General features: G+C 37.4%; 2 protein-coding genes and 1 long non-coding RNA gene across 4 annotated transcripts; 1 reads left to right on the top strand and 2 right to left on the bottom strand.

The window, feature by feature from the left end:
• Positions 1-20,183: 20,183 nt before the first annotated feature.
• Positions 20,184-23,648, bottom strand: sem1 (SEM1 26S proteasome complex subunit). Its single transcript, XM_038288967.1, has 3 exons — positions 23,491-23,648; positions 22,429-22,522; positions 20,184-20,372 (listed from the first exon to the last, which is right to left on the bottom strand). Exons 1-3 carry the CDS (start codon positions 23,564-23,566, stop codon positions 20,330-20,332), a joined length of 213 nt encoding a protein of 70 aa, XP_038144895.1. The 5' UTR covers positions 23,567-23,648; the 3' UTR covers positions 20,184-20,329.
• Positions 23,649-50,272: 26,624 nt separating this feature from the next.
• On the top strand, positions 50,273-58,373 carry si:dkey-220f10.4 (tubby protein homolog). Of its 2 annotated transcripts, none has more exons than XM_038288965.1 (12): positions 50,273-50,488; positions 52,312-52,471; positions 54,087-54,317; positions 54,419-54,547; positions 54,635-54,781; positions 54,868-55,025; positions 55,098-55,259; positions 55,392-55,504; positions 57,381-57,495; positions 57,579-57,677; positions 57,780-57,951; positions 58,040-58,373. In XM_038288965.1, the coding sequence occupies exons 1-12, from the start codon at positions 50,447-50,449 to the stop codon at positions 58,171-58,173; spliced, it is 1,662 nt and encodes a 553-aa protein (XP_038144893.1). In that variant the 5' UTR covers positions 50,273-50,446; the 3' UTR covers positions 58,174-58,373. The 2 variants fall into 2 exon arrangements, with proteins under 2 accessions (XP_038144893.1, XP_038144894.1); XM_038288966.1 differs by lacking the exon at positions 50,273-50,488 and adding an exon at positions 52,595-52,605 and having other exon boundaries at positions 52,341-52,471.
• A 9,478-nt stretch (positions 58,374-67,851) lies between these two features.
• LOC119785970 lies at positions 67,852-69,032 on the bottom strand. Its single transcript, XR_005281115.1, has 3 exons — positions 68,891-69,032; positions 68,636-68,788; positions 67,852-68,532 (listed from the first exon to the last, which is right to left on the bottom strand). It is a non-coding gene; the product is annotated as an uncharacterized LOC119785970 (long non-coding RNA).
• Positions 69,033-72,089: the final 3,057 nt, after the last annotated feature.

The following is a 72,089-nucleotide window of genomic DNA, read 5'->3' as shown; positions in this document are numbered from 1 at the left end:
GCATACAATAAAAGAGTTACAAAAGTGTACAAGAAACTCAGTTCTTAAATACTTTAAAGTATTTGCAGTACAACTAACTGGAAGTGCAATTCATGTATGTTTGACGTTTATGATGACTTTTAGTTTTACTTTAATCACATCTAACATTGATTTTAAATGAAATACTAAAAAAAAAGAACAAGCATGCTAATAATACAATTTAATAATAATGTAATTCATCAATATTACACCAGAAGGGCTGACTTCAGTATAGAGCTTGCACACCACTATTGCTATCTTCTGTCTGCCAAAGTTATCTGAATAGAACCTTACTCATTGCAGGAAGCATGAAGCTCCGTCCAATTCTGCCCAATTGTTCATTGCCTCTCATCTGATCTTCCTGCTTCTATTTAAACTGTGTGCTCCCAGTCGTCAGCGCCAGATTATTTTTGAGCCTGTGGTATAGAGAGTTTTCTATCATTTCTAATAGTGGTCTTATTGCCTGATCCTGATCCGTTTCTGTATTTGGACCTTTGAGCCTGCCTGCCCTTTACTGATCTGTTTGCCTGACCTGATTTGCATGTCTTCACAATGCACAGTGCTCAAGAGCAAATCAATGGTTAAAGACATGAAGAAAATGTTTTAAGGGATGCAAACGGTGCAAACTGGGCGATAAGCGGGGGCAAAAAAGGGGGCATAATGTGTGGATGGAGCAAAGAAACATTTTGCTGGCTTTAAAAACTCCTCCTTTTTAACCAAATGGATGTAGTTGTCACTTAGAGTGATGGAGACAATGCTTTGTTTAGTCACAATCTAGAGGCTAATCTCTCTCACTGCAACAGTAAACCAGCTGCTTATACTGCATCTGGGACAGACAGAAGTGCAACTAGAAGAGGCCATCATCCTGACACAGCTCCTGGAGTAGGTAGTGGTACTGGGAGTGGATCTGGTGGACCAAGGGCCTTTTACAGCAATGTACTGTGACTTGCAAGAGGAACCGGCATGTGGAAGGATGCTCCTACTATTTGACAATGAGGAGGAGACAGCAGAGCAGAATTTCACCAGGTTGTCTTTGATGATGGTTTGTGAGAGACAGGGAAAATGTTAAGTTAGGCAAACCACAAGAAAAAGTAGTTGTATTTGCGTTTGGTGTGGTGTAGCATTACACAAGTAGGTTGTTGGAAAAAGTAAAAAGCCTTTCAGTGCCCTGTCAGCAAAGGTGATTCCTCTGTCTAGCTGTTTTTTATATATCAAACAGGGAAGTTTTAAAAGTCAGTTTTAAATCCCTTGAGGTTTTCATGTCAAAACCATACTATTATCAGCAGTTATATTTTATTTCATGATGCATGAATACTATGATTTTATTTCTGTGTATTTTTTTTCTTATTTTCCTTCCCCTTTTTTAAAGCCTTAAACAGAATATTCATGCACAACATCATAAAACATGAATTTTAGAAATCATCAATGAAGCTGATGCTAGCTGTTGCCTTCTGAGTATCGAGTATCCTCGTCAGTTATTACAGTAGGTTGACATTTGATCAGCTATCTGAAATATTTATGTCAGACAACAAACAGAAAAAAAAAAACATTCATGGGGTAGTTACTGCTATATGTATGCATCCAATTTTGATCTTGATATTTTAAACCAGCTAGAACAGGTAAACTTTGTTTAATTTCTTTATTGGTTGGCTTTAATTAGTGACAGATATTAGTTTAAAAAGATGGAATGTTTTGGTATTAAAGGGTTGTTTAACAAGGTTTGCAAACCTATGAAACCAGATCATTGCTGATTCTTTCATGTTTTATACATTTTACCCCAAAGTCTTAAAGACAGGAACTAAGTATGTTTGATTAATCATGGTGATTTACACAATGGCTTAAAGAATTGAAAATTCTGTAGAATTTCATCGAAAGCTATAAAAAATAATAATACTAATATATACATATATTCTCACAACATATTTCTATTGATCCCATTTATCACAGCTGATTGAGCCACTGACTCCTTAATCAAATTAAAATATTTAGACCAACCTGTGGTCAATATGAATTTATAAAATGTCCCACTTACTTATAGTAACCTTTGAGTAGATTATAGAAAATGACCCTAAATCATCGGTTGTCAAACTGAGTTCTAAGCCTTCTAAATGCAGGTATGAACTGACATGTGGTCAGGAAGAACATTCTCTAGAAGTCTTTTAAGTCTACAATGATGCTGCAACCTTAAAAGTATTGTGGAAGATGTTCATCAAAATGAGTGGTCGTCCTAATTGTCAATCATGCTGGTGATATGTTTAAGTAAGGCCGTCCTATGTGCCCGTCCCCATTTTCACTTACCAGTGGTGAGTCTGACATAGTTGAAAAATTGCAAATGTTCTTTTGGAAAGTAAGCTTGTATGAGCGATGCAAACAGCAACTGTCAAACAGAGTGTGCACAAGGAGAAATGGGCTCCTGCATACTCTTGCACATGTTTAATAGTCATTCCCTCTTGGGAGCGGGTACAGGGTTTTGCATGTGCAATTTTTTTTAAAGTGGGGAGGGCGGGTCTTTTCAAAATGCGAAAAATCCTCTACTATACCCTTAACATCATCAGCATGGTCAACCAAGTTTCTTCAGCATCTATAGTGGAGTTATATGTTTTGTGTTCTGCAACAGGACATGATGAGTCATGTTACGCTTAGACCACATGCTGCAGAAGCATCTAGTTTACATGCAAAATCAATGGTTGACACACATCAAGGTGCAGCACATGGTCCTGCAGGGCGTTTTGAGCAGCAGGAGCAACGCGTCTAAGCAGCCAAAGCAGCACCTTACAAGCTTTTAAGCATCTGACACACTTCAGAAGCAGCAGCTGCTGGAGTAGAAAAAAAGGAAACTTGCTGCTTGATGTGCCAGACAACCAATCAGAGAAGCTGATCTGGGAGCTGGTAGGTTGACAGATAGCACTGCTAATGCAGATTGATATGATCACTCCTCTGAAACTGTTTATTAAAGCCTAAATTAACTTATAAACCTGCCAGCAAAATATTTTAGATTTTATTATTCTGGTGCCTGCAGTTTGGATTATGTACATGAAAAACACCATCCAGCCAGTACCGGAAATAAGCAAAGAGGTGACAGGGCTGCTGTTTAACGAGACTCCCAGTGACAGCGCACCGCTGGTATGGGGTAGTGAGTGGTTCAGACAGCTAAATAATATTTGAAGGCAGGATCGTAATCTTGATGAACTGACTGCACAGATGATGTTTTGAGGTAGACTTTCTCACTTAAAACATATTAAAACTACTTTTTACCCACTGATCACAGCAAATATAGCATAGCCGCTCTCTGCCATTGAAGAAAAGAGTAGCAGACGCATCTGGACACACTTTACTGGACACGCTTCAGGAGCATCAAAGCTGCTCTAAACGCGCATGTGACCTTACTGTGCACAAGCATCAAAAATGAAGCAGCACGCAGTTTTTCCTGCGTCTGCTGCATGCGGTCTGAATGTAGCATCAGTGCTATGAATGAGAAGTTGCATTACTTTTTAGATTTAGATACGTTCATGAGCTGAATGTCATGTCCAAATATGTGTGTACTTAAGTTTGAAAATTGCTCAGTAATATTTTGCTGTAAGAACAAATTAAGTATGAGGACCAGGCCAAAATAAGTGTAGCTCTAAAACCTTTTGGGTTTTGTAATAAGAGATTTTATATCCCATTCATATTAATAAATGATTCGCCTTTCCTGAAGCAAACCAGCCCTTTTTGGTCCGGATAAAAGATCTTGAACTTACCCACACTTCAAATGCAGTTATGCTTTTTTGTTCCCCTATTACCGTATTCTGCTTAAGGACACTTCAGCAATCCTGCTGACGGACAGTGCAGCTGCAAACCTGCCACCACTTGATTGGAACCACTTCACTTCCCCTCTAATTAACCAAGTTCCACCCGAGCACGGGGTCTAACGCCAGTGTCGTCATTACTTCAAGATTTCTGAAAACGCGAGCGTGGTATGAAAACGCTCCTTTGCGCAACCCATAAACCGTTTTACTCACCCAAGTGTCACCAAAACCACACAGCAGACAGACGGGGCAGCGTGACTCAGACAGAAATCTGTTCTGCATAAAGAGAGGGAAGGTGGTGAGAAGAAGAATTATGTGACAACGTTTTATGAAATCACTCTCAATGTAATATGCAGAAATCTGCCAAACTGAACTGTTTAAGCATTTCTAGTGCTCTATAAAAAAAAACATATATTATCTTCCTTCATAAATAATATACAGAGCCCATTAACTGATTAATAGAGTCGTCTCTCCTTGCTGTGATGTCTGACTCACAATGAAACATTACTTATAATAATCTACTTACTTTAGCCAAATCAGGTTGTCATATACTATTCTTAATCAGCACACATAACATGGAGTGCATTGAAGTGGCATTCTTGTAAACACCATATCTGTAATCGCGTGTGACAGGCCTCCTTTGTTTACACCATAATAACTGGGTGTTTGAATAACTTCTCAGTTACTTTAAGTAACAAGCCAGACTTACTCTGCTTCCATTCAGCTGTAAAGCCCGATAACCCGGACTGACATTTGGCACAGAGAGGAAAGAGGACGGGTGTATCGGAACATAGAGCCGGACAGACCCCTCACCTGCAAGTCTGGGACTCATGAAAGCATTTCTCGGGCAGATATTTACTCTATACCCATATTTTGTTCTAAATTCCTGCATGCTGTGCATTTGTTATTCATATGAAGCAATCTGTGTGTGTGTAGAAAATCAGCTTTGGCCACAGTCACCGTAAGTTTTGTCTTTCCTGCACGCTTCATCTTTTTTCCATCTTCCTTGAAATTCTCTCAAGCCTGAAGGCATCACAGCTTCTATGTAGCTCCTGAATTAATCTGTTGAATTTGTCTCTTAGCTTGGATGGAGAGCCACACTAACCCTCCTTTGGGGTATCTAGAACGCCTGGTGAAGAGACATGAGATTTGAGATGGTCCAGATCGACTAGTGAGCAACAAGAAACCATACTGGGGTCCGCTCAGATCCTGCAACGTGAGAGGGCAAAGGGGTCCTACAGGATGCCTGGCTTGGGATAAATGAACCCAGATGCTTCTTTGCAAAAGCAGAACAACCAGTTTTAGGGAATCAATGGTTAAAAAAAGGGCTACCCACATTTTTTTTTTTTTTTGCCTTTTCCGTCGACTGTCAAGTTCCTGCACTTTCTCATAACCGCTGATCACAGGGGCCTCCGTGCAGAAGCATTGTGGGGAATTATCTCAGGGGCTTTCGTCTTTGAAGGGGAAAGAGAGCAGCGGCAAATCTTTTCAGTCCTTTCCTGTTCCTCTTCCTGCCAGCCTGCCACCTGGACTGAGGCTGGAAGGAGAGAGAGGAGGGGAGGATGGTCGCATTTGTCTAAATGACTTAAGTGAAGTTCAAGTTGTTGCAGGAAGTTTTAGGGTATAAGATGTGATTTAATGTGTTCATATCATTCATCCTGCTGAAAGGTATAACTTTTTAAAGCACTCATGTTGTTGATTCAAAATGCCAAAGTTTTATTTGGTTCAATTCAATTCAATTTCAATTCAATTCAATTCAGTTTATTTATATAGCGCCAAATTCACAACACATGTCAATCCAAGGCACTTTACAGTTCAACCAGATCATACAATTCACTCCATTTTATTCTTATCAGACAAACCACTTGAGTTGTAAAGTTTAACTTTGATTTTCATTAGTTTTGCTAAGTGGAGAAGGCTAGACAATAGTAGTTCCACATTTTAGATGTTCAATGGATTGTATTTGAAAAACTCCTACCTTTTTTTGGTACGTTAAACTCCAGGTGGATGAAGGAAACAAGTTCTACCTAAGGGACCTAAGTTTCATCATAAACATATTAGAGTTGTAAAGATGGGTTTATGTACAACTACATAGTTTTCCTCTTCTTAGGAGAAGGTTGTAAAAGTATAGCCATATATAGAAGTCTTCACTACTTCACCTTAGATCCAGAACAGGGAACAAATGCTGCAGAAGTGCCTGCATCTAAGCACATCCGGTTGGATTCAGGGGTATTTCTATGAACCTTTGGGTGTACATGCACAACCGTGTACCTACTTCCGAGAGGGAACAACTATTAAACTAGTGCAAGAGCACACACAAATACATTTGTCCTCGTGCATGCTCTGTGTAAAAGTTACTGTTTGCATCGCTCATACAAGCTTACTTTCCAAACGAAGATTTGCAATTTTTCCACCAAGTCAGACTTACCACCGGTGAGGGAAAATGGGGACAAGCATGTAGGACAGCCTCACGTAACCATATCACCAGAATGATTGACAATTAGGAGGACCATTTGTTTTGATTATCCAAATGGAAAAAGAACATCCTCCACTATACCTTTAATCTTTCCAACAAAAAGCATGAGACTCTTTGGACTCAGCAAACCACTGCAGTAGCAAACGTATTATCACAATCATACCTTTTGCTTAGCAAGACTGTATCCAAGTAGTGCCTCTTCCTTGACTTCGAAGGATAAATTCTCCAACAATGCCACAAAATAAAGTCTTGAAATTAGTGTTTCACCTATACCGATACCAGTATCGGACGGGGCCCCGATACTGCCCTAAAACGGTGGTATCGGTATCGGCGAGTACCAACAAATAGGGCACAGATACCATTTTGAGAGCCATAAGTTTATTCAACTATTGTCATCCACTCCTGGTAGGCAATAAAAACGTTTTATTTGTATTATCCAGTAGAACTTTTTATTAAAAAGTTCTACTGGATTCACTTTGTATTAGATTTTTTTCTGCTTCACAAAGGTAGGCAGCAGCTTGACAAAGCCATGATGGCAATTATTTACATTATTATGGTATCGGTATCGGCCGATACTGTATAGCCAGGTATCGGGTATCGGGGCCAAAAAATGGCATCGGGGCAACACTACTTGAAATCTACATTGAATAAGGTGTTCTTGACACCCAATGTTTCTGCAGCTTTAATAACAGTATAGATACAAAACAGAGGTGCTTTGTGCAGGACTGCCATAGTGGTTTTCCTCCATATACTGTCGTATTTATAATTCTGACCATTGGGAATAGTGATCGCCACATGTTTGGCTTTGCTACTGCATAAAGTAAAAATTTAAATGCAAACTGGACCAGATGAAAAACAAAAAAAAAAAAAATTGTTTTGGTCCAGACCAACAACAACAAGGGGAGCACATGACACTTCTGGTGTGAATACACCCTAAATGTTTGTATGTATTCAGATGTAAAAAAAATAAATAAATAATAATAATAATTTAATGAATAAATATTTGATAAATAAAAATCAGTTGCACCCCAAATAAGGGTTGTCAGTCACAAAACGTTTATTCTTTTTCTCTTCTCATGATGCCACCCCATAATGAAAGGCCGACCTGGCAGTGAGCCATATTGCCAACAAAAAAAATCTAATTAATTACCATTTTATTGTCAATATTTTGTTAAATAAAGTCTTTTTGTTGTTTTTTTTTTGTTTTTTAGCCTAGGTCTACTAAGAAACTTCTCTGAAGATTTGCCTCAACTGTTAGCAAACCAAACCAACCTTCTGGCATCATAGAGGAATTATAAAAGAATTAAGGGAGGGCTTCCAAAGGTTGTGAAAACCTTAACTAGTTAATTCATGTGCAACAATTTCGTCAGTGTTTCGCCAGTCTGTAATACCTAATCTTGTTTTAAATCAGTGGTGGGTTGGCATGATGGAAACAACCCAACTGTATGACAACACAGCAGTGCTGCTTCAAAGCTTTTTCTCAACTACAAACTGCAACAATGTGTTTCTCGCCAGGGACCTTGGGAGTAACCTGTGTCACGACTAATCTGCCCAGCTCTTCTGATGCCATCCAGATTCCTCATCCTGAAACACACACCGGCTTCTTTGTTTGCTTCTCTTGGGTTTTAGACTGTTTTTTTTTTCCACCCTGGGGGACATGCAGCGTACGCACACACATATGCAGATCCACACAGGCTTACAGCAATTTACAAAACAGACACTCACTTTCAAATCACCATAAATGTTTTGCTATATGCTCGGATTGCACATACTAAAACACACATCCACACGCATACGCTAACAAACCTGCTCCCTGTCTGAGGCAGATGCAGCAATAAGGAATAAATGACAAATTTCCTATTTCGTTTCACCAAGTTCTGTCTGCTTTGACTCACTCTTAACCTTTTCTGCCAAATTAAAGAGGACTACATTTCCTGACAAAAATGACTGTCAACTCAACTTTGCTCAATCATTTTAGAAAAGTTCAAAACAAAATATGTCAGTCTTCCCATTTTGTTTTCATGTAGCTCACAACAAAGAGTGAAACATCAATCTGGGATCGCTCACAAACGGGGCGGATTCTCGCATGAATGATGGGTGGGCCGATTTCTTCCTCACAAAGATTATTCTGAGGTTTACAAAATTTTTATTTTATTCTTATTGTTTTTAGCATTGGGTGATCCTAATTTCAAAATCTAAGCTGGAAATAGGTTTCTTTCAGAAATAAAAAATAAGGTTTGGGAATTACAAACTGTGGTTTAAAGAACCTGTGTTCAGACAAAATTTTGTTTAATCTAAATAAGCCAATTTTCTTAAAATAAGTGCATTTTTAGTTAAACTGAGAAGGTAAGTGAGACACTTTGCCAATGGAACAAGAAAATTTACATTTAAAATAAGAAAAAATACTAGCATTGTCTTATTTCAATTAAATATTATATAATTATCTTACTTTAAGTCTGATACTAGTCATTCCATTGGCAAATCCTCTTATGTACATGCTCAAATTAACTGTAAATATACTTAATATAAGATTTTTTTTTTTACTTACTTCTAGATCGTTTCTGCAGTGCAGAAGAACAAACCAGGCTGGATATGAAGTATTTTTTATTTTAAAAACTTGGAAAATAACCCCTACATTTTCAGATTTCTATACCAATTTAAGTGTTTTACTCATTGTGCTTTTCTTAACAGTCAATGGACGCAACTGAAAGGATATCTCAAATAGTGAAAAGCAGTTCAGACCCAACTTTGTCATGAAGAGCTTACATGACCCAGTGATTTAAAAAATCTCCACTTCTTTTAGATGACTTATGAAGGAAACATGAGTCGGTTTGTCTTTGATGTCAGAAATGTAGATGCTGTGCATATATCATCACAGCATCCCTCTGATTAGGATGACACATCAGGAAGAACCTGTGAGCGTCTGTAATTCCTGTCCTCTTTCAGATGGGTCCATGAGCTTGCATTAATGTGATTTCTTTGCACGTGGACTTTGATGCTGCAAATGTGGATTATTTTCAGAGTTTTCGAGAATACGTCTTTGTTCTTCTTCCACATGTGTGGGTGTATGTGAGGATGAGTGCATGCCTGTGTGGTATGCTGGCTGTCCTGCCTTCAGGGGAGATAAATGGCTGAGTGTTGTTGTTGTCCAGAGAGCAGCCGCTCAGACAGCCGCTCACACATGATTAATTGTTTCCTTGTTGGGACTGGGACCAGTCAACTGTGCCTGCATGGGCCAAGGCCTCCCACCCAGGATTGCCAGACGTCTTTCTGTGATTGTGTTCGTGTAAAACAGAGAGAAACAGTGATGAAATGTAGAGACAGCGATGAAAGTGATGTACCATTTCTTCAGTTTGTCTTTTCATTTTAACCTTGCACTCATTAGATTTAAAGTGTTTGACTTCCTGAAATCTAAAGGTTAAATTTGTCCCACGTTTAATGTCCACTTCCTCTGTCTTATCCAATGTTGGTCGTCTTTAATTGACTTTTTCCTGCAACTGTTTCATTTCTCTGCAGATTTTGCAACCTGTAATTACTCATGCTAAACCACATCATCCTATAAATCAGGGCTTAACATTGATTTCTAATAAGTCAACACGACTCAGGTCGATCTTCAGAGTCGTCGGGTTTCATAGAAGTGCACGAGGGGGCCTGATGATTGATTAATTACAATTTTTATGGGCTTCATAATTCACGATGTATGATAATAACATCAAGTCTGCTTTGTTGCTCTGGCGGAAAAGTCTTTTAAATTGCCCCCACCCCACCCCCGCTTTAATTTTCTTTCTTTGCTGTCCGGGGCTTTTTAAGTGCAGCAGGACAGGTGGATGGCTAAAGAATGTGCATTCGGTTTGGGTTCGGAACAGGGCTCAAATCTGGGAGCAACAAATAGCAAGCAAACTCCCTTAATTGCGAGGTGTTATGGACACACAGGAAGGAATCTCAGCGGGGGGTGGGGGGATGGGGGGGTTGTTGCTTGTAACGTCACAGTTAAAAACACGCTGCCATCCTGGCAGGCCCATTTGGCTCGGTTGCACATTATGGTTTAATGATGGCACGAGGATGACTCACATGCAACACTGGTTCATCTTACATTAGACCCTTAATTACAGCTGCTATTATCCACACTCTGTGTTCATAAAAGAACTGGACTGTGTAAAATAGATGAGAAACACATTTTTAGGCCTTTCACGAAATTTATGTTTAAAGCCTAAATAACACAGCTTTGGAAGTTGGTTTACTGCAACTTTTTTAGTATGAAATAAGGAATGGTTCTAAAAAATGACCTTTATTAAAACAAGTTCAAAATCATTATTGTAACATTTTATCAATTGTGCTTTTGCTTTCTGTTGTATTTTTTTAAATCTTGTATTATGAAGATTTTTATGTATATGTGTATACATAAGATAAACTGAACTAAAATTAACAAGTGAATTTTTGATCTGCAAAACAAGAATGGGAATTTCTTGTGCTTTTTAGGATTACTTAATGCAATTCTTCATTTTGTAATCAAAGATCTTAACCAACAAAGATTACACACCACTACATTACTCACATAGCTCTGATAATAGAGTAATTACAACATCTCCTAATAATGATGAATCCTTGCTGATAAAGCAGAACATTGTGCTTTTATGTCACCACACTACCACAGTCAATAAAAGCTTTCATTTTACAACCTTGGCACTCCGTTACCTCGTTTATTGAGTTTTCTTTTTGGTCACCACATTAGTGTGGGTCGTTTAACTTTGTAAGGTTTAATTTAATCTCCCCCCAAATCATTTTAACTCATTAGAAGCTAAATTTCAGGGCAGAAAACTTCTTAAATAACATCTTTTGCATCATCAGAGAGATGAGCTTAGATTGTGCTGTTAGGAAACTTTGCAGATGCAATGAAATATGCTTATTTTAAGATAAATAAACTATTCCTGACACAGTTGATCAGCATATACTGTTTAATAGACTAGGGATGTGTGGAGGGGTCATACACTTTGTCAGTTAGCAAAGATATATCAAAAACATGCAAATAAAATAATACTTATGTATTATTAATTATGCTGAGTTTAGAGAATTCAAGCATATGTTGCATAGTTATGGTCAAGACAAAAAACCTTATATTTCTGACTGAATATAAACACACTCTGGTATAGACATGAAATCTTATTAGGTTTTATATCAGCTAATGATTTGCCATAATTTCCACCTGCTTTGTATAATAGCAAAAGCTATAGCTCGTTATTTCTTTTTATTGCTTTTGTTTGCATTCTAATACATTTTTTTGTCATGTAATACTGACTGAATAGTTTGATTTTTTTTATCCTTATTGCAAAATTTTTTTTCTCTTCCTGTTTCTTATATAGTGATATATTTTCATTAAAACAAATGATATGTTTATTTGCAATAACAGCTTTCCAGCATAGAGTATTTTTATCTATCTATGGTGAATTTGGATTATAGATGAAAGCAGTGTAAACGTGTTGCTGCAAAAACTTCTATTGTGATGACTGTAATTACAATTTTATGTTTCTGCTGATGTTTGGCTGCATTTTTTGAAAATCTAAGGTTGTCAGATTTTCTTGCAAGCATTTATGTTTCTGCTCTAAAATCCTTGCTGCTATGTATGACACCAGCGACATACTTTTTGTATTAAAGGTTTTGTGTGGTTTTTGGCTTTGTGTCATTGTGCGATGGACTGGTGACTTGTTCTCTTCTTCAAACACCTTTGGAAATGGGTACCAGCTCCCCCTTGACCCTGATAGACAAGTGTAGAAAGTCTATAGTCTGAATTTTGCCGATTTCACTACACATGTTAATTATGTTTTTCACCAATAAATAATAATATCATACATATAGCTTAGTAAATGTCATGTAACATAATAAAACATTTTAATATAAACATACATTTTTAAACATTCTGCCTGCTTATATTTTACCATGTTCTACAGAGAGCGGGCGGTCGTAGTCTGTTCTGACTTCAAACCAGTGTCTTGTGTTTTCATAGGGATCGGATTCAACTGAAACACGTCCATCTGTTTCTTCTTGTGTGCCACCCCGTCAGGCTGGGTTAAAATCTGGATGGATTTAAGTGACAGTGAGGCTGTGGCATGATCCCACGTTGTCTGAATTATCCAGTGTCTTGTTCACATGCTCACATGAATTTATTCATACTTTAAGCTGCTCTGCGATGGCACTCATAAAAAACACTTAGTGGTATTAGAGGAAAGCTTGAAATGCAACCCAGATTTTGTATCTGTCAGTTCTATGTGTAACTAGGTGGAGTCAGATATTTCCATTTTAGCTGCTTCCTTGAACCACAGCTTAGGAATCTTCTACCAAAGTGGCTCAACATTCAGTCTAAGAGGACATCAGTTTTCTAATAGCCTTGATAATGGCGTAAACTGATCATTCCTTTTAAATAGTGAATGCTTTTCATGCCTCAGATTTAGTTTCACTCTAAGACGAAGGAGACACAGAACAACTTTTTTTCTCAATCTGCGTCAGTTAAACTCAGCCAAGATGAACTAAATGTCATTTTTTTTCAAAGGAGTTCAGTCTCAGTCAGATTGAATGGAGAGTTTTTATGTACAACAGTTGTCTGCTTTTAATTTATTTAGGTCGGCAATAGATCATGCTGAATGGAATCAATGCTAGAATCCCTGTAAAGAAATGTTTTGGTTATCTTAAAGATTTGACATCTCAGCAAACAGACAAAATTACATTAATGTATAACTGGAATTATGTTTTATGTTTTCTTCATTATGTGTAGGGTTGGATTACGATGGAAGGTGAACCTCCATCCTAATATCAACTCTGCTGTCACCTGACACAGGATGTCTTGTAGGATTCCCCTGTTTTTAGCTCCACCCATCCTCCCAACTTAGTTCTAATGAGCTTTCCTTGTTCCTACTGATGAAAAGCCTCCCCACAGTATGATTTAGCCACCACCATGTATCAAGGAGTGCATATTTATTCTGAATCTCTTTCCATGTTTTTGCTGTGTTTTTTATAAGATGTGGATATCCAGGATTTACAAGCAGGTCCTCCAGAGTCCCTATGGGCCCCCTGGCTTTTTCTTCCATAATGTGTTTGTTTCCTAGTCTGCCAGTTTAAGAGAATGGCTGTGTTTTAGTAGGTTTTATTTCTTTACATATTCCTATGTGAAGGTGTCCAAGGCTTGGGACATTACTCTATAACTTAACCATGCATTAAACCTTTACAGAACTTTATTGCTAACTTGTCTGTTGCATTTAACAAATCTCTACAGTATTTTTTCTCTATATCATAAAACCAAGATAATTTGCACAAAACTTTCTAGTTTTAGAAGCCAAATACGGATGATTTTTGTAAACTTGTCTAAAAAGATTACAACAAACAAACTTCTACATAATAAGCTACTTAAAGCTTGGTGCACAAACATTAAAGCTGAAAGGATTTAGCAAGTTTGTATGCAAGTGTTTGCTCCTACATTTGCGCATGCCTTAAGGGATGCATTGGTCTGCATTAATTATCTTTATACACTAGCTCTCAATGTTAGAATTTGCACACAAGAGCTCTTTTAATTAATCAAAGCATCAATAAATGAGGGAATGGCTTAAATTATTTGCTAACTAACTTTGCAGAGCTTTGTACTGTTGCACCATTAGACTGGTCTGATGCACACTAGAGATTTAACATGAGGAGAATTAGTGAGCAAAATAAAATATATATGAGTATGCTGGAAAACTGATGTTATGGGATGGTTATTTGAGTCAACTTTAAGGGTTATTTTAAATAACAGATCCCATTTGGACAATTTATATGTTAAATTAACATTCTTGAGAAATTTACAACAGATGGTCTAAGAGAGTTTAAATAAGTTTGAATAAGACTAACTAGGTTTAATAGTTTTCTCCAAGATCCAAATCATATTCTATTTCTATGTCTATAAACAATAAAATTTTCTTAACTATGTAGGTATTTAAAGCCATGGTATTTTTAGGAAATTAAGTGTGGCCTTCGAAGGGAAATTAGATAAATTTACATCCAAGCACTGAAAGTCATTTTAAGATAAATTGAATGTATCTTTGTCTAAAATACTTACCAGTAAGTCCTTGCAAGTGTTTGGTCCGCAGATAGACCTCATCCAGAGCTAGTTTTGTTTTGTTATTTTATTTGATCAAAAAAGAGATCGCTTAAAGTGTGTAGAGTACAGTTTTTATTGGTGCACTGATAGGTTGAAGAACCAGTTTCGTTAAATTGACTTTAATCATTGTAAACATTAAGCTGAAAACTTAAAAGTTTTTGAAGGTGAGGAGAAGAACCAGCAGCTGTGCCACTTTTTTTTTTTCCTGAAGGCAAATATCCAAGGGACCTACTGCAAAGAGACAACTTCACAAACCAGAACATTTCACAGCAGGTACAGCCAGTCTGTTCTGAAGATCTGTTTAGAGAAACATATCTATCAGACTGTCTGGTCTAAGCATCACCTAAGTTTGGAACAAAGAGTGTAAACAGAAAAACATCAATTAACTATTTAATAGTGGGCTATGAAAAAGATTAATTGTTGGTGGCAAGTAAAAGAAAAAAAATCAGATCTATTTCTTGACAAGAAATAAAACGGTTAGTTGGCTTTATGCTTTATTGTTGTAATGAACCTGAACTGATAAGATTAACCGATAAAAGTTTAACTGAATGGTATTTAGCTCATAATTAACCAGTTTTGGTCTCATGTGTTCCTTTGTTTTCATGTCTTTTGGATTAGGTAAACTAATCCTATGCAGCCTCTGTCTTGGTTCCTGGTCGAATGAAATATTTGTACCCCATTCTAGTAAGTGGATAAGCATAATTCCCAGTGTGATTACCTTTGGTTTACCAAAACATCATTAGTGGTTGGTGGTGGACAGTAAGCACATGTTAAAGTCTAGACAATGTGCAGAGAACTATACAGTGCCAAACATTAGCCTGATGTTTGCATTAAGGTTTACTAACATTTACAAAAAAAAATAATGCATTGCATGTTACTTCATTTCTCCCTCCATATCCCTTTAAACTTGCTCCAGCTTTCATGCTAATTTTGAAGGATCCCACAGCATAACACTGCCACCTCTATGGTCTAATTTGGGGATGATGTGTGCTGCAATTTTGGCTGTGAGTTTGTGAATCTTGGCCTCTTGAGACCAGAGAACCTTCTTCCACTTGGTTGGAATATATTTTGTGGCGATCTGTAAACTTTTTTTCTGTGATGGATTTTTATGCAGTGACTGATTTTTTTAATTATTATTATTAGTAGTAGTATTTTATTCATGTTGCAAATTTATTGATCTTTGGTAGTTTAAACATCTTTTTTAAACAAGGTTTCCACATGATGAGAATCTCATTCCAACTTGTGTCTGTTGCATATGCTACATGCTCTTGAGGGATTGCTGTAGAGTCAATGGCACAATGCAAGCGTATGTCTGTTGTTGCCACATGCTCGATCCTGCTAACTCATTGACTTCATGTAATCAGCTGGTTTTCCTTGCATATAAAATCTTTAATCAATCTTTCTGTATGATGTAGAGATGACATGTCGTGAATTGGTGTTTTATAAATAAAAGCAATTTTTTTGTATTTTAAAAGCCCACCACTTATTTCTTTGATTAAGTAAACCATCAGGATCTTTTTTCACCTTTTTCCCCCAGTAAACTATACATTTATCTCAGACAATATCCACAGGAAAACTTTAATCTATTTGCTTTAAAGTGGAAATGTAAATAGCAAATCTAAATATCTTACTTTTAATAACCGTATTATATGATTCCTCTGATCTTGTATCTTTGAAGACAACACAGGATCATTTTTGGAGCATGAATAGAGCAAAAAAAGTGGCCTGTGGTCAATCCATACTGGTTAATTGAGGCAGTTAGAGTAAAAAAAAGACTTAAAAGCCCAAGTCCCCCCTGACACTGATGGCTTTCCTATGCGGGACTCTCAGTAGGGCCCTCAGGTCTTTTGATAGGGCACTCGCCGTCGTCCTTTGTGGCCGTTTCACCCCCCACAATAAACAAGCAGCCCTTTGTCACCAAGAGAGGGGGGGGTCTTGAGGGTTCCTCCTCGTTATTATTTTCTAAAGTAATTATACCTTATTATCTGTGTTTACTTAAGCGGGGGTGCGAGCATGCAGGTGTGGACCATTCTGCAATGGGGTTGGCAGTCTCTCTGGTAAACGCTCTTCTGAGTAAAAAAAAAAAAAAAAACCTCACCGTTCCATCTTTACTTGGTGGTTTTTGGGGGGTTTTAGTAGTAGGATTGTAGCCCCACTGTTAATTTCAACCCAACAAAAGAAACGTGCAATTATGGCTATTATAGTAGCAGCTGCATGCTTCCTAGCTGTGCAGCGACAGCTTCATCCTCACCCCGGCGCACTGGTGAGGGGATCGGAGAGGAAGGGGAGAAGTGAAGAGAGGAGAGATTAGGGCCTGTAGCACAGAGAGAGCAAGAGAGCTGGAGCAGTCTCTGCAGAAAAGAAAAGGAAAATATAGCCTGAGAGGCTGGTGTGTTTCTTCAGTGCAGACACAGCAGGGACTCTCGCCCACAGGCTTGTGGGCCTCGAGAACAATGGACCTGCCATCTCCCAACATGAAGTGTTATGAAATAGTCCTCGCCACAGTTCCATTGGCTGCTCTCTTGCATGTGGTCTCAGAACTGCGTGGGCCGAGTGGAAACGATTTGCAAATAAGAGAATGCTTATCGAGGAGTCTGGAAGAGAAGGATCAGTTTGAAGTATTTAGGAGCTCAGTGATGCAAACTTTCACTGCAGCAGTAGGGTCCTTTATTGAAATGATACCTATGATTTGGAGAATATTTGATATGAGTCACCAGGAGTCATTCAAGCCAATGATAATCATGCAGGTCACCAAGGACAACAACAGTTACAATAGATGCAAAAAATTAAGGTCGCAACTGAATAAGAGGGAAGAGGAGAGAGATTGACAGGGTTGGTGATCTTTGTGAGGCTGAATGCTGACAGGCCCGTGGAGACCCACAACGGCTTCTAACACAAGGGAGCAATCTTACGCTCTCAGCAGAAACAAAATGGTCACAGGTCCTCCTCTGTTCCTCTCACTTACCGATTTTTTTTCACTCGAGTGACTGCCCAGCCCCTCGAATAATTATCTGAGCCCAGTGCCCTTACTTTTATGGGCATAAACAGATTTGAGCAGCCTGTGTGTCTAAATCAGACCCCAAAACACAAGACCTTACTTCATTTTCAGCTGCATGCTTTGACACAATGTTTATTTCTTTCAATAATTTGTGTATCAGTGGCAGCTGGAGCATGTAACATGCCCAAGAGAGCAGTTGTGCTGTGATATACAGATAATTGAGATAATAACTCGAGGTAAACAGGGATTTGGTGTTTTCTCTGAAGAGATGAAGTGACTGTCAGATGCTCCTCAACATGCTTGGACTTTTCAGTCTTTGGACATGGGAGGAAAAAAGCCTAGAGTTGTAATCTTTAGGAAATAAAGCTGAAAGTGTAGAGCTAATTTGTAAAAATGTAGAGAGGGTGAGTTTTAATGACTTTAGCTTGGTTAGTCTGAAAAGAAGGCTGGTTCTGTTCTTGTGGAGATGAATTTGCGCAGGGTGATTCATTTAAAAACAAAGCACATTAAAGCAACCCTGAGCATCCTCATCAAACTGTTTTTGGTCAGAAGCTTTTCCAGCTCAATTAATACTGACTGCTACAGGAGATCCCTCCTGTTCACACCAACAACCATCATTTTTTAATATGCTTTAGGATTGTTGATTTAATAAAATTTTTGTTTTTCATCTGTTGGGGCACAATGTTATAAAGTTTAGAATCAGACTAATTAAAAATGAATTACTCTGGATTTCTAATACTGGAGGCATAATTGGGCTAATTTCTGCAAAATAAATCATGAAAATAATACTTGACAAGTATTGAGTATTTTAAGAAAGATTTACTAAGTCTTTGTAACTAAAACAATATGTCTGTTTTTATTTAAAAAATATATATTATTAGAATCATATTTACCTTTATGTATTTCTGCATGCTTCCATTTGCCTTGCATTTACAGCAGGTACAGCATAAATTAAAATTCCCACTATAAATTATATATTACTGTACTATACTATACTAATTTATTAGCTCAGATTAGGCTAATCATATATACATATATTTAACATCTAAAGGTTAGGATTATATGCTTAAAACAATTCAAATCGAAGTAACTCAGCATAAATAAGAAACCTTGTATACCTAACATTTATCAATCAACTGCTATTCAACCTTTCACTCAGTGTTAGCCTTAAAAGATGCAACATTTTGGCTATTTACCTCCCTTTCACAGGGTTTTAGAGTAGTTTATAACCAGCAAATGTCTCTTTGTGTATTTGTCAATTAGCAAAATAAGCGTTATCTGATGGAAAAGGTCAAAGTATGAGCCTGTCATACCCTAGAATTCTTGTATTTGGGAAGGACACTTGGGGAAAAAGAAAGTGTTAATTAGATTTTACATGGGAAGGTTTTCAGAATGACTGACCATTAGGAGGACCACTTATTATTTTTACTTCCATCAGTTTTACAAACAATAAGTCAATAAGAAGTCCATACCTGAACAAGTTTTCAGTTACTGCTTTCCATCCTGAGCTTAGAGAACTATTCCACAAAACAAAACAAAAACGCCCTGTATAAACGTTAGCGCTGATCATGATAGTTCCACCTTTGTGCTTCTTGCTCAATGCTTTCTCTTGAGATATTTTAATACAAATAAATGTCTGCTCTTTATAGCTTGATAACCCATCAATAAGATAAACCAAAAAAAGCTAAAATCATTCTTCCAAAGAACCACAGTTATTGGGCAGTTTTTCTTTAAACAGAATAAAGGATTTATCTTGAATTTGAGCTGATAGCGTAATTTTCTACCATACTTTTGCCTAAATCGCAAAGGTTTAAATGTTTTCCAATATATTCCTTAATAGACAAAAGCTAACCTGATCCGTTTAATTTGTTGTATTAAGTACTAGCCTATAAAGCATGTCCAGATAATAAATGTTGAACAAATACTAGTGCAGTATGGAAAGTTGTTTTCAGGATGAACTAGCCCTTCTAACTATGGTCCTACCAGCATCAATTTCAGCTCCTTGGCACCTTTCAACCAAGAGCCGTGAAAACAGAGAGAAATCATTTTGCCGGAGGAGAATGGCAGGGATAAATTGGCCTTTGGTTCAGTATGAGAGTCCCCGCTGTGTTGAGCGGAAGAGAAGGGCCTGGCTGGCAGCAAGGGGCAGGCCCAGGCATGGCAAGCCCCATGCTGAGACCCCCTCCCCACCTCTGACAAACACGGCAGTGGATAATCTTTCCTTCAGGGACTCGGCTCTTCGCTGTGGGGCTGAGAGGGGGCGGCGGTGATGAGCATTATGGAGCTGCTCAGGAACTAACTCTGGATGTTTGTTTGTCATGCACCAAAGCCATAGACTTGTTGGGTTTGTGCTGTTTATGTACATCTCAGTTTCCTCTTGTCTGGGTTTTTGTCTCCTCCTTTGTTAGACTGTCAGAGTGTCTTTTTGACACTCATCAGTTAGAATACTGATGCTGAAAATTAATACAGTTCTTCTCATCAATCACTAAACTGCGTAGCATGGTAAATATATAGAATATGATTGTAAAGAATAGGGTGTTTATAGGAGATCATCCTTTTTAGACATGACTCTACTTTATGTACAGTATATCAGCTAATTAATTTTGTGCTTAGTTTTTACCTTAATCAACTACCTAAAACTGGGTCAAATTAAATAATAATAATAATAATGATAATCAACCATGTGAGGTGATGTCCAATTTATCCTTTGCATCACACTAGGTACTACTTAAGAAAACTTTATAGAAAAAAATAAATAAATAAATAACTCAGAAACCTTTCTTCTCCCCAAACACGTTACCATCATTTATTACAAAAAAAGAACAAAACAAATCTGAATCTTTGAAAGTCTTCTATTGGTAAATGGTCAACCAGCGATAATCAAATAGAAATGTCCAACGTCACTGAACAGTGAATAGTGAGATCCATTATGACGTCTCCATCTTGTAACCATGTTTTTCCAGCTCCGCTCTGCAGGAAGGAGAAAGAAAATAAGAGATCGAGTCAGCAGAGATAATTACTGGTGGGCGGTTGGGGCATGAGGACCCTCTGCTATTGATTGTAAGAACCATTAAGAGATGGAGGTGCAGAGAAATAAAGAACTATATAAATATTAGATAATGCATCCAGCTATGGATTTGATTATTATACACACAGATGGCAGCTGTGCCCTTAAACAACAATAATAATACCTTTAAGAACCACCTTTTTGGTCCCGTTTATTGTTACTAAACTAAATAATGTTATATTATTATTACTCTGTCCCAAGTGAATTCAAACCTAAACATAGGCGCTTATTCATCAACAGTTTGAACTCCTTAAAAGTATGGCTGAAACAATTAATCAGATTAATCTTTATTATTAAAATATTGAATTAATTGTAAACTAATCATTGACTGGAGAATAGAGACTAAAACATGCCTTTAGCTGACAAAGCAATCCACTTATTTGTAAATAATAAATATATATATTCTCCCTTTAAAAATAAACAATTTTTCATCTGTCAATATGCTCTACAGAGACTCCTTAAGTTGAAAAGTTTTTGTTTCACCTGGTTTAATTCTGTAAAAATCTTCTCTAAGGAACATTTCTCTCTCTGATAGTTAAAAAATATAACAGATTACTCGATTAGCAAGTTAGTTACAGCCCTGCTTGAAAGCATTACAGATCTGAGAATGAGAACTCTCTAACATAAACCCTGCGGAGATCAAAATAATGTTTTTTCCATCCATCCACACATTTCGGTGACAAGATCAAAATCATAATCCAATAATAAAAAAATGAGCTTTAGAAAGGTGATCGTATTAAATTCAAGTAAGAAAGTGGTTTTTAGAAGAGTTTACATCATGCATGTAAATCAAAAATATTGGTGATATTGCTTGATTTCAAGCATCAATATAAACAGATTTTTATAATTATATCAGATTAGATTCAAATTGAATTTCAGCAAAAGTAATGGAGTGATCAAAGTTTTTTCCAGCTGAAAGGAGCCTAGAGATGATCAACATTATATCTTTCCTCATCTGCTGCCTTCCCCAATTTACTATGCTTATTGCTGAGCATGTCTTTTTCTACCATATCTCAAATGTTTCTTCACCCTATACGAGCACGGAAGAGAAATGGACGCTGCTTCATCATGCAGCGCTGCTAAAAGGGCAATATTAAGGTCAAAAACCTAAGCAGTTAATCGAGTGTTTATATTTACAAATAAAACTGCATGAAGTTCATTCTGCATGATCGTCTGCCATTAAAGAGTAGAAATAATCACAGACCAGACTTGATTCATGTTTCTGTTATAGCAAGCCTCCATTCTGGCATTACTACTGCAAATTCCAGTGAGGCTCCACCTGCTAAGGAACACTCTGTAGGGCGGTAACTCTACAACACTGAAAAAATAATTCCTTAAGTGAATGTTAACAATTGATAGGTTGGAATCAATTTTAATCTAATAAACCGCTGATTAACAATTAATTATAAGTTGATTATTTTATTACATTCACATTCAAGTGGCTTCCCTTAAAGAAATCACCTGGACTGCTATAATTTTTTGCATTTAAGACATGAAAAACAGGGTATTAAGAAAACAGTGCAACAGAACTTGTAAATAGAGCAAAAAAGATGTCTATGTTGATCCTAACTTGTTCCTAGTATCACAATCAATTTATCACCGTCGGTGAGCTTCAGATAAGGCAATCTAAAACTTAATTCTCATCTGGTGTGAATGATGACTTAATTTATGGCCCGCCTTCAAAAATGACTTCATTTTACGCTGTTCCTGTAGAGTGAAGGGGGCTCAGCATCCCATAAAGGTACCATAGAAAGAGATTTAAGGTGAAAGTCTAAATAATTTTCTGTTAATTGAGTAGACCTGCATCTTAGATCTTCTTCTAAATCTCTTTCTCATCTCAAGAGAGACAGGAGAGTTATAGCACATGCGAAATATTAATATCGACTGTGCCATGCAAGGGTTTCTTAACTGAGCTTTAGAATAAGTGAGGCTTTTAGTCGTGTGATGCGTTAGTTTTACCTCAGCTGATTTGAGAAATCATCCTCAACATTATCATCATCCCAGTTATCTTCCCACACATGAGCATCTTCATCTTCATCCAGTCCCGTCCAGTCTGACAGAGAAGAATTATTCACATTTAGGTACATTTTCCATTTTGAACCCTTAGAGAAAAAGCTGCTGTCACTATCAGCTAGTCTTCAGGTGAGGATTTTTTGGTGTTAATCATTCTCTGCTCTTTAGTGCTAATCCCACAAACACAGCAATTTTAATGTTTCAACTCTCTTACATTTAAAAATCTAATTAGGCATTGTTGGATTGACCTTAAGGTGATTTAATTTCTTTTGCTTTATCTACTTGAATAACGAAATTCAATTCTATCCGACACTAAATCCGAGATACATTAAATAAATAACATAATAAAGACGACAAACTTATATTTTTATAAGGTAGTTTAATCAAAAGGTTGGGATAAATATTTGATACTGTTTTTGGTATGGATTACACTGCCTCTATATAAGCTAATCTTTTAGTAAAATGGAAGGCATTATTATGAATATAATTTGTGCAAACCACCGAAATAACTGAACTGAAAAATATACAGCAGCATTTGCTTAAAAAATATTAGTGTCTCAGAAAACCAGGCAGTTTTTGCGAAATATTTCCTACTCAGAATCGGAACTTTTCACAGAATCTAACAAAAACAAAACCATTTCAAACTCTCTTTTTAGTTTCAATTACATACACGTTTCTGGTAGAATTACAGTCGTGGGACACTTCTGTGCGGTTAGCTACATGATGTTCAGTAAAATAAAAATATTGTATCGCAGAAACATGTTCGGTATTCGCTCTAAGACATTAAACAGCAAAGATCTCAGATGATTTTGCTAAAATTGAAAAATAAAACCGTGTCAGTGAGATGTTTCTTGCTCGGTTAGCCAGTTAAAGATAACTACTTGCTAACGATGATACTAGCCTAGCTGAGTCACTGTCGCGCGGCCTTAAGGCCATACATTTCAGATAAGCTGTTAATTGTTAATACATAAAAACACCATAAATACAAAAGAATCGCAAAATATTTACCTTCAGCTGGGAATTCTTCAAATTCATCGTCCTCCTCCAGTAAACCAAGATCTACGGTCTGTTTCTTGTCTGACATGTTAGCGCTGCTGTGTTGTTGCTCGGTGATGACTCATACTCGCACCGAGGAATTATGGGAAACTGAGGCTGCTCAGGCGGGTAGTTGCTGCGCAGGACAACGCAGAAGTCATGTTCAATCTAAGAAAAATAAATAAATAAATAAAATAAAATAAAATCTACAAAAAGATGAATGTAAAGAGACAAAAACTTTTGAAAGTGAATTCATAATAGCAGTTCAAACTAATTTATTACTGTTCATACTGCTCATAAAAGATTATCATATAAAAAATATCTCGTGTACAATGGAGGTCTTATGAATTACAATCAAATTGAAAAAAACAAATCACCTCAAAGCTCGGTAATATTACCTCAATCATCTCATTAGGTGCAGCAAATGTATTACAAACCTGCATAGACTAAGCATAGTTTAATAGACAAAATGATTTTGTTGAATTTTGATAACTTTAGCTACTAAATGTACAGAATTTTACATGACTAAGTGAAGAAGGGGAAGGGGGAGAGGTATAATAAAACAGTTCTGGCTTTGACGATAGTCATGATTAAATGTCCAATCTGGAAACATGTACATTAAACAACTATTAAAATATTTGCATTACAAAATGCTCCAAAAGAAAACAAAAAGTCCTTTTTAATTGAGATAATCTGTTGAGGAGGGTGTATACTTGATCTACTGGAAGAGATTATTAACAAAATTCTAAATTGATCAGGATAATAAAACACTTCTAAACTTAAATTTAAAGGGTAATTTTAGAATGCATTATCATTATATAGTTTTTCTCATGCTTGATTTTAATTATTGAAATAAACATGATATGAAAAGAGTTTAGGATTATTTACTTTTCAGCTATCTCTTCTTACTTGGATACATGCTGAAGAATTATAGCTTAACAGAACTGAGATGGCGAAACTCTACATTAGATATTTAAAAAGTTTTGTATTACAAGAAGATTAAATAATTTACTATCTAAATGTAATGGAAATAGTTAAATTAATATCTTTGTTTATAACTGATCACCACCTTCAACCTATTTCAAATGATTGCCTTTATTGAGATGCTGCTTCAATATTTTCAAGAAATACATGACTTAAAGAACACAAACAAAGACAAGCATACTGGAAATTAAAAGGTTTAGAAATTATCCACTTATGAAAAAGAAAAACTAAGAAGAAGAAAAGTATTGGTTTTGTTCTATCTATATATGTGGTTATTATATTATTCATACCTGTAAAAAAAAAAAAAAAAAAAAAAAAAAAAAACAGAAGCAAACAAGGGTTGTCGAAGATATTTTTCCATGACTTTATATGCAGAAATTTCAGTAAACAGGCATCTTTTCTGTGAATTTCTCTATCCTTGGTTCTTTCTTCCCCCAACTGACACACAAACTACTCCAACCCACTAGAAAGACCTCTTCTCTAAACAAACACACTCCAGTCATTCAAATCTCTACACATATTTTACATTTGGGAACAAATGCACTTTGTAACCCATGCGGCTCACTCAAATAATGAAGCAGCAGCCACAGCTTAGGATGTATTTTAGATAAATGGGAGTGCACATTTACCACAAAACCACTCACACCACAATGAAAATTGCTCTGCAGCTGTCACTTGTTGACAGACAGAACAAACCTCAAACTTAGGCACAGGGTGCTTATTCTATTTTCAAATTATTTTGTAATCATCATAAGCCATCGTACATGACAATGCCACAACACTCAGAGGAAAGAGGAAGTAGACTTGAAGAGGAGTTGGGGGTTAATTCTAGTGTGTTTAAATAGAATCCCTCATAAGGATGTAGTAATGCATAGCAGCACATTACAGGCATCAAAAAACAGCTTAAAGTCCAAAACTTTTAATATGAGTTTTATTTATAAATTGGGAGAAAACTGAGAGAGAGCTAATATCACTACCGCTCTCATGGTGGATCATCCACAGGTATTGAAGTACCGTATTTTCACGACTATAAGGCGCACTTAAACGTCTTTTTTTTTCCTCAAAATGTGCGGTGCGCCCTATGGTGCGGTGCGCCTTATGTGTGTTGTAACTGCGACTTTTGAGACCACCTCATTGAGGAGATGATGAAAGAGTGGCTGAATGTAAGGAGACCAGGTGTTTTTTTTCCACTCCTCACCATCGCTGTTAACATGTGACTACATGCGTGCCCATCTCACAGCTGATGTGAAAAACATGGGGAAACAAATTAACGCTGTGCTCGCTGTTCAACCGCTCGACATCGGTGTGAACCGGACCCAGCAGGTGCAGCAGAAGCAGCGAGTTTACATGCAAAGTCAATGGTTGACGCGCATATAGGTGCAGCAAAAGGTCCTGCAGCGCGTTTTGGTGCAGCGCGTCGGGAGCGTTTAAGCATCTGACGCACCGCCAACGCGCTGCTGCTGCTCAGATGGAAAAATTTAAGTTTTGCTGCTGGACGCGCCGCATCAACCAATCAGAGAAGCTGATCTGGGAGCTGACAGCGAGACTGACACAGCGCTCTGATGACATATTATATTAACGCAAATGAAAAAGGCTGGATGAATGAGGAGATGATGAAAGGCAGGTGTATGTGAGGAGACCAGGTGCTTTTTTCCACGCATCACCATCGCTGCGTGCCCATTTCACAGCCGATGTGAAAAAAAGATGAATCAAATGAACGCTGTGCTCACCGTTATCCCGGGGGGTCTGACAAAGGAACTTCCACCGCTCGACATCGGTGTGGAGCGGCCGTTCAAAGTAAGGCTGCGAGCGGCGTGGGAGCGATGGATGACAGACTGAGACCACAGTTTCATGATAAATGGAAGGCAGCACCGTGCAAGTTACGCCACAGTTTGCGGATGGATTGTAGATGGACTGTGTCTGCTGGCTCTGTTGTTCAAGCTTTCGCAAAAGCCGGCATTATTTCTGAGGAGCTGCGCTGCACGGAAAGTGACTCTGACAGCGAAGAAGGGGAAACTGGCATGTCTGATTTAGCGCAGCTGTTTTATTCAGAGGAATGCTGAGGATAACAGAGGATGATGACTTTGATGGGTTTGATTAATACTTTGTAATAAATACATGAATAAAGCACAATCATACTCAGGTTTGCTTCCGCTCTATTTTTCTACCTGAAAACTTAATTCAACAGCAGCCTGTGGGCGCGTCTCCTCCTCTTCACCGCGGCTGCTGGCAGGTGTTTTTTCATCTAAATAATCTAAATCTTGCAGCTATATTTGCTGTGATCAGTTGGAATAAAGTAGTTTTAATATGTTTTTAAGTGAGAAAGGCCACCTGAAAACTTAATAATTGCAGTCAGTTCATCCAGATTATCTATTTCTGTCGGAGGCGCTCAGACCCCCACATTCCAGCGGTGCACCGACAGGAGAAATCCTTTCGTTCACCGCGGCTGCTGGCAGGTGTTTTTCATCTAAATAATTTTAGCTGCAGGCACCAGGATACCGGTAATAAAAGCGAACATATTCTGTCGGCAGGTTTCAGGATTTTAAGTTAATTTAGGAGTGACCACAGCGCTGTGTCATCTGCGATGTGTCTGTCTCACGGCCAGCTGCCAGGTTTGATTAATACTTTGTAATAAATACATGAATAAAGCACAGTCATACTCAGTTTTGCCCCCGCTGTATTTTTAAATACGCAGTAGAGGTATTTAAAGGTAGTAGAGGACATGTACCTGTATATAAAAAACGCGCCCTATAGTCCGGTGCGCCTTATGTGTGTGTTAAATACAGAAATGGGACACATAACTGAGAGTGCGCCTTTTAGTCCGGTGCGCCTTATGGTCGTGAAAATACGGTATGTCAACTGGAGTTTTTTCACATTTTTTTCATGTTACATTCATTGGCCTTTAGAAATCGACAGAAAACAGAAAGTTTTGAATAATTGTTAAAAGGAGAGAAATATTATTTATGCTTTTGAAAACTGAACAAATTAAAATAGGAAAATGTGTGATGTGCCTTTGACTCCGCCCCCAATGACTTGATACTTCATGCCGATGGGATCACATGACAAGTGTCTGTGTGCATATTTTCAGGTCTTACCACAGACTTTCTGTTGTTTTTTATGCTGCACTGGGCCATTCAAACACACTAATCTCTTTCTGCATTTTTTCTATGTTCACACTGAATTTTTGCACTTACACACTGTCCCCAGTGACAGAACCAGACTAGTAATATTCCTGTTAAGTAGTTTATTGTTAGCTTTGGTATTAGCTGCATTTTTACATCATGAATCTGCTCAATTCAAAAATGAAAAATGTATAACATTAATCTGCTTTGATCTTGACCATTCCAGTGTAAATCCCCTGCTGGAAGGTGAAAAGCAGGACCAGCCTATATTGCCGCCTCAGGATCAACCTCCTTTTCCTGGCTGAAGAAAGTTATTTTTTTTTTTTTCATAGCGATATTCTGCCACCATCATGTTTCACTCCAGGGACAAGATATTCTCCTGTAAAATGTTTATTTGTTCCTATGATGCTTTGTTTTCTGGCAAACCTAAAAGAGCACTGATCACATGTGAGGTATTTAGGTTTCCTAAGCTGATGAGACATTTCTGATAATAGAATAACGTCTGTCCCCATGTCCATTTTTAAGCATAGATTGAATGATCTGATTAGAATGGCTGAAAGTTTCTGGAAAATCGGTTTCATTCATATCTTCTCTTATGAAGCATTTAACTATGAATGCCGCTCTTTCTTGCACTGAGCTCCCCTCCCTAAGGTATTGCTATAGCATGGTTCCCGTGTCACTCAGTCTCAGGTGCAAGAGGAGTCCTGGGAAGTGGCCTCAACGTCCGCCCAGCATACCTGAGACTGCAGTTACACTGTGCCTGGCGCCTGTAGTCTTTTCTTTTAAAAAAAAAAAGGTCAGAGACTGGGAGATCCAACATGGCCACTGGAGACTAACTGCACCATGACTTGTTGTTGTGTGGAAGCATCACATTTCTGCCCTTTCACAAAGCCCTCTGGCAAAGGACAGGCCGGCAGACGCAGTAAGTACACCCACTGAGACAGAGGATGACTCCGGCTGAAAACTGCCCATCTAGCCTGATGGTCTGCACCCCCTTCCCCCAGCTATAGCCATACAGGCCTTGTTTGTCATGTGGCCTTTGGGCACTGCAAATGAAAATGGGTTTTGGATGGAATAAGGGAAAAAGACAGTTATTTCATTAAATAATGCAGATTATCTCCCTCATCTGGCTCTTGTCAGAGAAAAAGATAAGGATCTGAGGGACAGCCAACTGTCTGCTGTCCTGTCACTCTACCCAAATATACCTAAAGTAAAAGAAAGCTGGATTGTATATTCTTATTTGGAAAATTACACACTAAAGAATTCAAATCAATAAAAACAAAGTCTAAACAGATTGGGACATTGCAGGTTTTTGGCATACTATATACGGTCTTCACCTTAGGTCTTGTTGAGTGCTGTTTTTTTCATTTCAATGAATGACTTATTTCTTTTTTGCATTAGTCAAGTAAAAACCATTGGATAATTTTTTTTTCTGAAATACTGGTTCAATGTGTTTGGTGGACTGGTTATGTGGCGACACAGAAATGCAGAGTTGGGTGACATTCACTATATAAACGCTGAGAGTTGTTAAGGTGCTCCATAATATGAGAGAGAGTGGCAACATAGCAGAGGCGAGACAAATACCCTATTTACACTACCCTCTGAAAACCAAACCTTGCCAATGTTGGACCGAGTTTGGATCAGTTACGTTCGTAACATAAGTACAGGCCATTTACAATTAGCCATTTACTGAGGTGTCAGTCTGCTCATCAAACAATGTTTTAGTCTTAAAGGATGAAATAAAAAGGCTATTATAAAGATATTTGTCAGTAAAAATGTATCTTTAATTAAGATCATCCTCTTTCAATCTGCACCCCTGAATAATAGTTAAGTCAAACACTGCATCATTAAAATGGTACACCATATAAGATTGAAATGCTGTAAATAAAAAAATGATTGCCATTGATTTACAAGGAAAGTAGTATGGGTACCCCCCAAAAATTTTTAAAAAACATGTAAGATTGGATCCTATAGGAAATGCAGGGAGCGCAACATGCTTCCAGGATATGTCTGTCAAGATCCTGTATTAAATTTAATCCTAGCCACTCAGCAAGTCTACCCCATTGTGTTTTGTGTTGAGGTTCTGTCTCTCTTTTCACATAAATACATACACCAGAAGAAAATAATGGATATGAACTGATTCATGAAGAAATTTGATAGGAAAATTGATTTAAAAAAATGAATCAAATAGAAATCAAAATAGAAAAGAATGAACCTTTTCAGGTTCGTTCTGTGTTAACAAATCCATCTTTCTGGGGGTCCCTTTCACAGAGACATCTGTCATGATGAATTTAAGTTTCATATTTTCCCCCTGTCCGTCTTGAAAAGCTCTGTCATCTTGGGCTTGAGGTACAGTTTGCCAAGAGGCTAATGGCCCTTTATGACAGCACAATCTGATGCCTGTCCTGGCAAGTCTCCGGGTAATCCGGTCCACCTCGGCGGCTAAGCCCTGCTCAGGCTTAAGTTGCATATTTTGTTTTTATCAGGATGCTGCTGATAAATGCTATCAGCGGGGAGAGAAATTAAATATGGGGGGTCTAGCTTCATTGTGTTTAAGCCCCCTGGTTGGAAATCAAGACCTGAGGAACAATCATAACTCTGTGACTTGATCTTCAATGACTAGGGGATAAACAGAATCTCACTCAAAATATACATATCTGCATTTATAAATATAACTATATCTAGCTATATATCTATATCTATCTCTCTATATATATATCTATATCTATGTCTATATATATATATATATATATATATATATATATATATATATATATATATATATATATATATATATATATATATATATATATATATATATATATATATCTCTCTCTATATATATATATATATATATATATATATATATATATATAGATAGATAGATAGATGGATATATAGAAGTGGATATTCCCTCTGAAACTATTCCAGCTCATGGAATATTTTTGGATAAATTCATGATATTCTAACACTTACATTCAATTAAAATTATAGTAGCTTTACTTTTGGACCTCCAAAATATAATTTAATAAAACCAAAGAATTACATGCTAATTTATTTCCAGTAATGCACGCTAATAGTGTGTTACCTCTGTGTCCATGGTCCAATGCCGTTGACCTATACTGCATGTGAAAAGCACTCACACACTCTTACCATAGGTGATAACCCCCTTGGTGAAAAGCACTCTTATGGGAAGTGGCCATTATCTCCAAAGTCTATCCTCACACTGACACTAAGTCATTAGCTTAATCTGTTCTCGGTGTGAAACCACAGTTAATTTCTTTGTAGTTGGGTAAAATATAAATGGATACATTGACTGTTATGATGAAGTACACGACAAAGTACATTTTATAGAAATATATTGAGATACATTTTTGGTGCACTTGATAGAAATACTAGTGCTGTTAGTCGTTCATGGTTGTGAATCCTGTTTCATGTTTAGAATAGTTCTAAATAGTATGAAAAAATAATTGAAGTTTAAGGTTTTTTTAGGTTAAAAATGGGAACCCTTTAAAAATCATTCGTCATTTTTTTTGTCCATGTTTAATGCCAATGGTGGACGAAGTACTCAACAGTACTTATTAAGCAAAAGTATTGATACTCATGGTCGAATCTTACAAGTTACTTGTTCAAAATTCTACTCAAGTTAAAGTATAAAAGTACTCACTTTTGAGAAATACTTCAGCATTCAAAAGTACATGCATTTAATAGTACTCAAGTATTCAAAATACAAATGAACGTTTTCTAATATCAGTATAAATAGAACAACAATAAGTTGAACAGTGATAAATTAGCAGAGCAGTTTAATCATAATTTTGAGGCAGCCAGACTTTCACTCAGTTTCTTTTAAAAGGATTTGACATCATGGTCATTTCTGTTGGGCTCACAATGGAACAATCTGTCGTTGGAGTGCTGATGTTTTCAAGCAGCATGGAGGTTCAACATCTTAAACACGTTACAAGTCAGATGCAAATCAAATACTGCCCCAATTGTCCTCCAGGAATCTTTAAGTATTTTGTTGTGTATGGGTTTTGTGTTTTGTCATATAAATGATGGTGAGTGCGCTTGTGTTATTTAATTGGAATCAGTCTCATTACCAAATTATAGATGTTTGGAAGCTGGAACTGCTATCCTCTTCCTCTGTTCTGGGATGACTTTTACCTTTTAACAAATATGGCTTCCTTCCCAAGTTGCTTGTCTTTCGCTGTCTTTAGAAAAACTTAGTGAAATTCTGGTTGCCACCAATTCAAGATGGTTTGTGGTTTTCAAGTCCCTGATTACTGAGAACTTCCACATAAATGGTCTAACATAAAATAAAGGTATGTTAGAACCATGGCAGCTTTAGATGTATAAAGAAGTATCCAATAAAACAGACCCTTGTTCCATAAAATGCACCAGCTCTATTTTGACTGGAAAGAAACATTTTAAAAGACGGTGGTTTATAATTGATATGTCACATAGAAAATGGTATAAATGCAGGACTGATTGTGTACGTTTGGCTGCTTTGTTTGTTTCTGACAGCAGCCAAGAGTTTTGATACCTTCCAATCCAGGAAAGCCGCCCTTTGTGCAGCAGGATTCTTCACATCAACATCTCTGTTCGCTCTGATCATTGGGGAGATAACTCTGCTAAAAAAAACTAAAATGCAGAACCTTTTATTTACCACATGTACCACAGCCCTAATTTTTTACATTTTATTTTCCCTTTTTAATGACTTGCTCCTGATCTCTGATTAAATCTATGATTTAGGTAAGTTGAGAAATGGCAAATAGATCTGTATTTTACTAATCTAACATGTAATAACCCTCCAAGGGCATACAAACTTTTTCACTTATTTTCATGTCCTAACTTTTACAACCTTGTAATGCATTTATATAAAACATATACCTTAAGCTCTAAGTTTATACCTCTAAATAAACCCAAACAGGGCAAGGAGGTTCTAAAACAAGAGTTAAATTTAGTTTTTCAGGTTTTGCAATGTATAATGCCAGAAAAGAAAACAATTTAAGGGGCATGAAACTAAGAAAAATAGATGTAATGGAATCTTTGCAGCAATTACTGATTAATAAAAACTATCCTAATAAAATTAGAAATACAGGTATACAGGTATATACAGGTATACAAACATATATTTATTTTAATTATGTTGAGATTAACTATATATTTAAGCAGTAAAATACATTTAAAAAAAATTATGGATGGTAAACTTTTTTTTAGTTTTTTTCAAAACTGACAATGAGACAAAGTGACCCTTATTAGTACAGAGAAAAAACACCTTGATATTTGACGGCAAACTGGCAGCGTGATGTTTAGAAACAATGATGGATGGACAGCAGAGACATCCAGACTTTCCTTTATCCAGCTCCAATTCCTCTGGGGGAAGCCCATGGCCTTCCAGGGCCAGCCGATGGACAGGTGTCCTAAGTCTTTCCCTGGGCCCCCTACTGATAAGAAAAAATATCTTTAAAACCACTTGGTTTAACTCAGATATCTAATCTGATTGGTGAAAGTAGGGCAGTTAATGCATCATTATTTTAATTTCAGTTAAAGGAGTCAACTCCTCGATGTTGGCATGGTAATCTGACGTAAATATTAATATATTTAGCCCCTGTCAAAAAAAAAAAAAAGATATTTATATGCAATTTTTTCAGTAAAATGAAAACTATTAATCCTCCCTTATCTGGATGTTCAGTTTTTTGGTTATTTAAAAAATTTGTATCTATGACCTTTAAGAAAACAAAGGGGCACTAGATGCTTTAGATCCAGAATAATTTGCTAATCTATTGATTTTTTTCTGAAGCAGAGAAGAAGCTGAAAAGACTCTGAATAAGCTATCGGCACCTAGATAAGAAAAATAAACAAAGCATTAATCTTTTCCTATTGTTTCAGAAAAAAAAAACCATTAGGTGTCGAGTATTTTAGATATTAAATCTAAAATATGGCATAGAATGTGAAGAAATAACAATATTTCCTCACAACCATGTCCTCTCCTCTGGTGAACCAAAGCTGCACTCCCAATGCTTTTCCTTCTCAAAACACTTCTTATATATCATCATAAACTGATCAAATGTCTGTTTTTAATTCTTCCTCTACTATTTTCTTATGCAGCTGGTTAGCAAGGGTGATGTTTGGAGAGGTTTTTTGACATCTGAGTTTAAAATTAGGATACTTTATTGGTCTTGTGACATAAGTGTACGAATCTGGTGAAGTTTGCAGATAGCAGACTGGTGAGACAAAATCTGCAAAAGCACCTCCTTTATTAAGAAGATATGATGGGTCACAAAATATGATGTTTTATCAGCTGGAAAAAGGACAAGTGATTAATATATACCATGGAGAAGGAGAGAGCACTGGGGCCCTGGCTTGAATTCAGCTGACCAGCTCCATGAGAGGAGCTTTATGGATGGGGAGCTGCAGCAATACCCATCTCTAGAACGTGAGAAAACAAACAACTGAGATCTACAACAACCGGAAGTTAATTTCAAATATTGCAGTTCCACCTCAATAATTTAATTATGAAATGGGAGTACATGTGTTCTATAAAGATTACTTAAACTCAACATTCATGGAAATATTTTATAAGGGAATGAAGGCTGGAATCAATCTTCTATACCAATACAACAGTGTGATGCAATGTAAAAGTGTTATTGATTCCAGACTGAAGCTTTGTTATCTTAATGTTGCATTTCTTCCTGAAATAACTTTGCCGCTGTTGTTTGGAGACTGCATTGGTGTCGCTCTTGTTCACTCTCTATGCTCGGGATGTCAGACAGTAACAGGCATGTAAAGGTACAGAACACTGAGTTTTATTGCTTTTACTTTGCTGTCACACCAATCTCAGAGCTTATATCAAATGTGATTAACCAGATTGCTTTGGAATCTTTAAGCCTACATGAAGATTACATTGAGCACCTAAAGATTTCAATATGAACAAAAAGTGAATACAGAATACTTTTACAGGGATATGAAGAATTTTCAAAATTTCAAAATATCAAGAGCATATTTGTGATTAGCCTTAAACGGCATTCAAAGTATAGCTCTGTAAAAATCTCAATTTCCAGCCCACACAAGTGCATATGTTGCATCGGTGACTGTTACACCAAAAAGAGCAGTTTAAATGAGCAAACATGCACTTTTCTTTGGTAAAATTTACCGATGACCTAATATTAAAAATAAGGAGCCATATTTAAAATCAGAAAGTGTTTAGCTTCCCCTCATGGTGTGTTTTGTTTGTTTAGGACTGAAGACAGTGAAGCTGAAAGACAACTGGAGACAGCGTTGTAGCCTTTCCTCTTTGTGTAGCCAGATTCTGCACAAGTTTGCTTAAATTTCAATCACAGAGATCCTCAGATTTGGAAGTCCTCGAATTAATAGCAAAACCACAAGCTATACAGATAACAAGAAGTTTGGAATTGGATTGTTTGTTGGTCTAAAATAAAGCACTTGATAAAACTGATCAAAGAAGAGCTAATAAAGTAGACGGCAACAATTTATGAAATAGGTGATTATTTGCCTTTGTGCTCGGACGTTGCTTGTGGTAAAATTCAGTCATCAATATATGGCCCAAAACAGATTATTCTGTAGTCGACAATGTAACGGCGATAAAATCATGTCATTAATGCTTTGTAGCACAGTTGTCACTCCTCAGACACCAGCAAACCAGTTTGCAATCCCAACAAACTTCTCTCCAACTGGGCACCCACAACCCCTCCACAGTGCTATCTCGTATTTCCAGTGCAACACTACGATGAAACTGTCCCCTCAACATGAAAACTTAAGAAAACTCACCTCCCTGCCAGGAAGCTGGAAAGTTCCGACTCTGTCTCCTCCACATGCAATGAAAGATGGTAGTGTTTGCAATCAGGACCTTCAAATTACTTGTCTGTGATATACTTTGGGTTCCTGTGGTAACTTTATCATAAGTGATCCTCTCCAGAAAAAGCTGGGTCCCCAAAAGGAAGATGGGTGTAAAATATTAGTTTTAATACATGGCAGAAAGATCAGTTAAAAGGATAGTAGCAGTAGTATATAATTTGGAACTTAAACAGCTGGAGAGATAATATCAACCAAGGTATTTAAACTGGTTTTAATTAACATAAGATGTTAAATCAATGACTTAATTACTCAGGAAAATAATGATTTTATGTTTCTAACAGAGACATGGCTAGATGAGTATAATAAGATGCTGATTTTTTTGTTGACCTCACTTCCAAAATACAGTTTTCTCCATCAGAACAGGTTGTTTAAAAATTCAGGAGGATCCGTTACTCTGTTTAATGATTCACTAAAGTGTTGAAAAGTGATCCTGGATTACTTTAAATCTTTTGAATATCTGGCTGTCCAATTACAGGACCTTGTTCAAGCCATGTTTCGGAATGTTTACGGGCCTCCGAAGTCCAAAACAAACTTTATTAATGATTTCAACAAACCTTTATCTGCAAAATGGTTTAAACCTGACTCATTAATTCTTGTGGGGGACTCTAATGTACATGTTGACAACCCTGAAAACAAAGGTCTGACATAACTGTATGACCCTTAATTTGTATCTCCTGCTCCAGTTAACCTGCCTGCTTGTTCTGTATCCTGAGCATATCCTGGACACCGGCTCTGGCTTTGCCCTTTCGATTTTCCTGCATTCCTTTGTCCGCTCTGATCTGATCTCCTGCTTGTTCTCCGTTATCTGGGGCTGCGGCACCTGGGAATCTCTGTGTGGCACCCGCTGTGTCTTGTTGACAGCCAACCGGCTGAAATCAACCTCGTTCTCCAGGCACGGACTAAACTATAGAACCAGGTTAGTGATTCACACGTTCATAATCATCCTCCATCAGATCAACATGGTCCTGTGTTTTCCTCCTGCAGAAGTTACTGCCTTAGACATCGTTGCTCTAACTGCAGAACTGCGGTTCTTAAATAAACACTTTTGAATTATCCGACTGTTGGTCTGACTTGAATACTGCTTCCCATGTTCTAAGCTCTGACAAATTCACAATCAAGGATGCATTTTGGATTTTGTTATCAGTAAAGAGCATGTTTCTGAAGCTGATGTTGGCTTATCAAACCATTTTTGTTCACTTTAAATGTCATAAGAAAGTGTGTTATCATGGACAGTATGATAAAAAATTTCACGTCAAGTTTATCCTTTTGCTTCCACGCTACTCTGTAATTCAGTAGATGAGCCGCTTGATAGTTTCCATTTAAAAGTTGCAGACATCATTGGTTCCATTGCTCCAGTTAAAGGGAAAACTCTCTCTGGGAAAATGAAGTCTCAATGAAGAAATGCTGCAGCAGTAAGAAATGAAAAGATAGAACGCCAATTGGCCCGGTCACACCTTGCTGATTTAGATAGGGTATGCCTGACATCCCAGAATCTCCTTAAATACTGGCATACACTGACCTTTCTATGTATTTTTTTTTTTTCAATTTTGGGCGTATACATAGCGTATTCATAACGAGTCCAGAACTTATGTCCAACGACAGCCTAACTTATGCATAACGCACGGCAGCATAATGCCCATGAATGACGCACAAGCATCATTTCATGGGCATTACAAAGCATTAGTTAAAGCTGCTCCCCTCCTGGTCATCATAAAAAGCGTATATCAGCATGCTCATAACTTATACCAAATGTATCCATACCGTATGCAAGCGTTTTTGCAAGATTTTTCGTACGTCAAGGTGTGACAGGGGCTAAAAAAACAAACAAAGGTGGCAAAATAATGGACACCAGGTTCACTATGAAATCTATAGAGTGACTTCACAAATATAACTTAAGACTGAAAGATGCAAGAGAATCTTTCTTCCCTGATAGAATCAACATAATCATTAACAATGCTCATGCCTTATTTGCCACAGGTAAAACATGGTGCAAATCATGAATCCACACTAAAGTTAAACCTGCATGCCCTTTTACCATTTTTGCTAAAAAAAATATTATTTAAAAACCAAAATCTAAAAAAGTCTTGTTTCAAGGAGATCAACTGTGCTATGCCTCTCCTTTCTCTTCTTTCACATCCAATCTATATTTCCCTATCTATCTCTATCAGAAACAGACACACCTCCCTCCCCCTCTCTCTAGTTATAGTCACATTATGTCAAAGTGTGCGTGTCCTACAAAGCGGCAGGAGGGCTGAGTTCAGTGAATCGTTGACAAGACCTGCTAAGCTCCTCTCTGACAGCTGTCAGCGTCCTTTCTGCTACCTGTGTGTGGAGATGGAAATGAGCAGGAGTGACACAACATGCCAGAGGTGATGTGACAGCACAACTCTCTCCATCTGTTTCTAAATCCGCTTCACAGCATCTTGCAGTTTGTGCACAAGCTGGGTAACAACAAATATCTTCTCTGAACATTCATATGAATCTCATTTGTGATGCACTGGTGAGGAGGAAAACAGTATGGACAGGGCGTGGGAATCATGTAAAATGTATGGCATGTATTTTGGTCCTATGGGAAACTTTAAACCACAAATGAACATGAACCAATGTGGTCACTAACAGATGTCGTGAACAAATTTAGGACAGTAAGACTGTGTTTGTTTTCAAAGCTGCTTCCACAATGTGATGCTAAAGCAACAGCTTATTAAATAGGACTTATGGTATAGACCAACATGATGTTCTATTACAAATAAAAATCAGGAACTGTTATATACATTTGTGCAAGTATGAAGGTCTCATAGGTTTATTTGAGAACATTAGTTAACAAAAAATTTAATAAAGACCAAGGAACACCACAGAGAGGTCGGGGTACTGCTAAAGTGGAGGAGAGATTCAAAGCAGAGACAGAAATAAATGAAAAGACAGACCCACAGAAATGTGTTTGTCTCCATTATCTGCCAAAGGCTTAGCTAAGAAGCACAGGAGATTCTGTTAACTAGTAAAATCCACACATCTTACATTGATGAAGCAGTGGTACGAAAAAAGCTACTAATTAAAAAGGGTATAATGTCTCAGATTTTACAGTTATCATAGGCCATATAGGGGGAAGCAGTTAACCTGACTCAGCCAGATGGATTTGCTCCGAATATCCATCTGGAAACCTTCCGTTGAAGTAATTTTGGGAAGGGGGCGAAAATACTGGTTAGCTGATTGGCCTATGTTGCTGATAGACGGGCCAAATAAACCAATCAGATCAACGAAGCATATGACGTAACAGAGCGACGACAAAGAAGAGCCAATTGATAGATCAAACTCTTGCCGAAACCAGTCGGGAGAAGAGCAAAAACATCTTTTCCTCTGAGAAAAGCCTCCAGAGCAGTGCTTTCCTCTTCTTTCAGTGAAGAAATACAGTGTAATTCCGATAAAACTTGCTCAATAGCCACGCTAACACTAGTTTCATCGGCTGAAGCCGCCATGTTCTTTAGACTGAACTGTCGCGCTTCTCGTTGCATCACACCTCAACCCGCCTCAAAGCCAACGCTGATTAGACGTTCGTTTTGTGAACGGCTCCAAATTTTCTTCATCGGAGAGTCTCCAGACTGATTAGCGAGTGAAATCTTGAAAGCTCGCGAGATCAGGATGGTCTCACCAGGCTAGGAAGTAGTAGCCAAGTTGGAAGAAATTCTTGGTTTTGATGAGACCAAAATGTTCTAGTCCAATAACAAGATGTGTGTGTTGAAAAGCTAAGACTGCATACTAACCTGAGCACACCATACCAACCAGTGGTGGCAGCATCATGCTGTGGGAGAGTGTTTCTGCAGTAGGGAATGAGAAACTGGAGCATTTTGAGAGGAAACTAAAACCTCTCTAAAATGCAAAATTGAGTTTTTCTCCCAAAGGGTTAATGCTACTAATCATACAGCTACGATATACATTAAATGGTAAATGGCCTGTACTTAGATAGAGCATTTTCAAGTCAGAGGACTTGACTAAAGTCCTTTACACTACACTCATTCATGAACCCATTCATGATGGCAAACTACACTGTAGCCCAACTGCCCTGGGGCTCACTGACAGCAGCAAGGCTGCCCTATACTGGCGCAAACAGGCCCTCTGACCACTATCAGGAGACAATGTGGGTGAATGTCTTGTCAAAGGACATAACAACCTGAAAGCTGGAGCCAGGGCTTGAACCGTCAACCCTTCAATTTCAGATTTAGGAGATGTAGGAGGTCGTTTATAGTAACTCCTACATCCGACACTGGCATTGGATGTAGGGGGTTATATAAATATTAGAAGTATGACACCCTCAGTCAAATTCCAGACCAAAACTCAAACTTTACACAGCAATTCTGTAAAGAAAACATGGAAAATGTTAGTCTCTCTGCATTTGAAAATTTGGCAAAAATATACTAAAGCCGATGTGACCTCAGACAAATAGAGCTCCACGAAATATCTGCAGCGGGTTGAACATAATAATCTGCTTTTCCCTGTTTAGCTATCATATAAAATCCCATAAAATAAAGTTTTCTGTTTACAAACACCTTTTCAAGGAGCTTTATTAGAGTCAAAACATTAATGCTTAAAATGTTTTACAAAATGTCTGATTTTACTGTTTTATGATTAGATAGTTCCCTACTGCAGTAGTTTAGCATTTGCAGCTGTGCTGGCTGTCAAAGTTTAAATTTAGACCTAAACTTACATTAATAAGTAATACAAACATTTCCATGTGAAGTGTAATCCAACTCTTTAACTGTTGATTTTGCTATAATCTCCAACCGGCTGACTCTGCAATTTAGTTGTACTGAATTCCATGCAGCTAATCCCCAACATGTGGCGGTCCCTAGTCCCGGAAAAGTCTGTGATTGGTGTGATTGATAAATGGAGCCCTCCTTGTGCTGTTGCTCGTCCATTTTGAACGGGGCCTCTGCTGGTCTGGACTATGTCCAGGAAACCTTGGACAGCCACTTATTAAGTAGTTAGACCCTCAAGACGAGGCTGCAAACAGAGACTGCTGGTGGTCACCTGGGCTGGGATTTAGCTTTGCTATCCCTCAGTCATCAGTCAGGTCTAGAGGACTTGCTGTGGTTTCTTGTTACTACTAGGGGAACAGTCCTTTCTTTTGCTCTAAAGGTGAAACTTTCTGTTTTAGTTTAGCCTAGATCTCACCTAGACTGAAGATCATTTCATTTTTTGTTATGAAGATGTTTAAAACGTATTCTTATTAAGAGGTTAAGAGGAATTTGAATCAAAGCAATCAGTCGCATTGATGCATAACTCTTTTAACTGTCTTTAGCTGATTTACTTTCTCTCAATTAACAACAAGATAGTAGTAGGGTATAGTCCTCTTTCAGACTGATACTTCTATTAGGAAATGTAATTTAAAAAACTGCATGTAAGAAGCAAAAGAATCATTAAATGTTATATTCATACATTTTGAAGGGGAAAAGAATACATTTAATTAATAATTAAAACTTAAAAGAGAGAGGTAATTTATCCCATTTGCTAGTTTGTATTATATCAATTCGGGCTGTTTCGTTGACAACTTTTCCTTTTGGAATATTAATTCCTTAGTAAATTTCCAACCCTTACTAAATTCCTACTTGCTTCCCAGAACAGTTAGATTTGCTAACAAATGATGGGTTAAGAGTCTTGCTCAGAGAGCCAGGGTGCAGGCTGTGGGGATCGACCGAATACTTGCAACCTTCATAGAGCACAAGTGCACTGCTATAACCAGTAGACCAACACTCCCAACTGCCCACAAGCTCATTTATTTTTTGGGAGGATTTTATCCATTAACACCCCCAAAGGGGAACTTGTTCAAACATAGACGTTGTGCACTACCATGTTTGCTGCCGTTTAACCCAAAATGGATGAGATATTGTCCCATTATCCATATTAGAAAACTGAACTCCAGGCTGACTGGTGATCCATGCTTTCCAAGTTGGAATTGCAATCTAAGGTGCGTTCTTGTTGTATTTTCATCTGGAAAGTCAGTAAATCCATGTTCTGAGTTTGAATGTAATCCCCCATATTTACCAGCAGGAGGTTTCTCAGGGTTAATCTGGTTTCATCAGGTTTCATAATCTCCCTTATTTCATATGAGCCTACCCACTGAAACAGGGATTAAAACCACAAAGACTCAAAATACTGTGTGATATTAAGTCTTTGGGTTGCAAGGTGGAGCACTTAGTATCACTGTTTCCCAGGTCTTTTCTCACTACCTTCTTTCTCTCACAGAACAAAAATATTGATTTTAGTAAAACTGGTCTGAAGCTGTCCTACAGAAGGAGACTCTGAATGCATGATTGTTTATTCTTGTCTGTCAGGGTCACAGAGGGCAGGTGCCTGTCCTTAGAAGTGTTAGGGCAAAAGACAGGGTACATACTTTACAAGTTGCCAGTCAATCACAGAGAAATACAACCATACCTGCAGCAAATCTAAGGGACATTTAGAGAAAAAAATCTACCTAAAAGTCAGATTTTTGGACTACAAGTGGAATGCTAGACTAGAGTACCCAGACTGCACTGGGATTCAGAAAGACCCTAGGCCTGGATTTGAAACCAAGATCTTTATGCTGAAAGGCAAAAGTCCTGGCAACTACAGCACCAAACAGCCTGAAGGACCACTCCAACATAGACAAGAGATGGATTGACAATATCTTTAGAAAGTAAATATGCTTTAGATAAAAGAAATGTATTATTATTTTTTCACAGTATTTAATTATGAAAAAGAGGTAGAGAAGTAGCATCAAAATAAAAAAAATGAAGTCCGTTAATACTGAGTGGCAAAAAGCCAAATTGACCTTAACTTTTGAGCTATGATTATATTTACAAATAATATTTCTCCTGGTTTGTTTGTAAATCTATATTTGAAAAGGGGCAAAAAACTTCGACTTACCCTTCTCAAACCTTTCATCAAGTAGCAGCCTGACCTGATTGGCTCTCAGAGGAAACTTTGATATAAACCATGTAGAAGTTAAGTAAGCAATGAAATAAGCTTTAAAATAGGGCTAGTAATTTAAATAGAATAGTGATGGCTTTGACGTCAGAATTGCATCTTAAGGGCTTTTTAGACATGGCACGGTATGCACTGTGCTTTCTATTGACTGCGCTTTTGCTCACTGCAGCATATTTAAAATATTGTGCCCTTGTATGGATTTCAGAGTGCAGCGGTGTGCTCGATATGTCCCTTTACAACCCCCAAAGCCAGAAAACATTATGATTTATTGGGTATTGTACAAATAGAGACCTGGCTAACTGGAGGTAGAAATATTCAACTCATCTCAAAATTTTCCCCAAAAAAAAGAGGAAAAAAAAAAAAGAGATTTCAGCCATATTGTGTGCATTCAATGTACATAATCAATCTTTCTACCAGAATTAAATACAACAAGTACTGACCAAACAAATTTGCCTTTTTAAACTGCAGTAACACCTGTCCCAATAAAATAAGCTAGTTTTATCATAGATGTCCAGGCAGGTATTCAAGAACAAAATGTTTGGTTCAGAATCTGGTTGCAGGCAGATTTAAGCTGTCTCAGCTGGCAATATGCTTCTCTACTGTGGAAGTAGAGCTTCCCAGGAAGAGTTCAGACAAAACACGACGAGGTGAAAGAGAAAGTGGTGATTTGTCATTAGGACTTTTCAAAGAAAGGCCAGTGCCAAGGGTCCAATTTCTGCTTGTTGTAATTTTGCCCAATCACTCCCCCATGTCCCTAAACACATTTTTTTGCAGCTACCCAAAGAAAACTGTGGAAATTACAACTTGAAAGGATTGATTAAAAGCAGAAATATGACAATACCATACTGATATCTGATGCAAAACCAGTCCTTTTTTCTAGGTTTTATTTCAGCATTTCTTTCTATATTTTGTTCTTTATTTTAAACAATTTTGTTCATCTGTATGTCCGTTTTCTGCTCAGTTCTTAAATCAAAGATTTTTAGTTGTTTGTTTATGTGGAGTGGAGGTTAGGAAAGCCATTTTTTAGTAGGACTGCCAGGTACAGTTTCTCTTGGCCCGGGGTGGAATTTGTAAAACATGCTCTCGTAAAGCTGAAATCAAACGTGCCTTTCTTGAACGGGATGCTGGAAAATTATTCACAGGCAAATAAAGTTGCGTGAGACCGGCGTAAAAAGACGCCCAGCTTTTATGCCTGGTTCTGTTTAGCACAAATCATTTTCATTCGGATATTTGGAAGTGTCGGCTGTGATTTGCAGACTGTTGCTAATCCCCTGCACAGATTTTAAAGTTGATCTTTTAAATTTGACACAGCTTTTGCCTTCCACTGTTGGCAACATTTTTTTTTAAATTTTTTGTACTCTTGTACATAAATCTGGCTCGCCTCATGTCTTGGTTTGTTGTGTTGGAAGACGTTTTGCTATATTGTTTATGGGCTTCAGAGGAAGGGGGGACTATTTGCGGCATACCTCCCTGCTCACACACACAGATGTGCATCATCACTGGCTGATTGTGGCTGACCCCAGCTGATTGAACGGGTAAAGGGGCAGCCAGTGGTGCAGCTGGGCTGGCTGTTTTGCTGTCCACGGCGGTGGGGCTCTGAGGGGAGGAATGGTAGCGTGACTGGGAGCGACTGCCGGGCCGCCATGCCGTGACCCTGGCCGACACAGAACCTAGTCAGCGCACTGTGCTGCACTTGTTCCCCTGGCTGAGATGGCGGAGACAAAAGAGCTAGGAACTTCCCCAGACCTTCATTTTGGCTGTTTGGACAACTCCAAGGCCTGCTCTGTGCCTCCAGGGCCCACTCAGCTGGCCTGGAGAGTCAGAGTGGAGCAAAAAAGAGAGGCAGACAGTGAGGCTGAGCATTTATAAGAGCGAGAGGAAGCCTGTGTTTGTGTGCTAGGATGATGTCAATGAGATCACGCTGAAGGAAATTTCTCTTATGCAAGGCTAAAGTGACTCAAATACATCCCTCTAAATTAAGAAAAAAAACAAACACAATTTAATCTTATGAAAGCGTGGCATCTCATTCATGACACACTTTTAAAAGGCATTAAAAAGCATAAAGTTGAAACATAAATTGGCAAATTGCATTTTATTTCCGATTTTGTGTTCTGTAACCTCTAACATCTCTGTATTTTAGTGGGATTTAATACATAGCTTTAGAATAGATACATAAAAATTAGTACATACTTGTAAGACAAAAAGTGCCTGTTGCATTTTGTTATTTTTTTCCCATACAAATAGTGGAACATTGTGGCTTGTATATGTTCTTTGCTCCCCCTTACCTTAAACGTCTCCTGTACAACCCTTCGCTTTAAGAAGTCATGTTGAAAAGCATTATTTAAATTCAGTATAAACCAAGCATTTCTGTGAAGGTTTGTTAGAACTTTATAAATAAACAGCATCATTAATCAAGACAGAAGAAAGGTCAGAGAGAATGCTGCTGAGAAGTTTAAACTAAGATAAAGACTGCAGAAGCTGCCAAGACGTCCATGATAACTTTGGAGGAGCTGCAGGGATCCACAGATCAGATGGGGACATTTTACTAGAGGGCAACCATTTGTTATCTCCCCTCTGGGAAACAGTCGGAAGAAAACTTTCTGTAGCTGCTTTAAAAGAAAGTTTTGCAGGCCGTTAAGCAAAAAAGCCAGTGATTACACTCCAAGCTTTAAAGGTCTGCATTTTGTATAAAATTGATAGTTCTACCTTTTCCACTCCACATCTCTGATTTAGTTTGTTACATAAATTCTGAATATCCAACACAAATAAAAAGAAACGTGGTAGTAATTTGACAAATTGTAAAAAATCTTTAAAGATTTTGTTTGTGTTTGCAAAGTAGTTTTTTCCTTTTTAATGAGCCAATCTTTACACTTTACAGACGTGTAAAGTATATTCTACCCTCTTATTGTAATTCAACAGAAATTATACCTCACACTGATCACTTTTGTTGTTTGGATCAGCATATCTAGTGTTTTACAGAAATGTGACTCATGGTTTCTCCACTGCATGTTTACTTGTTTGTTTATATGTTGTCTATATACTCTGGTGCATAATTGCCCGGCCCAGTGAGACACATAAAACAAAAGGGGAAACATTTGTGATAGCCAAATAACAGCTCATTTTTCCAGTGAACGTAATGGTCAAAACAAGAAATAAAGGCCGCTGCTGTTCCCCCCCCCCTTTTTTTTTTTTTTACAGCAACACAAACATCAGTCAACGGGAACCAAAGTTAGCTTTGTTTCATGACTGTCCATTACTGCTCAATTATTCTCATATGGAGAGACAAAAAGAAAACAAGCTTAAAATTTTTGGCAAAGAGGCTTTTGTGAGTTGAGACATCAAGGCTTCAAGGAAGTCGTTCAGAAGGCTGAGTCAAAAAGTCATCAGAAGGGGAGAGTGGAGAAAGGTTTGGGTGTAGTTACATGAACGCGGGTTGGCCTCGTTGGATGACAAATTGTACGGTACTGGGACGGGACGGTTCAGCCAGCTGGTTGGCCCCATCGCTGGGTTGATTGATGGTGTTGATGTTCTAAATCGCCCGCCAACACGCCGAGTACAGGACTCGTAATAGCGCAGCCTTAGATTGGCCCTGGAGATAGCAGGAAGTGGACGGGGGTATATGAGGGAAGGGGGGGGGGGGGGGACTGGAAGGGAAAAGGACACGTTCCCATGCAAGCATATGAGATATAGATCCATTAGACTTTGAATTCTAAATACAGCCAACTAAGCTAAAGTTCTAACGAGAAAGGACATATTTTCTGAAAACCTATTAGATGGTATACAAGCTGTGAATTGTTTTAGTCCCTATCACTTAGGGATCACCCTCAGCTCACTTCCAGTGTCAGGAAAACCCATGCAGGGTCATCATCGCTTGGACAAAAAAGCCTAGGGTCAAGGTTCAATCATTACTGTCAGTAGAGGTCGAAGCCACTGCTCTCATGTCCACAGTTATCTGACCAATGTGCCAACAAACCAGGAGAGGGTAAGAGGAGAAGAAGCAGTGGTGGGAAAGAGAAAACAGAACTTCCCCTTAATTGTAACAGGAACCCCTTTATCATAGTTTGACTGAATAACACATGCTACCTTTGATCGAGAGCAAGGCAGTCTGAGATCGTGTAGGACGCTTTCAGATCTCGACACACGCAAAGGGGAAACACAGGGCAATCTGAGGAGTGGGGGGGGGTTTACTGGAGTTTTTTTCCACCATCACTGTGGGACAAAAGGGAAAATTTTTAGAGAATTTCAATTGTGTTCAAGTCCTTTTACACAAAGTTGGCTGTTAATTTCCTTTTTTTAAATGGTCCTCCCCACCTGCTTGTAAGAAGGGACAGTCACCCTCTTTTACTGACTGTTTTTATTTGACTGTTTGTCCAGCTTTCCAGTCAACATTTAGAATTTGTGGCTCTTTTCATTTACTGAGCGGTAGGATTATTGAATGTCTTTGTAAAGATATTTTTAGGCAGTCCATAAACATTTCTGATTTATTCATACCCTTTACGCTGACATATGAATCATTCAGAAACAAGACATTTTACCTAACTCAAGGGATCAATTATTGTTTTGTCTGAAAATAACAGACAGAATTTTCATTTGTATGTTTAAGCAATTTGTAACTGGTCTTGTTGGAAAAACAGAACTTTAGGTCTAATATCTAAGCTTACATCTACAGAATTGTCCAAAGATAGCGCATTTCAACAATGATAAATTATGATTTCGTAAATTAAGGATTATGCAACCGCTAAGTTTTCTATTGGCTATTTGCCTAGTTCTTGTTGAACAAGGTTTTAAGTAGCTGTTGATGTGCTATGATATTAAACCTTGGTCTCTTTTTTTTAACCATTTTTTTTTTAAATCATACTGCAATGGGGGTGGGGATTCCTGTGTGGGCCCCTTTCAGGCACCTTTGATCTGGGGGTCCCTTTAGGCATCTTGAGTTTTGGGTGCTTGGATCTGGTTACTTACATACTCATCAATTTTTATCTTCAGCTACCACTTTATGCATTCCGTATTGTTTATACTGTATGTTGCTGTATAGTATCTGTAGTTCTAGATCAGTTGGTTATGCAGTTTTTTGCATCTCTTTGCAGGTGATGAAGCAGACTGATGAAGCTTTGTTTGTATCTGTCTTTTCTTCTCTTTTTTCACCTTTTCTCCCTTTTATGCTAGTGTCCACATAACTTGAATTATTCCATATACATAAACCATAATACAACTATTTACATATATAAATAAAGTAGAGCAGGCAACCCCAACCTCGGTCCTCGAGGCCTGCTGTCCTGCAGGTTTCCCTGCTTTAGCACAGCTGATTATAATGATTGCAATAGACCAAAAGCCTGTTAATCAGCTTTCAATTACAATCAGCTGTGCTGGAGCAAAGAAACCTCTAAAACCTGCAGGACAGCGGCCCTCGAGGACCGAGGTTGGAGAAGGCCTGAAGTAGAGCACTATGGCGAAAACAATAATGCTCCACTTATGAGAGTAAAATCAGTTGGGCTCTTTCTGACAACAATTCCTATTGCCACATTGTCAGAGATGACACATAAAAAAAATATGAAAGGCAGCATAAACCAAATATAGATCAGTGGCAACCATTCACACATATTCGTCATGCACTTGTGATATAACCAATTAAACAGTTCTGGATGTTTTAGAAAAAAGGAAGGGAACTAAAGAGAAAATGTATAATTAATAATGTAAGGACTGTATGAACGTATTGCAAACAAAATAGCAGCTTTGGGGTATGACACCTACCTGAGCAGTAGAGTCTGACATTGTCAGGAGACAAGCGAAAAGCTGTGCAGCACATTTTAATAGATTTGGTTGCAATAATATCAGCGACGTTTTTTTCAATTATCTTTTTTTAAATGAAAAAATCTTTTTTTATTGCTATATTTGAAAAAGAGTACCATAAATAAAAAGCTAAATGCCTGTAAACTTGTATTTTAATCTGTTAGAGATGTGCAAAATTTGGGACTTAACTTTGTACATCCCTGCTGTTCTTAAACCCCATCTAGCAAGTTTGCTTGCTTCCTACTCAGAAAACACTGCTTGTATTTCAGTTCAATCTATTGGTAAAAGTAACAGCAGTGAAAATGTTGCCAATTATTTTTCATTTATTCTTCAAATTCAATTCAATTTTAATTTTTTTGTCAAAAAGATGTCTTGAATCTTGACTGCTTTTCTTTGTTTTTTGGGCTAATTTCCTATGTGCCGCTCCCTGCTCTGTTCTCCTTTGGTAATTAGAATAAGCACATGCAACTGACACTCTCCCAATCACCCACATTATTCTGAGCAGTTACTCAGCCTATTTATACCTGCCTCTCTCAGTTATTCCCTGCCAGAATGTCGCCTCCCAGGTCTTAAAAAGGATTTTTCCAAGTGTTACTGTTCCCTGGCAGCCTTCCTGCCCTCACTGGTTTTTCATTCTAGCATTATTGTGAAAGGCCTACCTTCCTGTGTCCCTGCGCTTGGCTTGCCCTCACTGGGTTCTCATTGGCTTCTGACTCTGGACTGTTTCTGCTTCTCACCAGTTTGCCTTTTTTAAGCCTGCTATTAGTCTGGCTGCCACCATCAGCTAATAATTCGTTGGGTTCTACCTACATCTGCCTCTCTATCCTGCTACCAATTTTCCTGCCAGCTTTCATAAACTTTTATTATTTCACAAACTTTTGATAAACTGTTTAATGCACCTTGTTTTGTTTAAATGCACCGTATTGTGACTAATTTTACATCACTCAAATTCGGTCAACAGTTACTTTGAAACTTTAGCTCTGTAGTTTAAGGTTTTTATTGAATTCTATTAAACCTATTGGGGTAAAAGCTGCTGGATTGATGTTAAACACAAACTTCAATCTTTTTCTTAGTACATGTAGGTATGTAACCATACTGTATAGTTGAATATCAACTATACAGTATGGGACTTGTATTTTCTGTACTAAAAGTATATATATTTGTTGCAATTGTTCTTAAAGATAAGATTAGTTGTATGGATTAAAGATGTACATTCGTGTAAAATACTACAACATCACAGTTAGCTAGGCTGCTTTTTCAGTTGTATTCTGTAATTTTGAGGCAGACACTGCTGGACTGATTTTAACCACCAAGTAGTTTATCTCTTGTCAGAATAAAAACTGAACCAGAGTATGTTTTTTGTGTACTGGATCTAAGAGGAGTAAATGAGAGTAACAGTTGCACACAGACAATGCAAGTCAAAGGATTTGTTAACCCATGCCTGCAAGACATTATTATTGCCATATTTTATATTGTTACAATAAATTTAGCACCTTTTACTTTTTCACCATTTCTTCATTCACCTAGAAGAAGGTAAGGGCAGGTCATAGCATAGTCGAAAATAGCTGTCTGTGAAGAATAGCAAGACTATCAAGTTTAATTTGACCCAATGACAGGTTAGTTTTGCATATTTTTTGTTGTGATAAAAGCATGAGCGTTTTTAGCAGAAAGAAATAACACCACAGGTCCTTTGTGCAACTATCTGTTCCTGCAGTATCTGTCTAAATCTGTCTAACTGTTCAAGTAACAGTCAGGTTATATCTCTTCTCTCCTGGTTTTAATGGATCTTTTTTACTGATACCATACAATATGTGTTCTTAAAAAAGAAATCTTACATATAGATTTTTGTTATTTATTAAATTAGTTTAGTCTCTAGTGTTTCAGTGGCACTAACAGGTCATCTTCAAAGAAACAGCCATGTAAAGCTTGTTCGTGTTCAAGCGACTCCCAGTCTGAACAGTAGAAGCTTCGCACTGTAGTTTAAGAACATTATCCCCCTTTAATCCACTTTGCCTTCTGCTGCATGCAGGTGGACAGACAGCCATATGGAGCTGGGTGGCACAAAAAACAGCATCCCTGCTTCATTGGCCATGTTTATTCATCTCCAAGACAAAACAAACCATTTTGCTTAGAAAACACCTTTACTGAATTGTTTTTATACTCTGTATTAGCTGTGACTAGGCACTACTTTTTCCTCAGCTATGGATGATCCTGACATACGGCAACAGAAGCTAGACAACCAGGTAAAACAAACTAATTATTTATGTTTTTTGGGATTAGTAGTGAACAGCCAAAATCAGTTATTTTTTAGTTGAGTTTGTTGGAATAGTTTTGTTGTATTTTTAGTAAAATAATGTAGCTCTAATGTCTTTGGGTTTTTTTTTTTATAGTCATCTTTGAAAATTCTGTAGCATTTTATGAAAGACCTTTACACAGTCTTCAAACTTGGAATTTCCGTTGGGGATATTTAAATGTTTTATTGTAACTTACAAAACAATTAAGAATTAATCTCTGTAGAGTGTCATTGGTCGTGGCAGTGTACAATCCACCTGCTGTTTAGGCATCTGTTTAAGCTTGATTTATTCCTCAAAACATGATGATATTCCTTTCACAGATCTTTTCAGAAGTATCATAACATTTAATTACATTTTCTTTTCGTTGTTTATACAGCAAACAGCTTTAATGGAACTTAGAAACAGTATTTAAGTTTACAAGTTGGAACCTAATGAGGATTTTCCTTTAATTCAAACATTTTCAGATTTATATATAGCTGTTTACAGATTCATATACACTATAACTATAAACTATAACTATGTATTTGAATTGAGAAAGCTTCCTGGAGAGGTGGCGAAACGTCTTCAAATCTTTAAAAAACCAAGTCCAGTGGATATTTTGTTGAATTTTTATGGTATAACTATAAATACTCATACTAAAAATTGTGTGAGTATGTATACGTCTGAATGAATATTTGATTTTCTTCTCACCAGAGACAGTAAAAATGTATAACTGTATTTGTTTCCTGAATTGACCCAGGCTGTTAAGAACTGTCCATAAGGTGTTAATGCTGTTCAAACCTTAGGTTGTGCAAGATCATTTTTAGCTTGGTTATTCTTTTTAAATCCATCTATAATTCATACTGTTAGATTGACACGATATGTATAGGTTTGAACCATTTAAATGATGCTACAAATAAGGGTGGTTTACTTTCTTATCAAGTGGACCAGAGCAGAAACTTCTGTTTCTTTAAGTCATCATTATAGTTCAATTAAGTTTATTTATATAGCACCAGTTCAGAACACATGTCATCCCAAAGCACTTAACAGAGAGAATTCAGTCGATCATGCAGGCAGCTTGGTTTCAAGTTTTCTGTCTAAGGAAAACCAGCTGGTTTCATTGACTCAACAGCAATCCTTCGCACCATAGATGCATGCAGCTACAGTAGAGAGGAAAAACTCTGTTTTAACAAGAAGAAATCTCTAGCAGAACCAGGGTGAGTGTGAGTGGCCATCTTCCAAGGCTGACTGGGGTTCAAGAAGACAGAAGCCGACGAAGAAAACATAGAAAATAGCATAGGATCAATTATTTACATCATGATAACTGTCATATGCTAAAACCCAGTAGTAAAGTCATCTGTATGCTTCATGGTGCATTCAAGTACATCTCTCACACTGGATAGACTACATATAAAAAAAAACTCTGAAATCCTGTTTTTTTTTCACATTACTGGATAGTAGTAATAAATGTTGTGTGTTATAAAAAAATATTGAATATTTTCAAGTAATTCTATTGTGTCATCCATCCATCCATCCATCCATCCATCCATGAAGGTTGGATTCAATCATGATCACTTGTATTTGTCGCTGTTAACTTAAAAACGTACATAACATTTAAATATTGTAGTCCTTTTGTTGTAATAATTTATGCATTACATTTTTAATTTAATAGATCACTTCTATGCTGTATAAATAAATGTCCATCAAATGTTTATGTTTTTTTCTCACATATAGTTAAGAAAAAGTGGTGAATTTTAAATTGATTGTTCTTTGTTTTTGATCTTTCACTTTAGCGAGCTCTTTTGATGAAAAAGCAGCAAAAGAAGCGGGCAGACACTCAGATGGTGGTGGCCAATAGAGATGCTCGGCAAAAGAATCGAAAGCACAAAACTGTCAATTCAGAAGAAATGCCTCTATTGATCTCTCAGTCCTTGAGCAGCACATCTCTGACTGGTTAGTTATCTTATTTGTTAAAAAATAAAATGTTCCAACTACAAGTAGACATACATCATTGGCAAGATTGTCATATTTATTTATTTTTTGGATATTGATAAAATATTTTATTGTTCTTTTCAGGGACAAAACAGGTCAATTCAAATTTTAAATTAATTTGTAATTTAAATAATTTGAACAAAAGTGGCAGTCTTTTGGCTGTTTTTTTATGGGGTGGCCATTGCACCAAGTGGAATTAAAAATGGCGCTTTAAGTTTTTAAAAAAGATCTGTCTGATATGCCCTTATTTATTGCTTTTATGGAAGAATGATCAATAAAAACTTGACACCCAGTATTTAAGTAGGCATCCCATCCCCACTACTGAACATAATGAGTGTAAGTTATGTGAAATTTCCCGCAGTTTGCTTGCCTGAAGTACAGCAAAATGAATTGTCTGCCTTAAGTTTTATTCACAGAAGCACCACTATGGAAAAAACCCAGAGAGGATCAAAACAATATGCACACAATACATTCATACTCAAAAACGTAATTCAATTCAGTGTTTGTATACAGTGCCAATTCACAACACATGTCATCTCAAGGCACTTTACAGAAACAATTCAACCAGATTGTACAGTCAAACTGATTCATAGTTTTCTATCTAAGGAAAACCAGTTGATTGCATCGACTTATTGACTTGAAAGAAATCCCTCACACCAAGCATGCTTGTAGTAACACTGGAGAGGAAAACTTCCTTTTAACAAGAAGAAACCTCCAACAGACCAAGGGATCTAACTGAACACTTTTAGTAAATGTGCCTTTACAATTACAGATTTTTTTTTTTTTTTTGAAGCAATCAGCCATCCCCTGGCATTATTCAATCCAGATATTCCGCCATTCCTATTGTTGATTTCCTGGCATAAATACCCAGATTTCACTAAGAGTGCATGGACAAGGTGAGGGTTGAGATCCAAACACCCTCTAAATAATATTTTTGTGGTCATTTGAATATGTTTTAAAAAGATTCAGAAAGCTGACTTGAAGTAATCAAGGTAAAGCTTTAGTATGTAAAAACACATTATCAACTATCTAGCATAGTAGTGGCACCATCATGCAGAAGGTCTAACCTAAAATAGAGAGCTATGTGTTTACAACCCTTGATGTTATAAAATCGCACAAAAACACAGGACTGAATTGTAACAGTCAGCTAACATGAAATTTCTCATATATTGATCAACTTACCTTGAACAAAGTATAAAACCAGGAACATGCCTGGAAACGAACTGATTTAAATCAACCCTACTATCCCTACCAAGAACAGTGGTCTAATGTTTTGCCAGAATTATGCAAAATGCTTTTTGATTGTTATGAAAATTTCTCTCTGCATATGAAATTGGCCAAAACATTTATCCAAATATTGATGGTGGTTGTATTTAGGTACTTCAGCCTATATGTATAATTTAGACTGTGTTGGGTTACAAATATTTAAAAGTAATTTAAACATTTTTGCATTTTTTGTCCACCTTAAAAAAAAGGATGGTTGAAATAAATCTTGAAAGGTAATGACATCATGCCAATGATCAGTGCATCTAGACCTCTGACTGATACCGTATGTTATTGTAATTTTTCCTTGAAGATCAAATAGAACATGCCCATGACAACCCTCTGGATGAGATCACACTGGGTGAGGGTGATATGACACCAAGCCTGATCTCAGATGAAATGCCTCCAGAGAAGCCTATTACTCCAAAAACAATGAACTTAGAGGTCGACCAAGAGCCTGAGGTGAATGGTGAAGGAGAGAATGTAACCCTTGAGGAGGAAAAGAAGACAAAAAAGAAAGATGTGAAAAAAGAAAAACCAAAACGTAAGCTTTGTTTTATAATTAAGGGCCAAACTGATCCAATATCTAGCAGAAGGTTCTTGCTATATTCAGTTATTTATGAGCAGCTCTCTGAAATGTTTCAGGGCTGGAACAGACTGAGGAAGAGCTTGAAATTGACAGAGAAATGGAGAAGAGGGACAAAAAAATCAAGAAAAAGGACAAAGTCAAAGAATCTGTAGACGCACAGAAGAAGACCAAACAAGAACGTAAAAGTAACTATGAGAAACAAGTGCTTTTTATGCTCTGCACTGGAAACTTTAAGTTTTCTGGTTTTGTTCATGTAAAGATTTATTTTACAGAGAAGCATTTGCAAGATGAGGTAAAACCAGAGAACAAGAATGCAACACTAAAGAATGAACACAACGAAAGCGACAAAGAAGAAGAAGAAGAAGATCCTGAGAAGTCAGATCCTCCTTCACCCATGAAGAAAAAAAGCCTGGATACATGTCAGTGAAAATGTGGTCTAATATTCTGAACAATCTGCCATCATATAAAGCCAGTAAAGACTAATGTTTTCTGTTAAATCTCACAGCTAGGTGTCAAATAAGTGATGAGAGTAAAGAGGAGGAAATCCAAGAAGAATCCAAGCAGAGGAGGGAAAAAAAGACAAAAAAAGCTCCAGCTAATCTGGCATCATACAACTCCAACTCCAGGGAAACGTCATCCTCAGGCAGTGAACATAATGAAAGAGTGAGACTTTGAAAGTGGAATAATGCCGCCAAGAATAATTATGCATAGAATGAAATGGTTTTCTTTTTTCAGGTAACTTCTCCGATGTCTGTGGAGGACCTTGAGAAGTTTGCCCTCCGCCCCGCTCCAAGAGACGTTACAATCCAGTGCAGGGTCACCAGAGACAGAAGAGGCGTGGAAAAAGGACTCTACCCAACTTATTACCTCCACATGGAGAAAGAGGACGGCAAGAGGGTTAGTAGCTTGCACAGATCTACATTTAAACTTTAATAACTCTGATTTTAATGCAAACATTTTTTTTCGGGAGCTTTCCTATTTCTTAGAATCTTTTTGGTTTGTTTGTTTCTTATTGTTTCAAACTTATAGGTGTTTCTGATGGCAGGCAGAAAAAGAAAAAAGTGCAAAACGTCAAACTATCTTATTTCCACCGACCCGACAAATCTATCCAGGGATACCAACTGCTACATTGGAAAACTAAGGTACAACTTGATGTGTCTAAGACAAATCCTACTGAGTGCTGAAGCTGTTTTACCTCTCCTTATATTAATTTGTTTTGAAATAAGCACATTAGTGTATTAGCAATGTAATGCATCCAGGTTATTGTTGGGTAATACGTTTTTCATGGAAACAGCACCTATTGAAATTGGTCTGAAGTTGCTCATCATTGATTAAAAAAAGATGCCCGCTGTCTAAAATTGCAATAAAAAGGTGGATGGTTTATCTTCTATAAAGCATCTGAACGTCTGTTGGGTAATAATGCAAATAACTGTTGAAATGTAAACACCACTGATGAAATACTGACATACTTTTGAGAAAATTCAAATCCAGGCCTGTTATCTGATTTTTTAGTATTCAGCAAAAAACAATGCCTTGTAATATACAGCAGGTCTGACCTACTGCACCCCTGTTTTTGTGGGGTTTTAATGAGTAAATGAACTTGTCTTTACAAGGATATGAAATAATCTAAATGTATGTCAAAACCACATTTTGCAGACTCAATAGCATAGCTGAAGTAAGAGGAAGAAGCCAGTGGTGTACCTCAAGTATTTTGATTTCATACAAAACGTAAAACCACAGTTTGCAGAGGGTGTACTCTCTTTGTTTTTGTTTTTTTTTTCTTTTCCATTGAAAGCACAGTTGAGTCACTGCTACGGTGTTTAGCTGTGATTTGATCTTGAACTAAGCAGCTGAAAACCACTGATGCCAGTGACCTTGAGTTTTGACTTTTTTTTATTCCATAGAAAGCGCTTCTAGCCCTGTTCTTCTGACTTTTTTAGTAACTCTTTCCAGTGATCTTAATTTCTACAGGGTAATCAAAACACTGTGATAAGAGAGCAAGGTGTTTTACATCCTGGAAAGGCCACCAAGTTAAAACTTAGACTGTCACTTCTGGTCCTTGGGTAAGATTCAACCCAAAAATGGTTCACTAGATATCACTCAGTCGGGATAAAACACAGAGGGAAGTGTTCCCCAATAAGAGACCATCAAGAGAGTTACATCTATAACTTATAGCCAGTTTCCACAGATGGCAATGTTCTACTTAAGACGTCTCTACTTGTTTAAATGGACTCCTTCCTCTCCACTGCTCAGAATGAGGGACTCTAGGGCAATAATTTACAAAGTTCGGATCTTGACCCAATTAGGGCCCTTAAATCAGTCAGTATGGGGTCTTCAGATCCACCTCACTAATCATGAAAGCACTATTGACTAAACTAGCGACTTAGCTTCTTGATGGGGTTTGTTAAATGTTGATACACCCATGGTTAATTGATTTTGTAGAAATATTGGTGTACTTTTCCAATAGTTTGGAGATGGTGCTCTTGTACCACTGTGTAGGCTGAAATGTTTGGGAACCTCAGCTCTAGGCTGTATACAATACATGATTGTGAATTAGATATTTTAGTCTCATAAAGTGCTTTTAAATGACATTTGTTTTAGACTGGTGTTAGATAAATTAAACAGAGTTAAAAAGTACTTAGGTCTTTACTATCCTGGTGTTCTCTTGTTAGAGCCATAGTGTTTATATCTTCTCTAAAATGACAAATTCATAAGAGATGAGATCTAAATCTAATTTGTTCTTGCAAATGAAACCAAGCTGTAAGCATCAAACCCACAAATATTATTGGTATGCCTCTATTTAATAGACACTTTATTTTCCAACTAATTTGTCTTTGGATGTATCTCACAGTAACATTAAAGAACACAAATAAAACATATGTAATCGCCTAAATACTAAACCTATTGGCCAATAGTACATAAACCGTTCGGCTATCCTATGGAGATTACAGGCCTAGATTTGCTTTTGCACATATTCAGTGTTCTAAATTTTAGGACTTTAATTTTTATTTGCCTCAGGTCCAATGTTCTGGGCACAAAGTTTACAGTCTACGATGGAGGTGAAAACCCAGAGAAAAAACCCTTCATTAAAGAGTGTGAGTCAGTGCGGCAAGAACTGGCAGCTATTTGCTATGTGAGTCTTTGACACACACACAAACCCATACAACTTCACAAGTTGTAAAAAATTTTAAAAATATCTAGCTTATTCTGTTCCAGGAGACAAACGTTTTGGGTTTCAAGGGTCCAAGGAAAATGACTGTGATCATCCCCGGTATGCTGGAGAACGATGAAAGAGTCTCCATTCGGCCCAAAAATGTGAGTCTATGTTAAAAAATTCCTACTGTGTACAAAACTGATCTTTAAGTTGGCTGGGAAAAAACAACATTTAAACTGAAGTGACATTCATGTTTATTTCAGGAGCTTGAGACTCTACTGGTCCGCCATGCCAATGGAAACACTGACCAACTGGTCACTCTGATAAACAAATCCCCAAGCTGGAATGAGCAGACGCAGTCCTATGTGCTGAACTTCCACGGACGCGTAACGCAGGCCTCTGTGAAAAATTTCCAGATCATCCATCCAGACAACGGTAAAAAAGATCGTATTTCTTTCTTGTTGACAAAACAGCTTAATCTTTTTGATCCAAATCATCAGGAGCCTTTTTATACATCTTGCAGATGATTACATTGTGATGCAGTTTGGCCGTGTGGCAGAGGATGTTTTCTCCATGGATTACAGCTTTCCCATGTGTGCCGTTCAAGCCTTTGCCATCACACTCTCGTCCTTTGATGGCAAACTGGCCTGTGAGTGACCTTGTCCAAGGTGCTTCTCTGGAAGTATAAACCACACCAAAATTTGCTTGTTGAAACTGAAGCTGCAACCATTATTTAACACTGGATTATGTTTAAGGATGTCTATTATACATGCAACCTTCATCTCATTTTTTTAAGCCCTGTAATTGTTTTTTTTTTCCTTACATTTTTTCTTATTTCAATTGAAATATGATACAGTTTTCTTTTTATGGCACTACATGATATGACAATAATTATTGGCTATTCTATGCTTATAATAACAATGAATAAATCTCCAAAAATACAGTTTGGGCCTATGTTGCCAAAGTAAGAAAAAAAAAGGAATGTTAGAACTGTAAATATACAGTCATATGTTTATATTACTAGTTTTTTTTATGTATTTATTACTGTTTTCAAGGCTGCAATTTTAAATATGAAATTGTCTAGAGCTGTTCTAAATGAAATTTCTTTTTATATACACTTGTGTATAAAAAATGGCAAAATAAATCTGTCTAAGTCATAAGTAATTATTGGCTTTTATATACTTATAATAACAATGAAAAATCTAAAAGTAAGAGTTGTAGTATGATCCAGATGAGGTTATCTGTGTATCCTACAAGTTTGAAGGCACTTCAATGATCTATAGTGTAGTCATTGCTCATTTTGTTCTTATTCTAATAATAGAATACGAGTGCCATTTGTCATTTAGGCTTTTGGAAATTCCTCAGAAAATTATTATTTTCAAATCCAATAAATGTGATAATAATCCACCTCTCCTAGGTGACGCTTTTGAATATTTCTCTCTGATTATTTTGTAAATTGCAGACGGAGCATTTGCGGAGGGGCAAGCTCTGCATAGGGTCCAATGTAAGTCTCCCAGCGTGATAGGAGACTTGCTTTTAGGAAACTACAGTTGTAGTTTACTGTCTGCCTTGCTGTGGTTGTGGAGAGGTGTCTGTTTTGTAGAATAAATCATCCACAGACGAGTTATTAATCCGGGAAAGCCGAATCTGTAAATATATTGCCAACTTTATGGCAGTCTCACAATGCTGTCTGCATGGCTGCAGCGAAAGAGAGAGAGAGAGAGGAGAGATAGCTTGAGTTATATTTCCCCCCAAATAATTTATATTATTGTATAAATGGTCATTATTGTATAAATACTGTTGCTTTCTACAGCTTTCCAGCTCATGCAGCTATTTTCATTGTACAGATCAGTTGTCGTCTGATCGCTGCGCTGGTAGCTTCGCTGAAATCATTGCGATGTTGGCGACACTGATGACATAGACCTAGTTATATTTAATTACAAATATGATTTCCATTTCTTAACTTAAATCACACTCTACACCAATAATTGTGTAAATTCCTAGAATTGTTAGGAAAAGTAAGTTCCTGCATTGCCATGGTTGCTAGAACACTAATGACAATCAGTGTTCTAAGTGGGCGTGGCTTAGTTTAGACCAACCCCCTTCTTACTTTGTCATTGGTATTCCAGAACACTGATGACATCATCATCTCCCTAATGTAATCTAAAGCCACACAGTGAGGGCATATTCAGTTGCTTCTAGCCCAGTCAAGAGGTAACATTTACTTGGAGAGAAACAATTTCTCAGTGAAGTTAGTTTACAGTTAGTTCAGATAACAAGTTAACATGGCATTTCTCATTGGTTTTACTGTTGGAGCCCTTGCTACTAAGGGAATGAAAGAGCTATTTTCTTACTTCTGTGAAGAAAATGTAATGCCTGACCATAGTTCCCAGGATGAGCGAATCAACTTTCAATGCCCAGGGAATGTTTTGACCACGTGGGATGTTGAACCCAGCAGGAAAAGTGACAAAGGTAACTTTAAAAAGACAAAAAATATGAGTAAAAGATCACTTCAAAATACAATCAGGAAAAAGATGGAACTTGATGCAAATTTAGAAAAAATACAACACAGAAATGATTACTCCAGAGAAGAGGATGGTAAAGCAAATAAATTGGTGTACCCAGATTTCACCCCAAATGAAGATATAGCAGGGCACAAAATGAAAAGTCAAGGTACTTTTGAAGAACCTCTAAAGGAAATCAAGATAAAGGAGGAATTTGATGCTTGTTTAGGTAAAATACCAAACCAGATAGATACTTCCTTCAAAGAGGTTGAAACAAATCAATGTGTCTACCCAGATTTAACCCTGAATGAAGGTAGAGCAGAGCAAGGTACTTCTGAAGACCCTGAAAAGGAAATCAAGATGAAGGAGGAATTTGATGCTTGTTTAGGTAAAATACTAAACCAGGTAGATACTTCCTCCAAAGAGGTTGAAACAAATCAATGTGTCTACCCAGATTTAGCCCTGAATGAAGGTAGAGCAGAGCAAGGTATTTCTGTAGGCCCGCAAAAGGAACTCAAGATAAAGGAGGAATTTGACGCTTGTTTTGGTACAATACTAAACCAGGTAGATGAATTATTCAAAGAGTTTGAAACAAATCAACATGTCTTCCCAGATTTAACCCTGAATGAAGGTAGAGCAGAGCAAGGTACTTCTGAAGACGCTCAAAATGAAATCAAGATAAAGGAGGAATTTGATGCATTGTTAGGTACAATACTAAACCAGGTAGATACTTCCTTCAAAGAGGTTGAAACAAATCAATTTGTCTACCCAGATTTAACCCTGAATGAAGGTAGAGCAAAGCTAGGTACTTCTGAAGGCCCGCAAAAGGAACTCAAGATAAAGGAAGAAGTTAACCCTTGTTTAGTAAGCTGATGAAGATTCTCAGTCATCCAGGAATGACGCTTGTTTAGGTACAATACTAAACCAGGTAGATAATTTCTTCAAAGAGGTTGAAACAAATTAACATGTCTTCCCAGATCTGGACACAAATAGAATTACAATGGAGGACCGAACCTAAAGACAACAAACATTTAAAGATGCTCAAAATAATAATATGATGGAAGAACTTGCCTTCTCTTTAGATAACATACTAAACAGCTTAGTTAATTCCTCTGAAGAAGATGGTAAAACAAATTCTTTGGTCTACGCAGAATTTGACCTAAATGGAGTTCAGAAGCCACTCCATCTTAAAAAGAATAGAGATCCTTAACCGCACCGATGTTATTGCTTTTCATCTGGAACGATCAAAAAAACATCCTGTCCTGTCCTCTGTCATTTGTTCTAACTCTTTCCGTTTTTACACCTATCTGATGTGTGGACAGTTGATATTTAGGGCGGAAGATGAAAATGTAACATTTGAAACTATAGACTGTGCACCCGATATTTGTCACAATGGCATGTTCTACATCTATGAGAAATACACAGAAGGAGAAGACGAATTTAGCGTTGGAGTCAAAGCTACCAACAAAACCTACAACCTCAAAAGCTCAGCTTATTTGCCTATGATTACAACAAGAAATTGAGAGATAAAAAAATGAAAAAATAATAAAAAATTACAATAAAAAAAACAAAAAACACCAAAAAAACATAAAACAAAAAAAAAACACACAAAAAAAACAAAAAACACAAAATAAAACAAAAAAACACAAAAAAAACAAAACACACAAAATACAATAAAGGAAAAACAAAAAAAAAATAACTAAAAAAACACACAAACACTCACACACACACGCACACACACAAACACACACAACACACACACACACAAACACCACCCCTCCTTGAACCGCCACCTTACCGTGGTGGTGGGGTTTCAGTGCCTGGATGATCCCAGAGGCTATGTTATTAGGGGCTTTAAAGCCCCTGGTAGGGTCTCCCAAGGTAAACAGACTCTGGGTAACGGGTCAGACAAAGAGCGGTTCAAAAGCCTTCATGACGATTAGGAGAATCAGTGTATTCTTAAAAACAAAATCATAACCCTCCTAATATCCCTCTATTATGGCAGTTTTGTTTGTTCTAATTAAAGATAAAAAGAAATTTGTTTTTAAAGTTACGACAAAAAAAGAATATAAAATATAGACGCAAAACATAAAACCAGTAAAAACAATAACCCTATTGAGGAAATATTGAAAAAATCTGTTCCTCTTCTTTTTACTGGAAAATAATTGAAGAAATAGAGAAAAAATATTAAATATTGGTTCAACGCAGTAATCTGTTGCCATCATTTTACTCAGGGCAACAGCTTCTTTGCTCTTTGAACTGGAGAAGCGATGGTATATACAGGAAATCACCTCAGAATTTACTCTGGATTGCCACTAACCCTGCTTTGTGAAATGCGGCCCATGTAATTATTACGCAAGTTGTAGTTGTGAGTAGGGCTGACACTAATGGTTATTTTGCCAATCAATTCATCTGTCAATTATTTTTTCCATTAATTGTTTAATAATCAGATAGCCAAAGGGTAATTTACATTTTTTTTCCAAAATTAAACCAGGTGGAACTAAAACTTTTCCACTTGAGGAATTCTGGATCGAGCATAATGACAGATAAAAAAAAGTTTTGTTTATCCTAAATGCAAAACGTTAAAATGTTTTTTTTTTTTTTACAATTTCGGTATTATCACATCTCTATCTGGGTCGCTCTGTCAGCTAAAGGCATGTTTTAGAGTCTCTATACTCCAATTAAAAATGAATTAATTACTGAATTAGTTGATGATTATTTCAATAATTGATTAATCATGATGAATCTGATTGTTTCAGCACTAGTTGTAAGAAAAAAAAAATGTACAGCTCTCTTGGTGAATCCAAATTTTTATTAACCTCTCAAACCGGAATATTTAAGAAAGTAAAAGTGAGATTTTGGCTTTCTTAGTACAAAAGCTATGCGTGTATGTCCGATTATGGGGCAGAATTTTAAAAGGCAGATTAGACTTCTGCATCAGACATTCATCAAATGTTGCTTGGGTCTGGTTGAAAAGCAGTTTTGCTCTGTATGCTTCTGCACCCTCGGTCTGGAATTTCCAGGGACACACATCAGTTTCCCACCAAAGCTCTAGCCTATTCGAGAACTCACGAGAACTTTGGCGGCGCCCATGGGAGTGTTTATCTTCCAAAACACAATGGCGCGGCGTCTGCAAGATATCACGGTCAAGTAGATGCATCTAGGTTGCTAGACATTGAAGAGGAACATTCACTTAATCAATATAATTATTGACTATTTAGACATTTATTGGTTAACTCAGTATTAAAACCTAATGAAAAGGGTAGCTTTTAAACAATGATTGAAATTTTCACAGAAAGGAAATACCCTATATAAACTGAGTTGTATGCAAAATTATTGCCCTGAACCATTTAACCTCTTAACATCCACCTCATTTTGGGTAATTCTCGCCTATTTTGCATACCCAGATTGAAAAGCAAATAACTTAGGAACTGTGAGCCCAAATTATATGTGCAATACATTATTTGAAAGCTAACACCCTCTAGTTTCTGAATATATAAATTGAAAATTTGAGCGAAAATTGGGAGAGTAGAACAAAGACCAACCTACATTAACCTGCATACTTTGAGTCAACATAACTCAAAGTTGTTTTTTATATTATTGAAAATTATAGGTCTTTTTTGAACAGCAGTAATAAAGACATTCTTGAGAAAAAGCAAGTTTTATGGTATTATATTATGTCAAACACAAATGCAGAAAATTTCAGACCTCTAGCTATAATAGTTCCAGAGCTGTGGGGTTTTGAGCTTTTGGTGTCAGCTTGGAGCCGCGGGCAATGGCTCCACCTGCTGGTAAAAATTTTACCGGTGGAATTTTATGCATTCTGAATTATTACCCCCACTTAAAGGGGAGCGCCGTTTTTTTTTTTTTTTTACATTGGGCCCTTGATTTTACGTTATTACATTGTGCTCTACTCACCCATACAGTATGAGTTTTGTGTCATTTGGAGCTGTTCTGAAGATATTCGGTTTGGTTATATCCAAGTAACGTCTTCCTATGGGCAAAGAATTGAAGGCACAGACTAAACTGTTCATAATTTATTCTTTATGGTACGCCAGCATTCATAACATGTAGTGGAATCACTGTCCCGCAGACATCCACGGTTATATATTTTATATTTATGTTTTTTCAAAACAAAGCGGAGTGTGTATGACGTCTTCCGATTACGCCAGCTATCATTCATTCATCCTGTTCGCTGAACTGCTGCTAGTTTTACTCACATGCCTGGAAGATGTGCTACTACCACAGATGATCTCGTTCTCGAAATGGAATTGAAGGATTCATATTAGCAAGCCGAATGAATATAAGGGGTAGAGCGTAGCCACCTGTGGCCCGGGCTGCCTGTTACATCTCCAGTCCGGCACGCAGTTAAAACATGAATCAATTTGAATTTTCCTTGCTTTTGTAACAACTGAAGTCAGTCTATCTAACTACACTAAGAGCTGTAGGAACCTATGGAACACAGCTTATCTGACAACATGAAGTAGGTCAAGCGATTTGGCCGGCAAGTATTACTCCAAAAGCACAATAAGGGATCATCCAGGAGGTCTAAACACAGGCAAGAATAGGAGGAATAATCTGACTCAGTTAAAGGAAAAGTCCGGTCACATTCAGAATACAAACTTCTGAAAGTACTTTTAGTATGAAAATATTACATACTTTTAATAAATAAGTGTTTTTAATTAAGAGTAATTTCATTTGACTGTTCTTTACCAGAGGCATCTATGTTTGTTAAAGAGGACTGCTGCCACCTACTGCTTTGTGAAGTCACGGTGCGGTATCGGCTGTGCTGGCGTTTGTCACAACGCACTATTATCTATCATGGCGATGACCAGTGCACTATGTAAAGCAGAGAGTAACGGATAAATTAGGTGTTCTTTCTCTGGCCAGATGCCCCAAGACCATAAAGTTCTGAGACGCTGATTGGCCATTAAATTCACCTAGCAATAGTACATGATTGACAGATTCTCTGCAAATGTGGGTCTGTCTGATCAGCGCCCCAAGACAGAGACGGTAGGAGTCTGTTTGTGGAAATCCACAAATGAATGACAGTAGGTAGGGAAATGTAGTTTATATAATTTGTTTTGCTTATAGGTACACACTCTAGAGAGTAAAACTGACATTTATGAGTTAATTTCTAAAAATATATTTTACGTTTCTCTCTTCTTATCAGGGAGGGCGGTGCCCCAGCGCCCCCTATGGGCCGGCCGCCACTGCACTGGACTTTGTTTCCAAGTGAGAAGACGTTTTGCTACCCGTCCAGGAAGCTTTTCTAATTAAAGTAGTCAGGAATAGCGTTGAGTTCAAGGTTTTATAGCCCATCAAAACCTTGTTTTTGAGCCCCCTTTCAGAGACTTAGACGGGTATTGGGACAGCACAGGCTAACAAAAGAAGCCAAACAACCCCCATTCCAAAGGGTAGGACCCATTTGTCAGAGTAAATTTGAATGTTTTCAAAATAAAATCAAGGTTTTAATGGGCTACTGTATAAAATCTCGAACTCAACGCTATTTTGCACACTTTGAATTGGAAAAAGCTTCCTGGATGGGAAGCAAAACGTCTTCTAACTTGGAAACAAAGTCCAGTGGATTGTTTTTTGTTTGTTTTTTTTTTACTTTTTTTGGAACTCTTTCTGAGAATCAGCTCTCACTGCATCAGTCAAGATATAAACCATCCCACAGCGTTTATTCCTGTTTAATCTTTATTTTAGATGTAGATCTCAGTATGTCTTTAATGAGACATCCCAATTGTTTGCAGGATTTGAGCAATTAAAATATTTCTGTTCTTCAATTGGAAACCTGATATGAGAAAAGAAAAATCTGATTGACAACTGAGCCTAGAAAGATTATTAAAACATTTTGTTAAGTAGAAAAATAATAAAACAGTTTATCTTTGTGTCTGTTTATTTTAAAATAAAGTCTTTGATCTTTATGTGTAAATTGGGTGTTTTTTTTTTCTTAAGCAGAGGCTGTACACCTGAAATCAGCAGTAGAAGAAGCCTTCAGGATGTGGCATTGCTTTATATCCCCTATATTCCTGGTTCAATTCCTGGTCCAGGGACTTTCTGCATGGAGTTTGCATGTTCTCCCTCTGCATAAATGGGTTCTCTCTGGTTACTCTGGCTTGCTCCCATAGTCCAAAAACTTGATGATCAGGGAAATTGTCTGCTCTAAAGTTCTCCTTAGGTTTGAGTGTGTGTGTGAATGGTTGTAGGTGTGCCCCACCTCTTGCCCATTGACAGCCGGAGATAGGCACAAGCGACCCCAGCAGCTGTGATGGAAATATGGATGGAATGGAATCTTCATTGCTTAAAAGCCTATACTGTGAGCCATGTCTCTTGGTGTTAACAGATGTTCAACCAGTGTAGCATCTACAAAAGGTCCAAATTTGACCTGAACTTCCCCAGTAGTGACCTTAATGTCTCTATAATTGGGAACAATGATCTGTAAACCTGATTCGTATAACCAAAGTACAAAACTGTAAATGCTTTTTTTGATAAGAGGTAAAACATCTTCCTGAAACAAGGTAAGTGTAGTTACCATCTATTTGGCACAAATACTGTAAAACTGTTTTTTTCAATCACAAAGAGGACTCTTGATATGAGAATCTAATGATAAAGTTGCATATGGTTATTTACAGACATCTGACTCTCTGGGGTGCAAGTGAGTAGACAGTTTTTTTTTGTTTTGTTTTTTTATGTACCATAATGGCCTTTTAAGAATTTTTAGGTTTTTCAGGTTTTGCACCAGCATCTATTCATTAGCTGTTGTTGAAGGCCAGAGAACACAGAATAGTTCTGGTTGTCCGTCTGGAGAAAGATAAAGGGCACGGGTTTAATGAGTCGACTGTGTGAGCTGTTGTTGGGCCGACGTCTATCTGGCCTTGGGCAGCTGTAAGTGGCATCTATGAACCAGTCCTATTGTTTATCCCATTCATTCACTGACACAGAGATACACACAAATGTGGTAGCTAGTAACATTGGCTTGCATATACAATGCAACAGGGTGTTTAATAACTGAGATGTCCTAGTCAATAAGATTTAATTGCTTTACAAAAGTATTTGTAGCTCTTTATGTTTTTTATGCCAAAGACCAACACAACACATGTAGCGCATTTGTGAAGGAGTAGAGACAATGGAAAAAACCCATCGTTACATATTTCTGTCTCTTCTAATTTCATATTTCACTGTGGAGAGATTGTACAGTATTAAGAGTGATGTGCAGCATTTGTTTTCAGTTTTAGGCTCATCTGACCAAATCCTGAATATGTTTGCTGCATACTTTATTTGGTTTCTGACAAATTATAAACCTTTCCTACCTCTTTCTTACCCTTTCTGATACAGAACAGATTTCTGGATGGACGACTGGCATGTGTCTTGTATTTTTTACCTGAGTTGTGGATCTCTTTCAGAGTTAACATTGACATCATGCCTGCTACTCTAATCTGTAATAATGCTCTCATCGCCAGGGCTATCCGTTTAGGTGGATGGTTGTCTTGTTAGATTTGGACTTGGGAAATGCTTCTCCATTTTCAGATCTCTGATATATCCAAAGCTTGGTTCCTTAGACTTTGCAATTGAGTTTGTTAACAAATGCTTTTCTAAAAACCTCTGTGGTCTTTACAGAATAGCTGCATTTATACTAAGATCAAATACACACTGGAAACACTGTTTAATAATTAGCTCGCTTCCGAAAATAATTTGTTTCAACACACTTTATTTAGTCATATTAAAACAAAAAAGGCTTAATAAAAGCACTTGCTATACTCTTCAGATTTGAAAGAACATTTGTTTTGTTATTTCGCGACACAGTTAAGCATCAGTATGTGTTAATGTACCAAATCAATACAAGTAAAAACACTAAAGTTCAGGATTTAAATATGACAAAATGTGAGAAAACAAAACATATACACATTTTTAGGCATTAAATGCTGCAGTGGCTTGAATGTATGGTCTGACTCTGAATATGTGGATAAACCCAACCAACAAAAAAAAGTCTTCCTTTTTTTAGGGATTTTTGCACTCACCTGATGTCTGATCCACTCTCAGCGCACAAGAAAGGGGGTGTCTTTTTTCCCTTTCCTTTGCATTTGTGACTCCATTTTTCAAAAAGCACAAATGCATGAACATACCTTTCCACATTTCAGAATTTGTATTGTTTTATGCACTTTATGGTTTTAGTAGATCCTCTCTGTGTGCATAATAGCAACAGAGTGCGTCTTGCAGATTTGTTGCTGAGACGTGACCCACCTCCTGAGAAGTACACACTGTGGGGGCACGCAGATACAACGCATTCATTGCTAATTTTCACATAACTGTAACTAGTAGTGAAAAATGAAGACTGTGCTAAACTCACCGTTTTGTTCTCTGACAGAGTCTGTTTGTACATGTGTGTTTTTCCTGGATTGTCTCTGTCTTCTTTATCTCATTCTCCCCATGCCTCTTCCCCCCTTCTCCTGTCCTCCTCCTCTCAGATCCTTCTTCCTCGCCACGATTTCACAGACCTCCACTTACTCTATTGTGCAAAGAAACAAAAAAGAAGAAGCAGGAGAATAAAGAAACACAATTGCCTTGTCCTCTCTCTCATCTTAATAAGCAGCTCCAAGTTTGATAATTACACGTTCAGAGCGCCGCATGAGTTTCTATGCAGTGTTCACATCAGAGAGAGAGAGCCATTGACTCCGCTGTTGAGGGGAGCCACTATTAGGAATGACTGACAACTGTCTCCCCCCCGCCACTGCTACCTCCCTTCTTTCTTTGGTCCGTGGAGGCTGTAAAAGTGAGAACAGATCCGATCAGTTTCATCTCCTCGTCAGGGAACGTGTCCCTGAACGTCACCATGTAACCACCAGAGCAGCCAGCAGACCACATACGTTGCAAGGCCCCATAATCCATTCCATAACCCATCGCATGTGCTGCCGATTAACAGGGTTCCTGCGGAGCAAACGCCAAGGAGACGGCCAGGCTGAGGGTTTTCTTCTGCGGCAGAAGCCAATCTGTTTAGGATTAAGAGAATAACTGGTGTGGCTGACACTGGGGCATCCAACAAGAAGAAACAGGGATGAAGAGAGGGAGAAAAAAAGGAAGAAGCGTAGGGAATGTGATGACAGGGAGTTGATTGTGTTTTGGCAGAGGTCTGGTTGTTGGTGATGCTTGGAGTCTGTTACTGTTGATTGTCTGGGGAATGCATTGCTGCACGTATGGAAAGGATCTTCTTTTCTGACCCTGTGAAATCCAACTTTTCCCGATCATTACAACTTCCGTTCATTCATATGTGCAAATTGTTGGGAGTTTTAGCATTTCATCTTATCTAAGATCAACAAAATAAAGGCAACAGTGTTCTTCTTGTGTCTCCAGTCTGTTTGAAGCAGAGACACACCTTATCTGTCTCCTCTGAACAGAGAGGCCTTCTTTTGTGAACCAACAGCTCACTCAGCCATTATGATGGCAATCTTAGATGATTAAAGACCCGTGGAACAAACTGGGCTACCTGTTGCCATGATGTCATGTCTGGTCTAGAGCAACTGCAATGATTAAGATTTAGGGCCACTGGAGCTGTTTGTGGAAAAATATCAATTAGTTGCTTGCTAAAGGGAGGCAGTTTATTTTTTGGATGTGAAGTTTGCACTTTTAATGATCATTAAGGAGAATGTGTGGCTGCAAAAGCTGACGCTTTTCAGTTGTTAATGTATAAGAAACAGCTGTTTCTTGAAACCGCCCTTGTGCTAAGACTTTAAGAAGCCAATTATGAGTCTTGGACTGGATTTAGATTTTAGAGAGTACATCGCCATAATAATCAAAACCGCAAAGTCCTAAAATGAGTCGTGTTAACTCTTAATCTATTTAGCATAAAATGCTTGCAAAAGTATTCATACTGGAACTTTTTTTTTTATAAATGCATGTGCAATTCATGTGATAAAACAACAAGTGACACATTCTTGTAAATGGAAAAGAAAATTATCCAAGGTTTTCAAATTGTTTTTAGAAATTAAAGTCTAAAAAGTTTGGTCTGCATTGGATTACAGCCCCTGGAAGATGCTCCTTGCTTTTTGACAGTAGGATTAGAAACATTTACACCTAGATAAAAAGAAAGAAAGTGTTTTTAAGCAAAATGGTGCAATATTTAAGTCCAGCAATAGTGTTCTTGGTTAAGCTGCATGAAGTTTCTCTTAAACCCATTAAACAATCCCATGCAGGAGTCTTTTTTTCCCAACATGTGGTGAATTACGCAGCAAAGAACTGTAATCTGCAGCGCTTATTTTGGGTGATATAGAAACTCTCCTTCTCTGTATCCAGATATGCAGTAATGGTGAACTGCCATAAAAGGGATATTGCTCTGGAATTATAATTCTGCTTCTCAAAAAAACAAAAAATGCTTCATTAAGGATATGTCTCAAACATTGTTATATCTTGACAGTCAATCTATGTCTAGACTTGCTCCTTTGATGTTTAACAAATGTTCTGTATATTTATGAAGGGAAATATGCTAAATGTTCTGCATCTAGTATTTTGTTCATGTCACAGATACAATTCTAGCTGTTAGAAGATTCACTTTCGATGCACTGTAAAGTTTGCACAGTGTTTTTTACATGCAACCCTTTAGTGGATCATGTAAGGTCTCTGCAAAGTAACATCAGCTAAAAGTATTACAATTACACTAAAGTGCAAGTTTTACAATTAAAGTAACTTAGCTCATCATTTTATTTTTATGGCCCACAACTTTAGTAGTGCTCAGTTCAATGCCTCCATCAGCAAAAATGAAAATAAACTCACTAGTAAACACTGCAGCGGGTTAGCTCCTAAAGAGTCAAATACTTCTCACATGAGTCATCCAAGACAAAAGCAGTATTCAAAGAAGATTAAGAGTAGCTCTAGTTTGAGAAACCTGATTTTGACATAGCTGAGCAAAATTGATGTAGTCAAATCCAGCCATCACTGTTAAAATTTCCTTAGGAATAGGAGACGAACTGGTCATATTATACCAGGTCATACAAACCTACTGACTATTTTCTCCAATCTAGCATAACAAGTGAGAAATTTAAAACCTGAAAAATTTAAAATAATATCCCATTAATTAACCAACATTTTAAGCTCATTAGAAAAGTGTGATCCTCAACTGAAGTCCCATTCAAATTGTTTGCAAGAGTGTACTTACTTGGATGTAAAATAATTGCCATCATGGCTTTGTCAAGCTGCTGCCTACCTCTGTGAAGCAGGAAAAAGAATAATTCAAAGTGAATCCAGTAGAAATTTTTATTGCCTACCTGGACTGGATGACAATAGTTGAATAAACTTTTGGCTCTCAAAATGGTATCTGTGTCCTATTTGTCGGTACTCGCCGATACCAATACCATCATTTTAGTGTGGTATCGGGGCCCTGCCCGATACTGGTATTGGTATCGGTGCAACACTAGTACATACACCTACAGTTATTTAAATGTAGTGTCAAAATAGCTAAAACTGTCATGGTTCTGCCCTTTTTTTTTTACTTCTTTTTAGTTTCTTTTTGAGTTTTTAGTTATTTCTGCCATTCTATTTTGTTGGTTACATTTTTTTTCCATTTTTCTTTTATATTTAAGGAGTTTCGGATTTTTTTAGATTCTCGTTACCTCTATCCACACCTGCTCCCTTTTAGCTGATTAGCCCATTCATTGTTCTGTCCCCAATATATACACCTTCTTTGCAGTCCCTCATTTGTGGATTCTCTTCATTGTTTCGCTCCTCATGTATGTTTCTCCCTGGTGACTACTGGTTTTGGTTCACTGTTTATTGTTCCGGGATTTGTGTTTCTGTTGCCATCTACACCACATTGAATCTGCAAGAACTCATCTCTGCATTTGAGTCCTTAACTAACTTCCACCAAACCTGACAAAAGCAAAGGTAAACTGGTTTCCTAGTTTGCATAAATTTGTATATTTAAGTCACTAAACTTAAGCTGTTAATTTCTTAACTTATGTCTTTTTGAGAACTGTAAATTAAAGACTCTCCACCTATTGGTCAAATAGTAAAAAGCTAAACATGTCAGAGTTTATGGTTTGGGAATAGACTGAAGCACTGACTTGACCTTGGGAG

This window comes from Cyprinodon tularosa, unplaced genomic scaffold, assembly GCF_016077235.1.
Source record: "Cyprinodon tularosa strain WSP-4 unplaced genomic scaffold, ASM1607723v1 ctg26, whole genome shotgun sequence".
Lineage (NCBI taxonomy): Eukaryota > Metazoa > Chordata > Actinopteri > Cyprinodontiformes > Cyprinodontidae > Cyprinodon > Cyprinodon tularosa.
Note: the sequence above shows the minus strand (reverse complement) of the source record. Positions and strands in the feature narration are given on the sequence as shown.

Bases quoted from the DNA above. Each gene is read 5' to 3' on its own strand.
- si:dkey-220f10.4 (XM_038288965.1), top strand. From the start codon at position 50,447: ATGGATGATCCTGACATACGGCAACAGAAGCTAGACAACCAG. The intron at 55,260-55,391 runs GTTAGTAGCTTG...TCAAACTTATAG, and splicing joins AGAAAGAGGACGGCAAGAGG to GTGTTTCTGATGGCAGGCAG. The intron at 57,496-57,578 runs GTGAGTCTTTGA...ATTCTGTTCCAG, and splicing joins AACTGGCAGCTATTTGCTAT to GAGACAAACGTTTTGGGTTT.
- sem1 (XM_038288967.1), bottom strand. From the start codon at position 23,566: ATGTCAGACAAGAAACAGACCGTAGATCTTGGTTTACTGGAGGAGGAC. The intron at 22,523-23,490 runs GTAAATATTTTG...CTTCTCTGTCAG, and splicing joins TGAAGAATTCCCAGCTGAAG to ACTGGACGGGACTGGATGAA. The intron at 20,373-22,428 runs GTAAAACTAACG...TCCTTCCTGCAG, and splicing joins GATTTCTCAAATCAGCTGAG to AGCGGAGCTGGAAAAACATG.